The sequence below is a fragment of the Rutilus rutilus genome, assembly GCF_951802725.1.
Source record: "Rutilus rutilus genome assembly, chromosome: 23".
NCBI lineage: Eukaryota > Metazoa > Chordata > Actinopteri > Cypriniformes > Leuciscidae > Rutilus > Rutilus rutilus.
In genome coordinates, this window is record NC_140233.1 from 21,554,205 (window position 1) to 21,613,939 (window position 59,735).

At 38.8% G+C, this 59,735-nt stretch overlaps 2 protein-coding genes across 2 annotated transcripts; one reads left to right on the forward strand and one right to left on the reverse strand.

Moving 5' to 3' along the window:
* Positions 1-20,131: 20,131 nt before the first annotated feature.
* Positions 20,132-44,731, forward strand: LOC311282620 (USP6 N-terminal-like protein). Its single transcript, XM_084396514.1, has 14 exons — positions 20,132-20,289; positions 27,951-28,024; positions 30,750-30,835; positions 32,276-32,315; positions 32,569-32,649; positions 32,856-32,963; positions 35,110-35,219; positions 37,990-38,038; positions 39,435-39,555; positions 39,663-39,757; positions 39,843-39,908; positions 41,382-41,481; positions 41,884-42,036; positions 42,465-44,731. The coding sequence occupies exons 2-14, from the start codon at positions 27,959-27,961 to the stop codon at positions 43,616-43,618; spliced, it is 2,229 nt and encodes a 742-aa protein (XP_084252640.1). The 5' UTR covers positions 20,132-20,289; positions 27,951-27,958; the 3' UTR covers positions 43,619-44,731.
* Positions 44,706-57,650, reverse strand: uevld (UEV and lactate/malate dehyrogenase domains). The gene is made up of 12 exons (XM_084396517.1): positions 57,490-57,650; positions 57,242-57,326; positions 57,033-57,098; positions 56,730-56,893; positions 55,784-55,925; positions 55,616-55,704; positions 55,425-55,530; positions 51,279-51,449; positions 49,732-49,905; positions 46,963-47,050; positions 46,719-46,842; positions 44,706-45,777 (listed from the first exon to the last, which is right to left on the reverse strand). Exons 1-12 carry the CDS (start codon positions 57,529-57,531, stop codon positions 45,613-45,615), a joined length of 1,416 nt encoding a protein of 471 aa, XP_084252643.1. The 5' UTR covers positions 57,532-57,650; the 3' UTR covers positions 44,706-45,612.
* Between the last annotated feature and the right edge of the window lie 2,085 nt (positions 57,651-59,735).

The window sequence follows — 59,735 nt, forward strand, 5'->3', positions numbered from 1 at the left end:
GGCAGTCTGTGGCTGTGACGTGGAAGCAATGGGTGTTGTTGCGCTCACTGAACGACATCCACTTCCTCTCGATAATGGTTGCAGCTGTGGCACGAGTCCACGCCGGCCCCCTAAACTCACACAAGTGGCTCGGGGGCTCATCAAGTCTCCCAGAAAAGCCATTACTGCAGAGTTAGGCTGAAGAGGACCTAATGGAGACCAGGGGATGCACAGACAGGCAGTTCATACTCTACAGTCTGTTTGTATCAATAATCCGATCTCTCATGTTTGCCCACTTCAGTCAAACTCAATTCCACCATTAGATGTAAAAACAGCGAATATACAGGGCGGGCAACATTTGCCAGACGGTTTCGATTTCCACATCCGTCAACAATTTTGGTCGAGTAAACATAAATTGGGCTGACATTCATTGTACTCCTCTCTCCAATTGCATATGCAGGGAGGACTGGAGAGGGTGGGTGTGTTAGGGTGCAATCTCAGTCTCATCTCTGACCAATGGAGTCGAGGGTCACGCAGACATCAGCGCTTGAGGGCTTTTGCAGCCTTTATCGCATCAGGGAGTCAACGGAGCCAAATGTATTTATTGGATCTGAGACAGTCTAACTGCGTACTTACTGCCTGACCTGACCCTGGAACAGAGGAACCTGCCATTTCTTGAACTTCTAATGCGATGAAGAAGTCCTGTTTATCAAATGTACAACCCTCAACCTTACGGATTCATTCACATAAATCAACAGACAATTAGCATTTCCTGAAGGGAAATCCTACAAGGAAGCAAAAGAATAGTGCTGGTTTTTCCGCATGCTGCATGCGAACAAGCATCAACACATGCAGCTTCTGGGTCGTTTTGTGATCTGTTGGGTTTATATTCAGTGAGCATATCTGCAATATATTGAGGTCCTAGGCCATTGAATGATTTATATACCAGTAATAATACTTTAAAATCAATCCTAAATTGAACTGGGAGCCAGTGTAAAGACCTGAGGACTGGTGTGATATGTTCATATTTTCTGGTTCTGCTCAGAATCCTGGCGGCAGCGTTCTGTATGAGCTGCAACTGTCTTATGGTCTTTTTGGGAAGGCCAGTGAGGAGTCCATTACAATAATCCACCCTGCTGGTGATGAAAGCATGCACAAGTTTCTCTAGGTCTTGTCTGGAAACAAAGCATCTAATTCTTGCAATATTTTTCAGATGATAGTATGCTGATTTAGTTATTGCTTTGACATGACTACTGAAACTAAGGTCTGACTCTAGAGTCACACCAAGATTCCTGACTTGATGTTTAGTTGTTTGACCCCTAGAGTGAAGGTATGCATTCACCTTGAGAACTTCATCTTTGTTTCCAAACGCAATGACTTCAGTTTTGTCTTTGTTTAACTGAAGAAAATTTTGACACATCCAACTGTTGACTTCATCAATGCATTGGCACAGGGAGTCAATGGGGCTGTAATCGTTAGGCTAAGTAGAGCTGTGTGTCGTCTGCATAGCTGTGGTAAGCAATTTGGTTCTTTCTCATTATTTGGCTCATTGGGAGCATATACAGGTTGAATAGGAGTGGCGCAAGAATTGAGTCTTGAGGGACTCCGCATGTCATGGATGTCCACACAGACTTATGGTCTCCTATACTCACATAATAACCTCTCCCATCTAAGTATGACCTGAACCATTTTAGGACTATCCCAGAAAGCCCCACCCAGTTTTCCAGCCTGTCAAGAAGTATGTTGTGATTGACAGTGTCAAATGCAGCACTGAGGTCGAGTAGAACCAGCACTGATAATTTGCCTGAATCAGTATTTAAGCGAATATCGTTTATTATCTTTATGAGCGCTGTCTCTGTGCTGTGGTGCGGTCGGAAACCAGATTGAAAATTGTCAAAGTATCCATTCGTGCATAAGAATTTGTTCAGCTGATTGAAGACAACTTTTTCAATGATCTTGCCTATGAAAGGAAGATTTGAGATCGGTCTATAGTTGCTTAATAGGGTCTTATCCAGATTGTTCTTTTTCAGGAGGGGCTTGACAACTGCAGTTTTCAGGGAGTTTGGAAAACTCCCAGAGAGAAGTGAGGCATTTACCACTACTAGAAGATCTGCTTCTAAACTGTTTAACACACTTTTGAAAAAAGATGTGGGAAGTGTGTCAAGAGCGCATGTTGATGTTTTAAGGTGCTGTACGGTTTCTTCCAAAATTTTGCCATCAATTTCTTTGAAATCAGACATAGTAACTACTTTCTCAGGTGGTCTGATCTGTCTGACCACAGCGCAACTCAAGGATGTGCTGATCACCTTTCTGATATTATTGATTTTCTCAGAGAAGAAAGAAGCAAACTCACTGCACTTGCTGTCTGAGAGCATTTCACTGGGAATCTGGCTTGGGGGGTTTGTCAGTCTCTCTACAGTAGCAAAAAGAGTGCGTGTGTTGTTTAAATTGCTGTTTATAATATTTGAGAAGAAAGTCTGTCTAGCTTTGCCTAGTTCCATATTGAAAGCATGAAGGCTGTCTTTGTAGATGTTATAATGGACTACAAGTTTTGTCTTCCGCCACATGCGCTCTGCTTTTCTGCATTGTCTTTTCATATTTTGCACTGCTGTTGAGTTTCTCCAAGGTGCTTTTTGTCTGCCACTCTTCTTCCTGACTTTAACAGGAGCAATTTCATCAATTACACTTTTAACTTTTGAGTTAAAAGAATCAAGGAGAAAATCAACAGAGTCAGCAGATATGTTTGGTGTTAAGGATATAGCCTTCATAAATAGGACACTAGTGTTCTCATTTAAGCATCTCTTCTTGACAGACACAGATCTAGCTTCAGTGGCAGGAGAGATCAATATATCAAAGAAAATACAGAAATGATCAGACAGTGCTACATCCTTAATAACAATCGATGAAATGTTTAGACCCTTACTGATAAGTAAATCTAGAGTGTGTCCGCGATTGTGTGTGGGTCCATGTACATGCTGAGTCAGATCAAAAGTTTTTAAAACAGTTTTGATTTCTTTTTCCATATTGTTTTCTGCACTGTCTATGTGGATGTTAAAATCTCCAGCAATGGCAAAACAGTCAAACTCTGAGGTAATTGTTGATAACAGTTCTGTAAAGTCCTCAGCAAAGGCTGGAGAGTATTTTGGAGGCCTGTAAATAATGATAAGTAAAATGCGTGGAGCACCTTTTAACACAATACCCAGATATTCGAAAGAAGGGTAATTCCCTTGCATACGCGTGCAAATTCAGGAGACTGGAAAAGCAATGTCATGCAATTTTGAAATGCGTAAACTTGGGTAAACTCCAATACAATCTCACGACCAATTCATACGTATTTTACGAGATGGCTAAATCGTACGAATTCATACCTCACACATACTAATTCGTACGAATTTGTCTAACCCCAGTGATGGGTAGGTTTAGGGGCGGGGTCAGGGTTAGGTCATTCGTACAAATTCATACGAATTGGGCAACTCGTAAAATATGTATTTTACGACCTCACTCGTACGAATTAGCCACCTTGTAAAATACGTACGAAATGCCGTGAGATCAGGTTGTAAACTCTGACCTGCGAATTCGTATCAGACGAAGAACACTAGAAGAACAATAAGTAAAGTTCACTGCTGAGTGAACCCATCTAATCTTTTCAATTAACAGCAGCCGCTCACCTTGCTCTGGCATCAGCTGTTTTGGCAATGAGACGAGGTCTGACGTTAGCCAGGCTAGTTACAATTGCTCAAATTGTTACAATTTTGCCAGTCAAAATCTAACCAACAAGTTGGTAATGATGAATTAATCGCCAAAATTACATAAAATGTTCTAATTTTTGCCATTCAAAATTCAGCTGACTTCATTGCACTGCATTGCACTTCAAAATCAAACGGACAACTATAAACACCATCATAGTAAAATGATGACATTAAACTGTGTCTTCTTTCTTGCATTTACTTGAACACCAAACATCCCCTCTCCTATTGACTCAATCAAGAAAAAGACTTATCACCCCATAGTTATCCCAAAATGTCTGCCAAAAACATATTTTCATACAAATGATGCACTTTGCTAATATCTGATCAGGCAGGTGTGTGTATGTGACATGGTCATGTGTGAGCGAATGACGTGGGCTCCGCCACTGTCTGGCTTGTTAAAGGGCCCATTGCCTGTCACAGGTGTCTCCTATTGTGCATCTGCCAAAACACCACGCACATCACGCCATTTTGTTTGTTAATTACACCCTTCATAGCAAACAAGCTTCTTCGCAGAAATAGATCCTCTGTCAGCACCGGTTTGTATGGGGAACGTGTAGCGCTGGCAGTTTTATAGATCATCATGTCAAATAGAGATAGAAATGTGTCATTATCATTTGAATCATCTGTGTTTTAATGCAATTGCTCTTGATGTAAATGGTGGCTATTTCACTGTGACACTGATGAGACAATAATGAGCACTGTTATAGCGCACTGGGTGCCATTGTGTGTACCTTGTTTTTTAGGAACAATTTATCACTGCAGACACACATATAAGCATGCAAATGATCCGTAGATCCATTTAAATTGGGTAAATGCACTAAAACATACTCACACAAAAAATATTTAGAAGATGATGCTAAATACAAATGGTATTTGTGTAATTAACACATTTTTGTTACATTGCATAGATTAGTGTTGTGTGAAATGGGAAGAAATTTTAAATATTTGCATTGTTGTATTGTAATACCACTGGATGAAGTACCATAACTAACACAAATGCTAACAACCACATAACATATCTTAGCGAACACATTTCCGTGTTGTACCTATACTATTTCTAGTTTTTAAGTGACTTTTACAACTGTCAACTACACTGTAAAAAAAGTTGCTGCCTTAAATTACATACAATCTACTTGGATGTTGAAGTTATTTCAACTTAAATGACATTAAACTGACCTAAATTAGTTGAATTTTGTTTAACTTGTAAAAAGAAAGTAGAAAATTGTCCCTGTGGTGAAAATCAAGTTTTTAATGTTGTTTATATGTCTTTGTGTTTTAATATGCTGTGTTTATATACACTGGTGTTTCTGACATCACAAACTACCTTGTAACCAATCAGGTCAGCGTGTGATCATCAACGAGTGGATCGCTGAGCTGGAGTGAGTGGAGGCGGGGCTAATTTGCATATTCATAGAACCGCAAATACTAAAAGAGCTTGCAATCAAAATCCATATATGAACTCAAACATTTCTCAAATTCTTGCAAGATCAAATTATCTGAGTTTAGAGTTGTGTGTCTATTTTCTTCTCCTGAGGTAGGCCTACTGAGAAACAATATTAATATGAAACATAACTGAGAAGTCCATTAAACTTTATGATCTAGTACAGTTTTCAAATTGCTTAGACACTAAAAGTGGAACTTGAGGCTCATTCAGTGAAACCATTCACTCATTGTAATATGGATTCCACTGGAGGCGAGTGTAAATGTGAACCCAAGTGCAGTTTATTATAAACAAAACATGAAACAAAAACATGGCGTGGCATGAAAGCTCAAATCAAGACATGAACAAACCCAAACAGTGGTCTACAGGAAACAATACTTGACAAAGACACATGGCAAACATGGGGGCTTAAATACACACAAGACTAATGACTAGACAAGGGACACCTGTGAATAATGAAACAATGAACCAATGACAACATGACACATCAGACAAGGGAACAAATGGCAGGATCACATGACAGACAAGGAAACATGACGTGAACAAACCCAAAAACAAAACCGTGACAGATCTCTCTAAGACGCCCAACAAAACCCAAAAAAAAAAGTTCCAGGAGGGTGGTGGAGCGGAGGCGGTCTTGGGGGAGGGATGGAGGGCCAGGCCCGTGCAGGGGGACAGGACATGGGACATGGCGTGGGCGGACCCGGCAGTGTAGGAAGCCAGGGCGGATCCGGCAGTGCAGGAATCCAGGGTAGACCAGACAGTTCAGGTGGCCAGGGTGGTGCCGGCAATTAAGGGGACCATCATATCAAGGACCCTACTTCCCCCCCAAAAAAAATATTCTTGGGGACAGCTATGGGGTTATGGGCTGGAACAGACACCGTGGCTGCCATCTGGCTGCCAATTTTTCCCCCTGGCAATTGGGACCGCACCGGATCGTTCAGCCCAAAACGAAAAATGTCCTTGAAAGCCATATCATTCAATTTTACCTGGTAGCACAGTCCACAAAATTCCTCCACATATTTTTCCAGGGGAAGATCTCCCTGGCATAGATTTAGGAGGGCAACTGCTGGGTTCATGGTCAGAGATCAAGTATTCTGTAAAGGATCCACTGGAGGCAAGTGTAAATGTGAACCCAAGTGCAGTTTATTTTAAAAACAAAACAAAACATGAAACAAAGACATGACGTGGCATGAAAACTCAAAAATCAAGACATGAGCAAACCCAAATAGTGGTCTACAGGAAACAATACTTGATAAAGACACATGGCAAACATGAGGGCTTAAATACACACAAGACTAATGACTAGACAATGAACAATGAACCATGAACCGTGAACAATGAAACAATGAACCAATGACAACTTGACACATCAGACAACGGAACACATGGCAGGATCACATGACTACAAGGGATCACATGACAGACAAGGAAACATGACGTGAACAAACCCAAAAACAAAACCGTGACACTCATGTACCGAATCTTCAGACCAAGGCCACATTTACACATAACCGGGTATTTAGAGAAACGAATATTTCTCCCCCCTCCGTTTTCAAAAATAACATCGTGCACACAACATCGTTTTCAAAAAAGTTGTCGTTTACATCAACCCGCATAAATACGCCGTCGAGCAACATCATAATTATGCCAAACCTATGGGCGGCAGTGTAGGGAGAGGGATAAAGCCATGAAAGCCAATCAGAATCCTCAAAATCGACAACAACGAATAGCACGAGCGACTTCCAGTTCCTTTCGAAACAACAGACATGGTGCGAGATTCATTTGTGTGGACAGGCAGCGAAGCAAATGCAAACAGGCCAAAAACGTTTGCACAAAAGTAAAAATGAGTACCACCTTAACAGCATCCATGATCAAATAGTAGCCAAACAAACTCTAAACATAGTGCGCTCACATGACGTAAGCATTTTCTGGCGCATAATGTGACGTTTGAGAACCTAAAACCCCATTTCTCCCAGTTGACACGGCAACACATAACCGGCGTTTTCAGAAATCTCCACTTTGGCTGGAGTTTTTAGAAATAATCGTTTTCTTGGATAAAAACAGCGTTTTCGTGTAAATGACAGGCCAAAACGCAGGGAAATATCTGCGGTTTCCCATCGTGTAAACGGGGCCCAAATCTGCAAAACTACAAGCACATTACGAGCTAACACTCAGTTTGCACTTCATTTGTGTAATACAAACTTTTTGAAAAAGTCTAAACACAGTTCTCTACATTACTGTCACGATGTGGTTTTGTGTCCTGTCATGTTTAGTGGTTCCCTGTCTGTCTATTAGTCATCCCAGGTGTTTCCCATTAACCACGCCCCCTTGTTATCCTGTCTAGCTCGTTTACCCCTGTATTTAAGCCCTGTGTTTCAGGGGCCGTATGTATAAAGCCACTCAGAGTAAAATTTTAGTCTTAAGTCTCTCAAAATTCTAAGAATGACGTCACTTTACTTTTATTCCTAGACTTAAAAATAAGTGTGATTCATAAAGGTTCCTAAGTGTCAAGACTAGGTCTCAGCTCCTAAATTACTTAAGAGAGCTAGTGATGGCCAGATCGAGGCCTCGTGAAGCAATGAAACAGTTGAACCAAATGTGCCATATTGTTTCGAGGCTTCGAATCAATCCGACACCCGTCTCAACGGTGACACCTAGTGGTCACTTGCAGGTGTTGATCTGAAACAACCTTGACGAGCCATTAAAAAAATGTGTTGTTGTTTTTTTATTATTATAATTTTCTAATATGTGAAGATTGTAACCTATAGGCTCCTCACTGTGCATACTGTTATTTTGGTCTTGCAAAATGAATATTAATAAAAGAAAATGTCTCACTTTTTTAGAGATTTTTATTCAAAAATATTAATTTCTCTGCTGTGGAAGGACTTAGACTACTTCTTTTTTTACAGATAATTTCTCCAGCCTTTGAAAAAATCCTCTCACAAGGGACACTTGTTGCTGGCATGCAAATATATATATATATATATATATATATATATATATATATATATATATTGTTTTGGTGATTTTCCTTTTATTGTGACAGGACAGTAGAGAGATGACAAAAAAAAAAGAGGCGGGAAAGGTCCACGAGCCAGGACTCGAACTCGGGACGCCCAGGTGCAAAGACACTACATGTCGGCGCACTGACCACGAGGCCATTGGCACCGACGGCAAAAATATTTTCTTTAGCTAGGACATACAAATGAGGAAAGATTACTGCTATCTCTTTCCAGTTTCATTTCAATTCCAGTTAAATTTAAATGCAAGCCTAAATAGCCTATAACTAATCAAATCGCACTATGTCACTATATCACCAAAAATCCGCAATCTCAAAATCAAACTCCTCTCACAAAAACCCACGAGGTCAATATGCGTTGATTTCACTTTTATACAGATGTGCGACTGTGTGGTCTGTTCCCGACCGTGTCAATCAAACGCTGATTCGGCGGACCACACCTGATGAAACACTTAGTGAAACACTTCGAGGCTTCGTTTGGCCATAGTCACGTGACATAGGTGTTTTGAATCACGCTTCGGATCAGTGTTTCGAAACATCTGCGTTTCGGGATCTCGCAAAGCTTCGGAACGACTGTTTCGCGTCAGCCATCCTTAAAGAGAGCTGAAGAGGTCTCCTAACCTAGTTAGGAGTAACAAGATGGCCACAGAGAGGAGGAGGCCACGCACTTTTCAATGAAAATATGATGTATTGGAGTTACAGTAAATGATGACGGAGTTGATCAAACAATAAAAGTTTGTTTTTATTTTTAATGACCCTACAAGTTTGCTTAAACCATCAAAATATGAGGAAAATGGTGTTTTGTTCTTCCCTCATATTTTACAATATTTGAAATATATAAATATAAAAATAAACTTAGTGAAGATATTTATCTGACAAAATTATTTCAAGTCGCTTTTTACAATACAGGGCCCGGTTTCCCAAAGCGTTCTTATCTCTAAGTAGTTCTTAACCTAGTACTTAAGTTCTCTCTTAACCTTAATGCACGGTTCCCGACATGTTCGTACGCTAAGTATATCTTCTGTAAGTCACACTTTCGTAAGGTTGGTCCAGACCATTCGTAAGCTCTCTCTTAGCGTTGTTTGCAAGTCAAACTATGGTATGTTGACAATGTTGTGGCTCAACAATGATTTTATGCTATATATAATGATATATATACTAATAAAAAAAATGTCCGCAATGGATACAGGACTATTTATGAAGTTGACTTTATTTGTTATTAGAACTAAAATGGTGCTAATTAGCCTTGGCTATTTTCTAATGTCATTAAAGCATTAATGATTGTCAATCTATAATTGGCATTCACTTTTGATAATTATAATCTGGCAAACAATTTGCCTCTAATTGCTACACTACTACACTATAACACTACACTACACTACATTACACTACATTACACTACATTACACTACATTACACTACACTACATTACACCACATTACACTACATTACACTACACTACATTACACTACATTACACTACATTACACTACACTACACTACACTACAAGTTAAAGAAAAACCTTTATCCTATTCAATATCTGTAGAGAACAGGCCTCAAAACATAAGAATATCTGTGAGTGATCAGCCCTGTTAAATACCCTTATATGGGCAATGTATCCCCCAGGATACAGGCATTCAATGCCTGATAATCAAAGTTGTGAGAAGATTATTTAAAAAATATCCACAAGAACATGTAAAACTATCCTTAAAAAACTATTTTCTAAAACAAAATCACTCTAAACTATCATAATCGTGAAAAATATAAAAACACTTCCCTCATAGCCAGTGTCTTTGTCCACGTATGCTGCCATTTTGGATTTTGATACAAATATTTGGAATGTTGGCATAAAGTCACATGACCTGATTACATGACCCATCACCCCATCAGTGTTTCTCATCAACTGCAACCACATAATGCCCCTCCCCCCATGGCCCTTCCCCCCACAGCCTGTTAAATGACTGTATCCCCCAAGATACAGAAACTCTTTAAGGGTTAATGTTGACAAAGGAGCGTACACGTTAGAATTTCTGCATCAAAAATTGACATATGCCCAAATGACCACGTCTCATAGCTGATTCATCTTCATTCATTTATAGGGCATTGAACGCAGGTCACATGGTTGTCAGAGGCTTCCCTTTCCACTGCTTTGCCTCATGCATAGCTTTACGTCAAACACACAGATAATGTACATTACAAACTAATGTCTTTACGCAGCCTCTTCAAATGAGACTTTATATCTGAATGTGCACTTAGAATGACACTGTTTAATTTCCTTCTGGATAAATAAGGTATCTCATAGATAGAGCATAATTACATAATTTTTAGAAGTCGTTAAACCCATGTAAAGAAGTGGCACAACGGGATAAGGAAGGTGGATGATTAGCGAGGGATACCCAGTTCGTCTACCCGTCACAACATATTGTGTGAACATATTACTGACAATTTAACCATTTAATTAATAGGCTATATTTTACTGATAACTTACACTATGTTAAAATAAAAGTTACTGGAATAATTTGAGGAATGTTTCATTTGGATAGAACGTGTTGTCTTTCTTAGCGCTGTAATGCACCGTGTGAAGTGTAAAATCGATTCCTGAGCAATCGATGCCAACTAATTCAGCACCTTCACTTGGGACAGCGCCTTTGTTAAGTTGAACTTAAGCGGCAGCGATTTAAGAAGCTTCCAAGAGACACTTCGGGGAACACACTTAAAAACATAAACTACTTTGGTAAGATATATCTTTCGAGTCTTCTTAGCAGGCTAAGAGTGAGCGTTATCGGGAAACCGGGCCCAGATTGTTTCAAAGCAGCTTTAAAGTGATAACAGGAAAATAATGCAACAAAGTTAGTTTGGGCTGTACAGCAGCTCTAGAAGAACATAGTGCCATTGTGCAGCTTAAGTAAGTTCGATGATGATTAATTTCCATTGTAAAAGATCATTAGTCATTAGTTATCTATTTAGTTCATTATACAGTCGCTCTGGAGAAAACAGTGATGTCATCATTCAGCTCAGTTCAGTTCAGAGACAATGGTGTCAATGCAGGCAGATCAATAATATGGTTGAAGAAAGGGCTATACAGCTACAGGTAAAAAAAAAAAAAAAAAAAACACTAAAGAGCTCACAGGAGAAAAAAAAATCATACATTGTCTGCAACATAGTCAGTTATTAATATTTCATTGTCCTCTCTTGTTCATTTGTTTGACAGCCTGGCTAAAAATGATGTCTGTACAATTTGACATGTTTCATTGTGTTATCACAAATAAACAATTGACTCTAAGCACAACTACACAATACGCGTACAAAATCTTTAACACATTTGTAACCCTATTTGAATAAAGGGTGAATCTGACAATTTTCCTTTGCCTCACTTTTGGCCACTACTGTATGGCAGTTCATTGACTTTGCAAATCTCGCAGCAAAATAAAGCCACTTTAATGAGTATTTCAGGCTTTCCTGAGTTGTTGGATCCATTGATGGAACACATGTTTGCATAATTGTAAATGAGGAGACACACATCAATAGAAAAGGATTCCACAGCATAAATACTAATTTGCAAAAATTTTGCACAATGCAAAGCATTTTTTAAAATAAATTTAAATATTAAAGTGTCTTAATTAAACGATTTTATTATAATAAAATTAAATGATTGGTGTCATGCTGTAGTGACCTCATCCTTGCAGGCTCACTATTGGCTGATTCAGTGGTTGAGGGCGGCCATTTTGGGTTGACATCACTGTAGTCCTTAGTTCACAACACTTAAGTGCCACTTCAGTCAGCACTTAAGAATCAGTCTTATACTTTACTGAAAGTTGCTTTTAGCTGCTTTATAAAAGTCTCCTACTCTTAGAAAAGTCCTACTCTTTACTAAGTATTTTCTGACACTTAAGTCAAAGCTTAAGACTATTCTTAAGAGCATTTCTTAGAAGTTTTATACATACGGGCCCAGCCCTGTCTTTGTGAGTTCTTGTTTGATTGTTTTGTGTTTACAGTGATGCTGTTGTTCGGTTGTTCTGTGTTTACAGTGATGCTGTTGTTCGGTTGTTCTGTTCCTGAGTCCTGAGTCCTGAGTCCTGAGTCCTGAGTCTGAGTCTGAGTCCTGAGTCTGAGTCCTGAGTCTGAGTCTGAGTCCTGAGTCTGAGTCCTGAGTCTGAGTCCTGAGTCTGAGTCCTGAGTCTGAGTCCTGAGTCCTGAGTCCTGAGTCCTGAGTCTGAGTCCTGAGTCCTGAGTCTGAGTCCTGAGTCCTGAGTCTGAGTCCTGAGTCCTGAGTCCTGAGTCCTGAGTCTGAGTCTGAGTCTGAGTCTGAGTCTGAGTCCTGAGTCTGAGTCCTGAGTCTGAGTCCTGAGTCTGAGTCCTGAGTCTGAGTCCTGAGTCTGAGTCCTGAGTCCTGAGTCCTGAGTCTGAGTCCTGAGTCTGAGTCCTGAGTCTGAGTCCTGAGTCTGAGTCCTGAGTCTGAGTCCTGAGTCTGAGTCCTGAGTCCTGAGTCTGAGTCCTGAGTCCTGAGTCTGAGTCCTGAGTCTGAGTCCTGAGTCTGAGTCCTGAGTCTGAGTCCTGAGTCTGAGTCCGAGTCCTGAGTCCTGAGTCTGAGTCCTGAGTCTGAGTCCTGAGTCTGAGTCCTGAGTCTGAGTCCTGAGTCTGAGTCCTGAGTCTGAGTCCTGAGTCTGAGTCCTGGCCGCCCGAGGGGTCGTCTCCGCCGTGGCCGCCCGAGGGGTCGTCTCCGCCGTGGCCGCCCGAGGGGTCGTCTCCGCCGTGGCCGCCCGAAGGGTCTTCTCCGCCGTGGCCGCCCGAGGGGTCTTCTCCGCCCTGGTCCTCTGCACATCCTGATCCTCCCTTGCTGCCTGCACAGCCTTCTCCGCCGTGACCGCCCGAGGGGTCTTCGCCTTGGCCGCCTGCACATCCTGCTCCACTCCGCCCTGGTCGCCCTCGCTCCACGGCCCAGGCCCGCCTTGCCTGTGTCCTGGTTCCGGTTCCCAGTACGGGCCTGACCCTCCGTTCCCTCCCCCAAGACCGCCTCCGCTTCACCGCCCTCCTGAACTTTTTGTTGTTGTTTTTATGGGCGTCAGGAGCTACCCATGGGGGGGGGCTATGTCACGATGTGGTTTTGTGTCCTGTCATGTTTAGTGGTTCCCTGTCTGTCTATTAGTCATCCCAGGTGTTTCCCATTAACCACGCCCCCTTGTTATCCTGTCTAGCTCGTTTACCCCTGTATTTAAGCCCTGTGTTTCAGCCCTGTCTTTGTGAGTTCTTGTTTGATTGTTTTGTGTTTACAGTGATGCTGTTGTTCGGTTGTTCTGTTTCTGAGTCCTGAGTCCTGAGTCCTGAGTCCTGAGTCCTGAGTCCTGAGTCTGAGTCCTGAGTCTGAGTCCTGAGTCTGAGTCCTGAGTCCTGAGTCTGAGTCCTGAGTCTGAGTCCTGAGTCTGAGTCTGAGTCTGAGTCTGAGTCCTGAGTCCTGAGTCTGAGTCCTGAGTCTGAGTCCTGAGTCCTGAGTCTGAGTCCTGAGTCTGAGTCCTGAGTCTGAGTCCTGAGTCCTGAGTCCTGAGTCTGAGTCCTGAGTCTGAGTCTGAGTCCTGAGTCTGAGTCCTGAGTCTGAGTCCTGAGTCCTGAGTCTGAGTCCTGAGTCCTGAGTCTGAGTCCTGAGTCTGAGTCTGAGTCTGAGTCTGAGTCTGAGTCTGAGTCTGAGTCCTGAGTCTGAGTCCTGAGTCTGAGTCCTGAGTCTGAGTCCTGAGTCTGAGTCCTGAGTCTGAGTCCTGAGTCCTGAGTCCTGAGTCTGAGTCTGAGTCCTGAGTCTGAGTCCTGAGTCTGAGTCTGAGTCCTGAGTCTGAGTCCTGAGTCTGAGTCCTGAGTCCTGAGTCCTGAGTCCTGAGTCTGAGTCTGAGTCCTGAGTCCTGAGTCTGAGTCCTGAGTCTGAGTCCTGAGTCTGAGTCCGAGTCCTGAGTCTGAGTCCTGAGTCCGAGTCCTGAGTCCGAGTCCTGAGTCTGAGTCCTGAGTCTGAGTCCTGAGTCTGAGTCCTGAGTCTGAGTCTGAGTCTGAGTCTGAGTCTGAGTCTGAGTCTGAGTCTGAGTCTGAGTCCTGAGTCCTGAGTCTGAGTCCTGAGTCTGAGTCCTGAGTCTGAGTCCTGAGTCTGAGTCCTGAGTCTGAGTCCTGGCCGCCCGAGGGGTCGTCTCCGCCGTGGCCGCCCGAGGGGTCGTCTCCGCCGTGGCCGCCCGAGGGGTCGTCTCCGCCGTGGCCGCCCGAAGGGTCTTCTCCGCCGTGGCCGCCCGAGGGGTCTTCTCCGCCCTGGTCCTCTGCACATCCTGATCCTCCCTTGCTGCCTGCACAGCCTTCTCCGCCGTGACCGCCCGAGGGGTCTTCGCCTTGGCCGCCTGCACATCCTGCTCCACTCCGCCCTGGTCGCCCTCGCTCCACGGCCCAGGCCCGCCTTGCCTGTGTCCTGGTTCCGGTTCCCAGTACGGGCCTGACCCTCCGTTCCCTCCCCCAAGACCGCCTCCGCTTCACCGCCCTCCTGAACTTTTTGTTGTTGTTTTTATGGGCGTCAGGAGCTACCCATGGGGGGGGGCTATGTCACGATGTGGTTTTGTGTCCTGTCATGTTTAGTGGTTCCCTGTCTGTCTATTAGTCATCCCAGGTGTTTCCCATTAACCACGCCCCCTTGTTATCCTGTCTAGCTCGTTTACCCCTGTATTTAAGCCCTGTGTTTCAGCCCTGTCTTTGTGAGTTCTTGTTTGACTGTTTTGTGTTTACAGTGATGCTGTTGTTCGGTTGTTCTGTTCCTGAGTCCTGTGTTCTTGTCCTAGTTTGTTCTAGTTTAGAAGCTAATTAATAAAGTGTGCTGCAACTGGATCTTGCTTCATCAGTGCCTCAACCAACACACACCTGAACGTAACAGAAGAACTCACCAAACCTAGATCCAGCTGCCATGCCTACCTGGAGTCCTGATGTCCAGATCATCCGTCTTCGCCAAGAGAATCGCGCCATCGAGGATTATGTCGCAGAATTCCTCGAGCTGGCACATCTTGCACAAATGAGCACCCAGTGCTTGATGATCTTCTTCTGTGGGGGATTATCGGAACCACTCCGGTCTCTGATGCCCGAACCTGATCCGCACGGGTCTTTAGAAAGGTACGTTGACCTGGCCCTGTTGTGGAGCGGTTCCTTGGTTACTGTGGGCGAGGAGGAGAAGAAGCTCCCTGAACCCGCAGTGTCCCCTCAGACCGTGCTCCACGTCTTGCCAGCAATCAAGCCAGCCACCAGATCGGTCTATGGCCGTACAGGACCGATCTCCAGTGTGGCCGATCCTCCGTTAATGTCTGCACATGCTGCCAGGAAGACCATCACGTCTGCCGATCCAGAGACTGTTCACGTCGCGTCTGCCGATCCAGAAACCGTTCCTGTCACGTCTGCCGATCCAGAGCCTGAGCTTCATGTCACGTCTCCCGATCCAGCACTCCACGCCAGTCCAGCAGAGCCAGAGCCAGTCGCCTGCCCGCCAGGGCCAGTCGCCTGCCCGCCAGGGCCAGCCGCCTGCCCGCCAGAACCAGAGCCAGTCGTCTGCACAGTCGAATCAACTCCATCTCAACACCGCTGGTCCCGTCCAGCACAGAGCCTTCACCGCTGGTCCCGTCCAGCACAGAGCCTTCACCGCTGGTCCCGTCCAGCTCAAAGCCCTCTTCACCGCTGGTCCTGCCCAGCTCAAAGCCCTCTTCGCCGCTGGTCCTGCCCAGCTCAAAGCCCTCTTCGCCGCTGGTCCTGTCCAGCCCAGAGCCGCCTTCGCCGCTGGTCTCGTCCAGTCCTGAACCGCCTTCATCGCCTGTTTCATCCAGCCCTGACATGCCTTCGATGCTGGACTCCTTCTACCCGGAGCCTAAGCCCGTTAACCTCCCCAAGAATTTTTTTGGGGGGGGGCCATATGTCCTCGCCGTGGCCACCCAAGGGCCCACGGCCGCCCGAAGGGTCTTCTTCGCCATGGCCGCCCGAAGGGTCGTCTCCGCCGTGGCTGCCCGAGGGGTCTTCTCTGCCGTGGCTGCCCGAGGGGTCTTCGCCGCCCTGGTCCTCTGCACATCCTGATCCTCCCTGGCCGCCTGCACAGCCTTCTCCGCCGTGGCCGCCCGAGGGGTCTTCGCCTTGGCCGCCTGCACATCCTGCTCCACTCCGCCCTGGTCGCCCTCGCCCTCGCTTAGTGGTTCCCTGTCTGTCTATTAGTCATCCCAGGTGTTTCCCATTAACCACGCCCCCTTGTTATCCTGTCTAGCTCGTTTACCCCTGTATTTAAGCCCTGTGTTTCAGCCCTGTCTTTGTGAGTTCTTGTTTGACTGTTTTGTGTTTACAGTGATGCTGTCGTTCGGTTGTTCTGTTCCTGAGTCCTGTGTTCTTGTCCTAGTTTTTGTCCTAGTTGCTTCATCTGTGCCTCAACCAACACACACCTGAAAGTAACAATTACACACATCATTCAAAGCTAACAGCTCTTTTGTTTAATTTGGGAAACACTGCCATTTAAATGCCACACTCATTTACTGATGACGTGAAAACGCTTGTACATAGATTGATCACTTAGAAATCGAAACTCATTGTTTTGAGAAAGAAAGAAGTTATTTTTACCCCCTTGAATTTCTGTTTATATAGTGTAAATATATATGTATATATTTACATATATGTATATATGAAGAGTTCAGATGCAAAAGCCTCTAAGTGCCATCTGAAATTTTCTTCTAGAATGATCATTTTTATCAAGCTCGTATATTTAAGTTAAGTAATTTCACTTAAATGGCAATGAAAATGACCTATTAATTGTCATTTAAGTGAAATTACTGAACTTAAATATACAAGCTTGATAAAAATGATCATTCTAGAAGAAAATTTCAGATGGCACTTAGAGGCTTTTGCATCTGAACTCTTCATATATTTATGTGTATATTTACAGTTTTTCTTGATTGCTTAAACACTATAACCAGGCTTTTGAACTAAAATTTCAAAACCATAACACCATTTATCAAAAAGCACACTCATTTCCCTAAACTATAAACACTATTCCCCTGTTTTGACACATAAGTCAGATTTGTTGAACTGTCACTGCAAAACTCTACACACAAATCCCTTCATTTCTCATTGCCTACACCATGTTGTCATTTAGAAAGCACTAGCATTCAATATTGTTCACTCAAGTTAGCACTGCTTCAGCTCAGTTAGACACAATTACCCAAGTGAAAACACTAGGAGTCAAAATTGATCACACACCAATCAGAACCTTCAATAGATAGATGAAAGGGCCAGAGTCAGTTCAGTGGGTTTTGGAACAATGGATCCAGAAATACATGAAGGAAGAGGTTGAGGACACTGGAGTGGAGGAGGAGGAGGAAGAGTAGATGGGAGCGGAGGAAGAGGTGAAGGAAGAGGTTGAGGACACTGGAGTGGAGGAGGAGGAGTAGATGGGAGCAGAGGAAGAGGTGAAGGAAAAGGTGAAGGAAGAGGTTGAGGACACTGGAGTGGAGGAAGAGGAAGAAGAGTAGATGGGAGAGGAGGAAGAGGTGAAGGAAGAGGTCGAGGACACTGGAGTGGAGGAAGAGGAAGAGAAGTAGATGGGAGCGGAGGAAGAGGTGAAGGAAGAAGTCGAGGACACTGGAGTGGAAGAGGAGGAGGAGGAGGAGGAAGAAGACACAATTCAAATGATGCTGTTGGGCTGTTTTAACAAGCCAATAGTGGCATTATTCAGCTCAAGCCAATTCAGAATTGATTCAGTTCAGTTCCATAACTGTGTAAAATTCATCAGTACTGTATATACAGTGTATTTGTGCACACACATGCACGTGTGACAAACTCCTCTAACTCTACTGCACCGAACAAGCAGAATACACAAGATAGTAGTGTTTGACATTTTTCACATCTGTGTGGAGTTTGGTGTGTATGTGGCTAATCTTGTGATGTTTGTGTGTAGAGTTACTATGCAAAAACACAATCTTTGGAAGAGTTAAAATAGTTTGGAATGAAGCGTTTGCTTTTGCAAGAGATGTCTGATGTTTTGCACGTTGTGTGTGTGTTTTGTGGTTTTGTGTGTAGTTTCAAGAAATGGAGCCATAGTTTCAGAAACTGTGTGTAAGCAACATGAAAAAAACTGTAAAGAGAAACCTCTGAGAACTAAACCTCTAGGCATGATAAACGTTAGCATTACACAGTGGTGTTTGATTTTCATGCAGGGAACAGAGCCGCCGGTGAATGTCACTGTGTGCCTGAGACCAGAGACGCCACATCTGGGCGGTCGGGCTTCAAACCGTCACTTCAGTAGAGAGAGAGACAGTTCGTGAGTTCATTAAAAGCTATTAATTAGCGGTTGGACTCACAGTGAATCCACACCAACTCCATCATGCATGTCGCTGAGGCTGTTTTTATTTCCAACAGTTCTGTGGACATATGTTTTCAGCATTTTATCCGATTTGTAATGAGAAGCATTTATAAACTTAATTTATCAAAATATGTCAACTTAACAGATTTAAACAAATCACATTATCATGCATAATCATGCAAAACAACATATTTTATTAGAATTCACAGGTAATTTTTTATATAAATAAATAAATACTGAGAGATGTTTTTACGTTCCAGATGTTGTAGTTCCAGTGTCTTCCAGCAGGGACTGAGACAAACCTTGACCCGTTGATACTGGTTAGGAGTATTTTAAGTATTTTCTAGAAAAAGGGGGGAACACTTTTATTGGCCATCAAGTCCCGTACATTGCAATTTTAATGTGTGCTGCATGTGTTTTAGCAATTCATGTTTAATATTAGGCTACTAAGCTGTAGACCTTTTTTCTTTTTTTTCTTTTTTTTTAATATAAATAAAACAACAACGATATGATGTTATACTGTCATAAGAAAATGATTAAAAATTACATTTCTTCAGGCAGAAAATTAGTCAGCATAGATATGCTACTCTACACAAAATGCATTAATTTGATTGATTTCCAAAATCAATGTAGGATAATTTCTGCATTAAAACTTCGAAAAATCGAATAATGTTTTAAAAATAATTAAAAGCAGTGATTGATAACACCAATACAAAAACATTCGGATGCCTTTAGATAGATTAATACATTTATGTTTATTTCTTTCACAACCAATTACAGATCATTTGACTTGTCAAAGACAAATCTGCAAGTCTGGTGTGGTAGTTTGAAGCCCTCCTGTGGTGAAATATGGAACAACAATACAAATATGTCTTGTCTGTCTTAAAAACATATTGAATTCATCTTTTCTCAAGCAATTCCCACAACGTATATTTTTTATTACGTTTCAATATTTAATGTAGCATTATATATTAAATAGGTGCTTAGCATATTTTTTTAGAACAGACAAATCTATCTGAAACTAGAAACATCTGCTAAGCAGCAAAACACACAAAGGAATAAATATGTCATACATTTATATTAAACCTATATAACACAGATATTTATTTAAAATATGAAAAGATTTATGCAAATACACCTAAACCAAATTGTTGGACAGAAATACGCGTGGCCGCTAGAGGACGCTCACTGCATATAATATAATATAATATAATATAATATAATATAATATAATATAATATAATATAATATAATATAATATAATGTAATATAATATAATATAATATAATATAATATAATTAAGCATCCTATATCTAATAGTTGAATAATTTGTATAAAATGTATATATTTATAAATACTCTTAAAAAAAAATCATTGTTTACAACATATGTTCATATATGAATCATATAATTCATTGTGTTGTAATAACAGACCCAATATTATTATTATTAATAATAATCATCTTCATCATCATCATAATAATAGTCGTAGACTATATAAAAACAATCATATTTTTTTAAAAACATGTCAATATTTATTTATTGATTTTACAGCTCGTGTGATTGTTACAGTTACACTGAAACTATTTCTTGGCTCTGACCTGTGAAGTTGAACCGCGGTCACAGGCACGCGCGCGCGCTCGTGTTCTCGTGCACGTCTGTGATCTGACTGACGGAGTTGAGTCTCGTCGCGGCTTCATTATGAACACAGACTATTATTATTAAACAACAGCCTGTGCAGCGCAGAGTGTCTGTTTTCAAAGGTAAAAGATTTCATATAATGCTGTTTTTATTTTCGTTCAGTTTGATGAGATTGTGTTTTACTGTCGCGTCTGTGCGTGAAAACAACTTGAGTTCTCAGATGATCGTCAATTGATCAGTCTGAAGTCTGATAAAGTCTTGCTTTCAACGTGTTTCTTTTGTCTAGAAGCTAGAATAGCTTGGTTTTGTTTGTAGTGTTGCCATTTCACAACTAAAAGTTGCCGCTAAATAAACTTGCTGGCTTTAGTTTGTACGACATTTTGATATATTTTTCCGATTGATGGTGATACATTTAGCCATGAAACATTTTACATCGGCAGATCATATTATGTCATAGATATTTATATGAATTGTAGACTATCAGTCATTTGTGTCTTTTTAAGTGCTTTTTCATCTTTCCATTATGGATGTACAGTAAATAAATCTATCACGGGTCACGTGTCAGCTTTTTTTAACCACGAGTTCTGCTATATTTAAGCATCTTTACACATGTCAAATTTACACCACAATGGTGGAACAGAAGCGCTTCCAAAATGGCATTTAGGCGTCTTTACACAGGCTGTTTAATACTGCTCAGAGGTGGCATTGTTGTAACTGTATTGATTCTAGGGGCTGAGGCGGGTCAGAGCAGGCATGATTTAGTCTGGCTTTTATGTAGCATTGCGTCTTTACACTGAATTGTGAGCAGGCACAGAGCAGCCTTAACTTGTCTGTGTAAAGATGCGTCCACGGACAAGTTAAGGCTGCTCTGTGCCTGCTCAAAATTCTGTGTAAAATGCAATGCTGTATAAAAAGCCTGACTAAATCATGACTAGTATCAAATCTTACAGTAGTAATTGCTGTCACTGTGTATTTATTCCCATCACGCATTTATTCCACCTCTGAGCATCAGACCGTCCGTGTAAAGAACGCCAGAAGTGCTTCTACGCCACCTTTGCAGTGTAAATTTGGTATAACAAATTTATACCATTCAGCTTGAGAACGTTAAGTGTTTTCGTTTCAATACCCTACGCCAGACTAGCGTTTTACATTTTAAAGGTGAATAATTGCTGGTCTTTCCCATGAGATAGTGTTTCGTGCTGTAAACCTTGAACTTCAGAAGGACAGGATGCATTGTGGTCACCAGCTTACTTCCTTACCTTCTTTCAGAGCGCGAGGTGTGGCCCACGCCGGTTTCCACTTCAGTCGACTGCTCTTGTGTGTAATAACAAACACTTTGGCATGCCCTTAAATCTCCTATCGTGTGCAAGGTGTTGCCAGAAGTCAGTGGGTTAGGCCTAGATGTTCTTTTTGAGCTGAACTCAAATATATTTAGAGGAAGTGGGGCGACAGAGCATGTGTTTCTGTTTCTGAAATCCTCCAGGGAGAACTAATGAACCAATCTCACATGTGTGGTCTGCTGCGCACATGTGCATCCTCACAAAGTCGTTAACTATTTGTGTGTATATATATATATATATATATATATATATATATATATATATATATATATATATATATATATATATATATATATATATATACACTGCCGTTCAAAACTTTGGGATCAGTATGATTTTTTTATGTTTTTGAAGTCTCTTCTGCTCACCAAGGCTGCATTTATTTAATAAATAAATAATAATAAAAAATAATAATAATAGTGTGAAATATTATTACAATTTAAAATAACTGTTTTCTATTTGAATATATTTTAAAATGTAATTTATTCCTGTGATCAAAGATGAATTTTCAGTGTCACATGATCCTTCAGAAATCATTCTGATATGATGATGTGATGCTCAATAAACGTTTATTATTATTATTATTATTATCAATGTTGAAAACAGTTATGTAAAATAAATAAAAACAGGATTCTTTGAAAAACAGGAACATTTATCGGAAATAGAAAGCTTTTGTAACTTTGTATACACTACTGTTCAAAAGTTTGGGGTCAGTAAGATATATATTTTTTGGGGGGAGAGGGGGTAAAAGAAATTAATACTTTTATTCAGCAAGGATGCATTCAATTGATCAAAGGTTAGGACAGTAAGGACATTTACAATGTCACAAAAGATTCTAAATTAAATAGAACTTTCTGTTCCTCAAATAATCCAGAATTTTTTTTTTTTTTTTTTTAATACATGTGTCCAGATTTATGTTTCCAAGTTTTTTGAGCATCAAATCAGCCTATTATAATGATTTCTGAAGGATCATGTGACACTGAAGACTGAAGTAATGATGCTGAAAATTCAGCTTTGCATCACAGGAATAAATTACATTTTAAAATATATTCAACAGAAAAGGTTTTTTTTTTTTTTTTTACAATATTACTGGGTTTATTATGAAATAAATGCAGCATTGTTGAGCATAAGAGACTTCTTTGAAAAATCTTACAGATCCCAAACTTTTGAACGGCAGTATATATATATATATATATATATATATATATAATCAAATATAAATTTATGTTCCTGTTACACTTAAATTTTCTGGTTAAATGAACATTACATAAAAAGAGAGACCAAATACAACTCAACTATGTAATGTTCTATTTATTAAAACCAAGTATAAATTTCATGAAGTCAGTGTGTTTACACATTTTTACATGTATTCCAAAATAATAACTAAAGGCAGTAACAATTTAAACAATGCATATTAATTGTGAAGTAATATTCAGATTTTCTTTTTATAATAGCCAGCTTATTTTCATCAGTCATCAAGCGTGGACACACTGGTCACGGACACGCAGAATTACCTTTCATTTCACCAAGCTAAAACCCCCACAGTCATCATGTTTTCAGCCCATTTCAAGTTTGATTTTGACGTGACATAAAGTGGCTGAGTTATTTACTTACTTTTTAATTAACCTTAAATCTATAAATAATTAATCCCCCCCCATTAATCGTCGCCATCAAACTCACCGCATGCTTTTTGTTAAAAGTCAATGGGCTCGGGGGAGGCAAGAGAGACGCGGACTCCCGCTTTAGGAAAACAAAAACATGTCACATTCTGTAATATTTGTGTTCTTTTATTTATGTAATATCAATTATGTTCTCGTCCAGTATTGAGGAGACACCGCCTCCCTTGCCTCCTCGGATGAAACGCCCCCGGTGTATGAAATACTCTATTAGATCATCTGGGAAGACACTAGCATGTTGCAGCCTGTCATCTAATAGTAGGTTTGTGGCTTCGTTTTTTTTCCTGCAGCTTTTAGAAAACTGTGGTTTAAAAGTGAAGTGAGTCAGTTCTTGCTCATGAAATGATCTGTCATTAACAAATCATATTTGGCTCATTTTGACCTTCAACCTTTTAAAGTCATCAAGATATCTACAGCTGTCAAACTTTCAGCGGAAATCTGCAGAAGCTTGACGGAGAACAGCAGTTCTGTAGGTTCTTCCGCCAGTGTTATTGGTGGTCGACCATTTTTCTTTACGGTCGGTCAGATGATAACACTGCAAAATGGTTGTGACATTAAGATACGGTTCAGGCACTCTTACATTCTTCAGAAATACACTTTTCATTTAGTTGAGAAGGCCACTTGAGTTTTCCCCGGGGAAGAGTCCGGGAGGGAACTGGGTTTATAGGAAATAGGCTGAGCTATTTTAACAGAACATTACTATTGTTAATTTGCCAGACTTGGGCAACAAACAATGAACGTGTTTTTCATTGTTTTTTGGCTTACGTATTCTGATCCATCAATTAAAATAATAAGATTATTTTTCAATGTATTAAAAGGTTACTTCACCCAAAAGGAGTAGCCCATACTAAGAAAATATTATTTTTTTTTATTCCTTTTTTCTGTAATGAATCGCTCTGGAATTGATTGACTGGCTTTAGGATGTATTGGTACGTAATAAGGCTTATCAAGTTATATTTTTAATTATTAAATCAACTGTTTGTATCTCAGGGATATTTCATAGTGTGTGTATCACATGCTAAACTTGTCATGCTGCTGATTGTTTGAGTAGTTTTTGGCATTGAATCAGAGAAGGGATGTCATAATAATAATGCACTGCAAACAGTCCAAACTTGTTCTCTGCAAAGCTCAGAAGATCCATGGCATACAAACGAGAAACTTGCACGAGATCTTACAAAACAGAAAACACCCATTTATTTATAGTACGTGTTTTTTAATTTATTACTTGTTTGAGTTTCGGTGAGATGTAGGTTTCTGTAGTTTGACTTTGCAACTTCGAACTATGTGGTTGGACTTTCCACGGACTGTGAGAACTTCAAAACTAAAGTGAAAATGATGTATCTAAACCTTCACTTTTGTACACAGTTTATTGAATTTAGCCAACATGGGGAAGTTCAAGTACTCAGTTCTCAAAACTAACCCGAAGCAGTCCATGAATGGTGATTCTTCACACTTTCGTGTAAACTGTAGTGCGTCTCTGGCTGTGTGTTGCTCTTGTTGGTTGTTGCATGTGTGAGTTTTGGCCTCTGCCAGGAAAAACAGCTGAACTGAGCACAGATCACCGTCAGCGTCAGCACCTTTCTACTGCCCTCCTGCCACTGACCTGTGATTGATGCAAAGCAAGCACTCCTGCCGTGCAAACGTTGGCGGTGGCACACCTGTATTCCTTTGGCTGAACACCAAATGGCATTTTCAACAGGATCCAACTGTGGATTTAGAGTTGGCATTTAGTTTTAGAGAAGCAGTGATGCACAATTTAGACGTGTAAGTGAACAATCCATTGGTTTGATGCAAATGGGGATCAAAACAAAGGTTTGTTTGCACAACAAAGACCATGAGCTTCTCAGATAATTGCTAAAATTGTGCCACAGGTGTTGTCTGAAACATCAATTAAAGGAGAACTTGGTAACTTTTTTAACTTAATAAAACTGTCTAGAAATCATTTGGATGGTTAAACAACCTGTTCTGGTGATACTGGTGACTTTCCCCGCTCCCCCCAGCGTTCCCAGGCGGAAAACCAACCTTGCAACTTGGGGACTACCGTCCCGGCAAGATAGAAATCGGAAGTCTCGTGAGAAGCGAGAACTAGAACGAGAACGAGAACGAGACCGAGCGCGAAACACAAATTGCTTTACGGCAATTCGACATAAACAAACACGCATGTATGATGTATTACCAGATTACCCACCTCGGTAGACATAGCTCCACACGATACAGTTGGCGTGCTCCGATCAAAACAAAACATGAGCAGCGGTAGAGAGGGGGAGGAGGCCGCCGCAAGTGAGTTTTTTACGACTGTGTTGTGAAATATACGCCCACCACAGCTGTAGGGGGAGCTCGTGGGGAAAACACGCGACAACAAAAGGGAAAATCAGCGAAGAAGTGACTAGAGTTCGCTAGAGTTACCGAGTTCTCCTTTAAAAATGGCTGCATGCTAGTGCGCTTATAATTGCAAGCATGTGGTTATTTGTTTAGATCTGCGGGTGACCTCTCTGTATTTAGTTTCATGAGAAAATTTAAACCGCTTTGGCTTAACCTTCATTTGAATAGTGTGGAGGAAAAGTCACAATATCACGAAAAACCATTTATTGCTTTTGTCCAAAAGGATAGACGTTGATGCAGGCATTGCTATAATCCTACTTGTAGTGGCCCACATTTTTAATCCCGTGATTTCTGTCAAGCCATTAAGTTCCCCGACTCATAGACAAGACTGCGGTAAATAAATTATGCTCGCATCTCTTGCAAGCTTTGACCCGTTTTCCCTGGTCAGCTTATAGGAGACGTAATGTTGCTCAAAGAAGCCTTTCCCTGTCGCAGTAAATGAAAGTGTTTTGGCTCCAGATCAAGTCTTAAGACTGATCTGTTTACTGAGGCACATTTGACTTCTCACGAGGGTGGTGGTTATACGTGCAGAGAGCATTCGGATAGTGCTATTCCTTCCTTACCATAGACAACACGGTGTTAAAACTAAAATCTTGTCGTTATTTACTCTAACCCAATCCAAATCTATATAGGCTCATTTTTATTTCTTCCATGTAACATCGTGTTAAAGGAATAGTTCCTCGCAAAACAAAAATCCTCTCATTATTTACTCTAACCCAATCCTAATCTGTAAGATTTTATTTCTTCCATGGAACATAAAATGAGGAATGCTGAATAATATAATGACCCCTCTTTATCAAATAACATTTCTATTTTTGTCATCCACAGAAGAAATAAAGTCATATTGATTTTGAATGAAATGAAGGTGAGTAAATGATGACAAAATTAGCATTTTTCTGTGAATTATTCCTTTAATAAATTTAGCTCAGCTCACTTATCAATTTAGGAGCTTAAAACAATGACAGAAAAAAATGTGCGCAGTTACAAACCTTTAGGAGTAAAGGTTAAAACAAAATGTGCACTGTTTTCTGAGAGTGAAGAGAAGTTTGAAAGGGAAACTTGGGTTTCCATTCATACGATCCAATGTTTTGAATAGGACAGGTGGTTAAACAGAGAAAGGTGCCCATGTGTCTCAGCAGAGCAGTTGTCTGGTGAACTGTAGACTGTAAGAGTCCACCTGTCCACAGAGAGCGTGAACTAACAGACCTCGCTAGTTTTCAACACATGGTGGTGAGTATCAGCTGCGTCAGTTCTGCTCTGTCAACTTCTGATTACATGCTGTCGCGCCACAGGACTAAGTAACTTTTCCTTCTCAGTTAATTTGAATCCTCTTAAATTATCCAAGTTGATAAAATACATTTTGTTTCTAGAATGTAATTGGTCTAACTTTTGAGTCAGTTAGTGACTTAGTTCACGCAAAAACAAGAAAGAAAATGTTGTCATTAATGACTCGCCCTCAAGTCGTACCAAACCCGTAAGACTTTCGTTCATCATCAGAACAAAAATTAAGATATTTTTTATGAAATCTGAGTGAGTTTTGTCCACCCATTGACAGCTATGCAACTACCACTTCGACGCTTCAAAAAGTTCATAAAGAGATATCTGAAGATGAATGAAAGTCCTACAGGTTTGGAACAACATGAGTGAGTGATGACAGAGTTTTCATTTTTAGGTGAACTATCCCTTTAAGTTTCAGTTAATTTATTAATGGTTTAGTCAGCCTGCCCTGAAGTCATAAATATGGGTGTCTTGCTTTAGGCCACAATGGGGGAGGGCTTATGGATTGCCACTACTGGGGTTTGAACCTACAACCTTTAATTTACCAGCGCAGTTGTTTAACTTCTTTGGCCACCTTGCATTACTGAAAATTTACTTGCTGCTTAATTTTATAGTAATTTTTTTTTGTCAAAGCTTGGGTTTGTGAATGAATCTGACTAGAGAACCATACATTGGGTCATGGGAGGGCAAAGGCTGAATTGTTGGCCTGCACAGAAAAGTGGTGGGTTGTTGTTGGGTTGACTTCAGTCCTGGTATTCTTGCATGAGTTTGTCCAGCATTTTTCCCGACAAAACTGTTGGGCTGAAAAAAAAAAAGAGTGCTTGAAGAATTAGCTGACAAAACAGCACTTGTCTGTTTTTGGCTCTTGATGGATGTGCATTTGTGCAACCTCACCTCACATGGGTGTCTCTCAGCTTCTGGCAGAACTTGGATGAATGTTGTAATATTGGTGGAATGTGGATTCCTCGGATCATTTTCATGCGTTTAACCCAAAGAGACCTGAAGGTGGATCAGTAGAGGAATAGTAATGTCAGCAACACATGTTTCCATGCATCTGGATGAGCCAGTTGGCTCAAAAGTCTTCTGTTTGTTTTGTTCCCTTTTCAGATTTTGAGATGAAGAAGGACATTGATACGCTAATAGCTGAAGAACGGGCTGAAATCATCAACAAATATGAGAAGGCAAGTTACATCCTTTCAGTAGTCTACCTTCTGACTTTCTGGAGTTGTTGACCTACGTTTTAATTTGACTGGTTGAGCCAATGTCCAGACAAGAGGAAACTGGTTAATGAATGTCCCTGACCTTCAGCGACATGGACAGCAAGGCACACTGTCAAAATAGCACAAGTAAAGTAGTAGGCTAAGTAGCCATTAAAGTGCCATTAAAAATGAAAATGATCCCATGATTTACTCACCCTCAAGCCATCTTAGGTGTATATGACTATCTTCTTTCAAACACAATCTGAGATATTTAAAAAATATCCCGGCTCTTCCAAGCTTTATAATGGCAGTGAATGGGGGACGAGATTTTACAGCCCAAAAAATTGCATCCATCCATCATAAATGTACGCCTTCTGAAGCGAAGCGATGCGTTTGTGCATATTTAAAACTTCATTAGCTATAGTAATTAGCTACTGGCATACTGCAAAGTCGACTTGCGCCACAAGAGTAACTCTGATGCGATGTATGACGTAGGATGTAGGAGTATTTTAGGTTTAGACGCCTCTCGCGGTTCAAACAAAGAGGGCTGTGCACATGGGCGTCGGAAGCAAAAAAAAGTGGGTGGGTCCTCCTCCAGAATTTTTTTTACTAATGCCATTTTCATGTATTCTGATGCCTTTTAATTAAACAAGTAAACTAAACTCGCCTCCACGTAGTGCATTAAATGCACAGCTATCCGTGGATTAACCTGCTGATACCATGGTCATTTGCCAGCATTGACAACTTAAAGCTGTTATTGATGTTTGCAACGCAATATTTGACTTGAAGGGTACAACGGGCGTTTTTTTCGTCAGTTGCGGCTCGTTGAGAAATATAATGTAGCGATTCAGCGGAAATGGAGTTTAATTCATTTGGGCATTCCTCAAGTGTAATGGATTTGACTGACGACGCTCTGAAAAGCGAACAGACATATGCGCTGAATATAAAAGTGAGTGGGTCCAATATCATTGGTCTTAAAAAGTGGGTGGGTCTTGTCCCACCCATATACAATGGTTCCGACGCCCATGGCTGTGCAACAAACTCAAGTTCCTCTTCTTGAAATGTTGAAATCTTCCAACATTTCTCTTTAAAATTTCTCGTTTTAGACTTCTAATTCGTGACTGGTGTTTTGTTTTGCTCTATCCTCTGAGTCTGCTCTTCAGCGTTCGTCATTACGTCATGCGTCGGGTCAGGAGTTACTCTTCCTCTGCAAATCATTGCGTACGTCCATCTGCCGGAAGCTAGTTATTATAGCTAATAAAGTTTTAAATATGGATGTTTTTCTTACAAAAACCTCTCGCTTCGCTTCAGAAGGCCTTTATTAACCCTCTGGAACCGTATGGATTATTTTTTATGATGATTGGATGCATATTTTTTGGCCTTCAAAATCTCGCCAGGATATTTTTAAATATAACTTTTAAAAGGCTTGTGTTCGTCTGAAAGAAGATAGTCATATACATCTTGGATGGCTTGAGGGTGAGTAAATCACGGTATCATTTTAATTTTTGGGTGAACTATCCCTTTAAATCAGATGTCTTTGCAGTACATACAAGGACAGTCCTCTTGGGAGAGGCCAAGATTTGGGGTACGCCACTGCTGGGAGTAACCTAGGGTTGAGTGTCTTGCTCAAGGGAACGATTGTGATAACTCATGGATCAACAATCCCAGATATTTAACCACTAGACTACACCTCCCAAAAAGTTGCTGCAATTTGCTGATCTTGGCAAGGAACAACTTTCCTTAGAGATGCTGCACACAACTGATGTAAGACAAGTTATATAAAGGCTGCTGATGTATAATATTAGGGTAAAGGTAGATGTGGTTCATATTGTGGTCATTTTTTGGGAATAGATTGTGGCTGTGTCTGCCTCACTGCCCAGTCATGACTTCACAGACAGTGGTTTTGTAGGAATGTACCACCTAAGGAAATGTTTCAGACATGCTTCAGAGGCATAAATCATCACGTCTAATGATCTAAAACAAATTTAAATTCAATTTAAATACAGCCGAGATCAAAGCTTTTGATAAAACCAAAACTATGTTGTGACCACAATGCGTGTTTCTCAGTATAAATGGAGTTTCTTCTGCTCCACAAATTTCCCCATCGGATGCCATTTTGTCTTTATTGTGTGTGAACTGTAGACACAGGGTTGTGGGATATCATGGGCACTGAAGGTATATCTATGCAGCCTTTAAAAACCTGTCCATGAAAAGGTCAAAACTTAGTAGACAGGATGTTATGTGATCATTGGATCCAGACAAGCCGTAGTGCCTTCGTACCTCCATATACAGCTTGCGAAGGCGGCAAGTTTTCAGCTTTCAACAGCCACAATCTTTTGAGGAGGAAGCGTCCTGATGGACAACAGCTGGATGTCATGCTTGCTACACTGACTAGGCTACAGTCTGGATGGAAATTCTCAGCGTACTTAAGATACCTTTAGATAAGTGTGTGGAGTTTATACAGATGAGGAATTCAGGATTATACAGAGAAATCACTCTGTTAGAATAAATGATGGATTATGGGAGTTTTTCGTATCCCCGTTTAATTGGATATCTGGATTGTTCTAAACTGAGTTTGGGGGGTTTTCAAATGTTTTTCTTGCCTTTTTACTGTGTCATGATGTTATGTGATTCTCAATCGTCTCTTGGATTGAGGGTCTTTTGCCTTTGCTCCAGTTTCTCAGTGTGTTTGTTGGGCTGATTGCAGGGCAGGCAGGAGGGTGTGCACATTAAGCCCTGGGAGGATGCCGACTACAGCGTCTACAGGGTCACAGACCGCTTCGGTTTCCTGCAGTAAGTCTCGCCTGTCCTGGCAGTTTTGCCACTCGGTCTAACAAGACGATGACCTCTTTCCTTATTTGAAGATGTTAAAGGGATAGTTCATTAATTTCTCACCCTCATGTCGTTCCAAACCCGGAAGACTTTCGTTCATCTTCGGAAAACACAAATGAAGATCTTTTTGATGAAATCTGAGAGCTTTCTGTCCTTCCATTGACAGCTACACAACTACCACTTTGACGCTTCAAAAAGTTAATAAAGAGATTGTAAAACTAATCCATATGAATTGAGAGGTTTAGTCCACATTTTCTGAAGAGGCTCAATTGTTTTATATGATGAACAGATTAAATTGAGGCTTTTATTCACATATAAACTTTCATCAACGCACACATCAGTGGTGGTAAACAGAGGCTCAAGCATGTTTGCTTGACGTGCGAGAACCAGTGTGGTTTGTTTTCACGTGTCAAGCAGGGTCAGTTGAGCGTCGGTTTAAAAGCTGAAGTCGGCAAGATTTTTTTTATCATATTCACTGAAACCGACACTATACTCCAACAGAACGTTATTTGTTTTGCAAAAATCCACCGCTCCTGGTTCTTCTGGTCTAGGGCTGTGTGAGATCTAACTGTCAATCACAGTTCGTGCACACGCCACAGATCCCCCCTCGCGCACGTTACAATATCACATGCACACGCCTGAAGTTCGCAGGTGTGTTGGATTGTACGAAGCGTGATGGCGGAGAGAAAATCTACTAACAAGCTTCCAATTCCTCGGTTAACAACCAGAGCTAGGAGGTCCAAAACAACCAAGGAAAAGAAAATGATGCTTTGATGCTGAAGAGACGGGCGCGTTCACAGAAAATCTGGTGCACACGCACTGACGAGCACGAACTCGATGTGAGGGTGCTCGTTGGTAGTGGGGGAGGGGCATGAGAGTTGTAAACATTCAAAAGTCCCCTCAATCTGCCAGACTTGCCGCCTGCAGCTTTAATATGTGAATAAAAGCCTAAATTAAATCTGTTCATCATATAAAGCGATCCATGTCTCTTCAGAAAATGTGGACTAAACCTCTCAATTCATATGGATTAGTTTTGCGATCTCTTTATGAACTTTTTGAAGCGTTACAGTGGTAGTTGTGTAGCTGTCAATGGAGGAACAGAAAGCTCTCAGATTTCATCAAAAAGATCTTCATTTGTGTTTTCCGAAGATGAAAGAAAGTCATACAGGTTTGGAACGACAAGAGGGTGAGTAATTAATGACAGAATTGACATTTTTGGGTGAACTATCCCTTTAATTGCTCAACTGTGTTGTCAAAGAATATGTGCGAACTATTACGCCTGACTGTGAACGCTAGAACAGTGTTGTCAGAATTGTGTTTCACAGTAAAATCCTCCAATGAAGCTTCTGGATTTTTAAATACAGATTTAACAGTCATTTACCCTTTATTCTTTCTTTCTAGTGAAAAGGAACTGCCAACACCAACCGCAGTGGAGGAGAAGGTGACATACGATATCAGCTTTCCTTGCACCTGCAATCCTTGTTAAATCTATGGCAAAAATAATTTTAAACAAGTTAACCCGTTGAATTATGGTGTCTACTATATACAATTTTAGGCATTCAAGTTGTGATGTTACTTTTAAACCAACATGGGTGTTTAGCTTTAACCATTTCCTCTTTCTCTGTATGACTATTTTCTTTGTTTTAGGTACATTTTTAGATTTAAGACTAACATTCAGTATGCTCTGTCTCTAGTACAAACTCCAGGAGGTCGAAAGAGAGGAAAAATGGGTTAAGATGGTGAAAAAGTGGGAAAAGTACCAAAACAGTGAAAAGGTAACTTGTACATTTGATTGTTCCAGCTTTAATTGGATGGATTCGAAACAATCGTAAAATAGTTCCTATATTGAAATATTGAACGTTATCTTTTTTTGCTGCCGTTATATTCACAAGGCTGTGTTTAAAGAGGTTCACATGTCCGGCATTATGGAGACTCAAAAATAAATCTCGCCATCTATTTGTTTCCCACGTGCATTTTGCAGATGATGAAGCGGGTGTACAAGGGGATTCCCTTGAAGCTGCGCGGTCAGGCCTGGGCTCTGCTGCTGGATGTGGAAAATGTGAAACAGGCAAACTTCAGGAAGTACGAGGTAGGAGCTTTGCAAGGATCATATGTTTGGGTTCCAGTCGCTCCTTTGAATTAAAAGCGGCTGTTTGATGTTCATTCATTCAGTGACTCACTTGTTTGGGTTTTACTTTGTCCCGTGTGATTGTTTGGGTTTAAATTAGCCAGACGTGTTTAGTCTCTGCCCTCTTGGCGCAACAATGTTTTAATTTCATAACAAAGGTTTTCTGCTTTGCATGGTTTGTATAATCTAACAACTCTTACATCAAAGTTCCTTGGTATTAAAGGGATAGTTCACCCATAAATGTAAATTCTGTCATTATTTACTCGCCCTCTTGTTGTTCCAAACCCGTAAGACTTTCGTTCATCTTCAGAACACAAGTGAAGGTATTTTTGATGAAATCTGAGAGCTTTCTGTTCCTCCATTGACAGCTACACAACTACCACTATGATGCTTCAAAAAGTTCATAAAGAGATCGTAAAACTAATCCATATGATTGAGCGGTATAGTCAAAATTTTCTGAAGAGACTAGATCGCTTAATATGATGAACAAATTTAATTTAGGCTTGAGTAATTAATGACAATTTTCATTTTTGGGTGAACTTTACTTTTAACATAAAAAAATACCAAAAAAAAATATATATACACTAAATGTAGTGTAAACTATATACACTACCGTTCAAAAGTGTGGAAATGAATACTTTTATTCACCAAAGACTCAAACTTGATCAAAAATGACAATAAAGATATTTATAATATTACAAAATATTTATTATTCAATATTTATCAAAGAATCCTGAAAAAAGTATCGGTTTCCACAAAAAATATTAAGCAGCAATTTATTTTTAAATTGATAATAATCAGAAATGTTTCTTGAGCAGCAAATCATCATATTACAAGGTTTCTGAAGGATCATGTGACACTGAAGACTGGAGTGATGATGCTGAAAATACAGCTTTACCATCACAGGAATAAACTAAAATTAGCTCACATTGTAATAATATTAAAATATTATTAAATAATATTAAAAAGTCGGCACACCATGGCTCCAAAAATGTGAAAAATGTATGTGAAAATTGGTTTATGCAGGTATCACTATTTAAATTTATATTAATTTTGTATGTTTAATTTGACTTTCACATTTAGTATGCATTATTTTTGTATTTTTCCTTTGCCTTTCTTTGTTCTTGTGGGTGATATTGGTATTATTTGTATTATTTATATTTTTATTTATATATGTATGTGTGTTTTTTTTGGGGGGGGGGGTTCACCTGTGAGTATAAATGCGTGGTGTGTTTAACTTTTAATTGTCTGACGAAGAGCCTACGTGCTCGAAACCACTTGTTTGTGAGTCTACTATTACATTTTTCATATTTTTGGAGCCATGGTGTGCCGACTTTTTTTCTTTTTTTATTAATTTCCTTGTTGAGCACCCAATTTGAGCAACATATTGCTTTGCTTTGGATGTGCGTGCTTTGGATCTGATTTTATGATACGATACAGTATATGATATACGGTATATGATACAGGTACTTTTTGGTTTTCAGTCATTGCAGACACTGTACAGCTCAAGATTTATATTTACGAGTATCTATATCTGACTTTCTAAATATATCTAGGCGCCGCTGTAATATTTATAACTTGTTTACTGCTCTGATGGATGATAAAAAACAGAAGTGTTTCTCTTAAATTGAAACCAGTGGCTATCAAGGTGTCTGTATGAGTACAGCAATACACAGTGTGTACTTCAGTGAAAATCAGTCACCTGATAATTTGTTAAATGTATAAAAGCATTACTAAACAACGGTTTACTGACAATGTAAAAAAAAAAAATCTCCTATCAGTTTAATATGCACAGATAACCATTAGTAAGCCATTTTTTCACTGATTTTCAGAGTACTGGATGAACATTGATGCTTCAAAAATGTACTCATGTTTTTTGGATCAGCCAATGGCATGAGTTTGGGAGGTGACTCTCTTTGACTGACCAATGGTAGATGGACATTGTTTTGGGGAATCTTTTTAAAAATGTCACTGTTGTTAACTGTCGAAAGGATGTTTTTTTTTACCTGTTCATTTAGTTAACAGCAGTCTGTAGTGTCTGCAAAACTCGAAATTGTTTGTAACATATGCATTATTTCGAATCATTTTTGTTTTTATGTTGTTGCAGAAAATGAAGGAACAAGCCAAGAAGTATTCAACAGAAATTAAACAGATTGACCTTGATGTCAACAGGACCTTTAGAAACCATATCATGTTCATGGAGCGCTTTGGGGTCAAGTAAGATGAATACATGCATATACAAAATCTAGTTTTATCTTCGTTTCACTCAATGTTTGTGTTTGGCATTGTACTTTTTGTAGTGTGTGTGTGTGTGTGTTACCCAGACTTTTGTGTTGAGATGGTTCTTAAATGAGGTGCTCAGACCTTGTAAACCAAAACAAGAGCAACTTCCTCTTTGTCACTGCGTTTTTGTTCGGCTTCCTGTTTCTGTGAGTGGCCTAACAGGAAATGACACAACCGGTGACTCGTTACCATTATGCCCAGAATAAATATATACTTTGATGTTGTCCATAACAACTAAAGTTTTGCCACAGTGTCATAAAAAAAAGAAAAAAAAAGATTTCCTTTTGCGCCGGACAGTCATAAAGACCCACTTGGGATTGTATATCCTCTTAAGAATGGACAGATGTCCAAAAAAGAATAATTATTTTCTGTTTTTAAACTGCCAACGAGTCAATCATGGGTTTTTAACAAAACGTAGACCAGATGCTCTTCAATAACCTTTCAGTAAATTTGATATTCAACAGGGTTTTCCCTCGTACTTAGCAAACTGAAATGGTCTTCAACCATCAAGGTGTGTAGAACAAAGTGCATGGAGAGGTTTCCGCCATGTGGTTTTGCATGGGTTGCACACCCACAATAGACGTAGATCAACCACCAACCTCTTTGCACAGGCAGGGTATCTGGTGGATGGAAGCTTTGAGTAATGACTTCTACATTTTTATTAGTACAGCATGGCAAATAAGAGGATATGGAGCGGAAGTGCAGTTTAACACTTCTGCTGTGTGTTTGCGATACCCAGCAATGTTTCTACAACACACTAGTCACAATTCTGCTTTCCTGGCTTGTTACCAAGGGTCTTGCTGTGTGCATTGCTAAATCTTTTTAAATCTGCAGATGCTGTGAATTATTAATATACATCTCCTTTGGATGTGATAGCTTATGCATGAATGGACTCTTACTGCTACTGTGAGCTGGTTTCTTTCTACTGTTCAATTTGGGCTGGACCCTCTGGGCTTTTTTGCTCAAAATGTAGTTGGGTTTCTGACAAAGAAGATATCCATGATCAAAAAAAATGGAATAATAAATCAAATTAATTTGAAAAATTAAAATATATTTTATAGTTTATTATATTATATTTTAATTGAAAATTATACAGTTTTCTGCGGAAGCCCTAAGAAGCCATGGATTATTATTATTATTATTATTTTTCTTTCTTGTTATCTTGTGATCTCAACTTAATTTTTTCATGATTTCGACATTTTATTTTCTCGATATCAAGACTTATTTTTCTCATGATCTCGACACAACAAAAGTTTTATTGTTATCACAACTTAATTTTCTCATGATCTCGACACAACAAAAGTTTTATTGTTATCACGACTTAATTTTCTCATGATCTCGACACAACAAAAGTTTTATTGTTATCACAACTTAATTTTCTCATGATCTCGACACAACAAAAGTTTTATTGTTATCACGACTTAATTTTCTCATGATCTTGACAAAAGTTGTTTTCTCGTTATCACGACTTAATTTTCTCATGATCTCGACACAACAAAAGTTTTATTGTTATCACGACTTAATTTTCTCATGATCTCGACACAACAAAAGTTTTATTGTTATTACAACTTAATTTTCTCATGATCTTGACAAAAGTTGTTTTCTCGTTATCACGACTTAATTTTCTTGTGATCTCGACATAAAGTTGTTTTCTTGTTATCACTAGCCTATATTTATTTATTTATTTATTGTAGACTTTATTATTAAGCGAAGCAACATAAGAGCGCACAGTTTATCTGTCGATCAAATGCGTGTGAAAGTTGCATTCGTTACAATAGCAACAGTAGACTCCTGTTTCAGTGTTTCAGAATCAAACAATCATTATTGATTGATTGATTGATTGATAGACTTTATTAATCCCACACTGGGGAAATTTCTGTGTTACAGCAGCTCAAAAATAAAAAATAAAGTAAGAAATACAAAAATATAGGGAATGAAAAATAGAATAGAGTAAGATTATAAAAAAATGTCAAGTGGTGTAACGATCAAATAAAACATTTTCAAACATATTATACATAAGTTTATTTTTAAAATATTTACTGGCATAAACAACATTTGCATTAATATCATGAAGTTTTCTTAGTGTTATACTTTGCCCTGTCATAAACAGGTCAAATTAATCTGATCTTTAGGGTTTGCAAGGATATCATCGCTATCATAATATATCATTTCCTGTTTAATGTTTTTGGTGTCACATGTCTGCCAAAACAAAGTGTGGTATAACCAACCTGCAGGAATCGATTTTGCTATCAAGCTTTTCAAATGTTGACTACGTCTCATGAATTAATAATAAAAATTGTTTATTTTTTATTTAATTTTTTTTCTCGGTTTTTATTAATTTCTTTTTAATTGACAAGATTGTACCACAAGATACTTTTATTTATTTGTACCACCTGAACTTTTTGCACATACAAAAGTATCATAAATTAATTTGAATTCCGATATTAAAGACAAGTTCATCATAGAAGAATCAGATTCAAACATTCTGCAGTCTGTATGAAATGCATATTAAATGTACTTTTGAATACCATATCAAGTCACAAAAATAGTAGCTTCATGTCATTGACCCAATTTTTAGCCCACTATTAGTATCACATCATTAACACATTGAAACTGTACATTTGAAATCTTGTTGTTGAACTTTTGATAGCAACTGAAGGCCATTTTTGACCTGTGGTTTGTTTGTTTTTTTTGTCCTTAACAGACAGCAAGCCCTGTTTCATGTGCTGGCAGCTTATTCGGTCTACAACACGGTGAGGGACTGACGGAGTCTGAATGTTTGTGTGTAAATGTGTTATGTAACTCAGAACAGCATGTGCTGGATGAACCAGGGCGGAGGGGAAGAAGGGCAGTTCGGTGTCCTACGCCGACACACATACACACAATTACCGCACTAATGGCGACTTCCCATTCACCTCTATTGTTCTTAAGTTGAACTAAATATAATGACTACAGTCCCTAACAATGAAATAAAACTTGTATTTTTATCAGTGAGTGAATAAAGACATGGCTGCATGCCAATTTGCATACTTATCTGTATTGTATAGCATGCAAGCTACATAGGGCAAGTGTGTCCCAAATGGTGGCATGTTGAAAATAGTAGGTACTATAAACCCGGATGATATACTATTCCCAATTTTGTCTCTTTTGGGTTAATATTGCCCACAACCCCTTTTGTTTGGAAACGTATGAACTTCAAAGTTGGATAAACGTAAAATTAAAGCTGGAATATCCCATGAAGTCTGTGCCCATCATACGCTATGCTATTTTCTGTGAAATTGGTCACAATATCTGCAGACTGGCTCCTCCAGACAGTAAATTGTGTTGTGTATTCCAGCCTATAAATGATTTCAGATGTTTGGCTAGTTACCAGGTTTCTCAGCCTGACCAGTTGAACAGCCCAAAACCACTCTAAAACCAGCTAACAAACCAGTTTGACCTGGCTGGACAAAAAACAACTAAGACAAACAAATAATCCAAGGCTTTTTTTTTTTTACAGTAATATTTTTTGTGAAGAAGGCAATCGCATAACACACTGAGTACAGTAAAAATATAAATTCAAGATGGACAAAATAAGAGAAATAGTGACTTGATTGATTGTCTGGTTCTTGAGGACTGAAGAATACAATCTACTTTGGAGAAAGACTAATTTCAGAGACAAAGACTCTGATGTTGTTGCCCACTGGCAATGGCTGACCAGGATATAAAGACTAGCCTATAAACAGAGGCTGTCTGGCTGGTGCTAATTGGATGATATGCTATTTAATTTATTTTTTGGGTACTTATTGGGAACTGACCACCATAAACAGAAACAATAATGGAAGAATGTTTTTTATGATGATGGTTTGACAGGATGTTTGACAACTGCTGGAACATTAGACGCACACACATTTCCTTGTTTGTAAAAATTAGGAGGGTGTCCGTCACAAAGAATCAGGAAATGGTATTCTATTCCTTTTCCTTCCCGATGTGCCTATTCAAAGTGGGTCAACTGGGCAAAAAAAAAAACAAGATGCAGGAGATGTAATTAGGGAAATGAGCACTACTGTTTCCTTAGGGTTTAGGCCACTCTATATGTCTGAATGTTGTTTGATGTGTTTTTTTTTAGCGTAACTAACCCAACGCTGCTGGTTATGTGGTTTTGTGTAGGAAGTGAGCTACTGTCAGGGGATGAGCCAGATCGCTGCCATTCTGCTCATGTACATGAATGAGGAAGATGCGTTCTGGGCCTTATCACAACTACTGACCAATCTGAAACATGCCATGCATGGTGAGTATCTCTCGTTCTCTGTAGATAAATAGATAGATCTTTTGTTTCTTAGAAACCCGCTGTAATTATTGATACATCTCTCTGTCTTTCTCTGTGGTTTCTAAAAGGATTCTTCATCCCAGGTTTTCCCAAACTCCATCGGTTTCAGCTTCATCATGACCAAATATTGTCCAAACTCCTTCCCAAACTCAGGAAACACTTGGTGAGATTTCTTATTTTAATCGCGGGTTGCTTGGCTTTAACAGTAAAAACGTTCTCAGTTTTTCCAAATGTTGTCTTCAACTCAGGATAAGGAACAGATGTCCACTGGTATCTACACAACCAAATGGTTCCTTCAATGTTTTATTGACAGGGTGAGGCACAATTTTAATTTTCTACATGTCAACATTTACACTATTGTTATTTACTCTTAAAAGGTTCATAGTGGTAACCGTAAGGGTACATATTACTACTCTTAGGGTACCTTCACACCTGAGCATTTGTTTCGGAACCGGTTTTCTCCCTTGGTTCGGTTCGGTTCGGTTCGTTTAGGCATATGTGAACATGGCAATCACGCTCGGATCCGCACCAAAACAATCGCTCCAAAATCGCCTGAATGAGGGGGTTTCGGCCCGATTGCAAACAAACTCTGGGGTGGTTTCGTTTGAGGTGTGAAAGCAATCCGACCCAACGAACTAAAGGGTATTATAATTCATAACGGGAAATGTGTTATATAAATAGCAGTTTCCTGTGAGTGAGCACACTAGTTGTCACAGTTGAAAACCAAAAGAGCACCTCATCTTAAAACGTTGTGTAATTGCGCTTCTCCGTGTGAGAATGCTGTCCCGATGAAGCCTTGATTCCTGCTCTAGCTGCAATATAACATTCGTATAGTGTTTGCATGTCTCGACAGTTACTAATAAAGCCACAATAAGCTCATGGACCGAACTTGTCAATCATCTTGATGGATGACACAGAGGAAACTAATGCGCATTACCCTTTAGTTCGTTGGTCCGTTGGGTCGGATTGCTTTCTGGACGTCTGCGTTTTCGCGGGTTTGTGTTTTTGAGGTTTGCGCAGAGATAACAGATAATCGTTTGCACCTGCGAACCTATTTGAGAGAGTGCGTTCTCGAGACACCAGGCACTGTTTTGTGCGGATGGGCGGCCGGAGCGCTTTAAGGGTTTTCCTGTTAATGATCTTTGCAACGGAAGTGAATCAATCAATCAAAACTAACTTTAGCTGGATAATAACTTTATTCTAAAGCCTAAACAATCTCTGTTACTGTAATTTCCTATTATCACTGTAAAGCTGCTTTGAAACAATCCATATTGTTAAAAGCGCTATATAAATGAAGGTGACTTGACTTGACAGTTGTACTCGTATGTGACTTGCATAAACACATTTTGGTATGCTTTGAAAAGTTGCCTTGTGAAAGCGAACCGAACCAAGAAAATGCAACATTGTAACAGATTAAGTCCCTGTTTCAGAATAAAAAAAACTATCTATAGGTGTGAAAACACCCTAAGGTACTAATATGCAGCTTTTAGGCATAGAACATTTTTGAAATTGCAATCACTCTCTCTTTCTGGACCCCCTCTCCGTGATCTAGTCCAGGCCGGGACAAAAGGTTAATTTTTTTTTTTACCAGCAGAGTCCAAAGAGAGAATCACGTCACTCGCTTACAGCGAGTTTTCGCGTGTGAAAAAGACTGGAAACATCATCTACTAAAAGTTTTATGTGGCTTGGCTGAATCCCTTAGAGAATCTTATGTCAATGTTTTATTCATGTTGGAGCTCTTGCTTAGCCGGTCGATGACTTGCCTCTGTTGTGTTTCTGCTACATAGACACCCTTCACACTCACCCTGCGTCTTTGGGACATCTACATATTAGAGGGAGAAAAGATTCTAACCGCCATGGCCTATACTCTCCTCAAATTGTACAAAAGTAAGTTAGATTTCCACTTTGGTGGATCTCTGTAGCCGAGTGGTGAAATATCTGGGCTGGTAACTGAAAGTTTGAAGGTTAAGAATCTACAATGGACAATTCATGAGCTATCACTATTACAACACAGAACTGTATGATGGTTAAAGGTTGGGTTACCGACAGTTTGTAGCTATACAAATCCCATTTTGGGCAATTCAGCTATCATTTTTGCACCATTGAGCATTAAATAAGGTTATATTTAGTCTGAGCGGTAGCGCTCAAAACACAAGAGTTATGGTTGTAGTAGTAAATGAGATTCTTAGATATACTGTCAGCCAATAGTTTCTAATGTTGCTATTTGGTTGGTGTAGATGAGATTATTTTGAAACTTATAAAGTCTAAAGCTTTATTCTTCCTTTTCAGAGAATCTTCTGAAGATGTCTCTGGAGGACCTGAGGGAGTTCCTGCAGGACCGTATTGCTTCTTCCTTCAGCATGAGCGATGATGTTGTTATTGACCACCTACAATCGTCTATGTCAGAGCTCCGCAGGATGAAGCTTGACCTCCCTCCTCCAGGTAAAAGACAAAGTTACTTTTGTAAATGACAATATTTTGTGCAAATACCAGATAGAATAATTAAGGACGACGTGTTCACAATGTGTACTTTTCTTTTCTATTCTATTCTGAATGTCTTTGGTGTCTGTAAGTGTAGACTTACTTGTAGAAGACTTGTAGAAGCTTTCACAAAGCAGTTTATATCCCCTAGTTGTTTAGAAAACCATCTTTGCAGGTCTTCCAATGAAGTTGAAAGGCAAATTGAGTTACTCTTACAAACCATATGACCAAATCCAGAACCTAATACAACAAAAATTATCCTTAATTAATAGAGGGTTATTTGTTGAACCTAAGGAACCCTTGTAACAAGCTTTTTTTAAAGCGCGTCCTGTGGTTTTATACGAGTTTAGACTGTTACAACAAATGTCTTTTCTTGGTTTGTCTTGTAGCCAAGGGAGACGAGTTCCCAAAGATACAATTGGGTGAGGAGCGTCCAATATTGCTGCTTCCAGTGATCCAGACTGAGTCTGTGCCCTTACCACCAGCCGCACACATCAATCAAACCTCAAACAAGCTTCAGGCAGAAGACGACACCACCACCCACAACCAAGGCGGCGATAAACACATCCCTTCCATTACATCATCTTCCCCTGTTTCAAAGCATACCCACTCATCTTCCAACTCATCACTGTCACAAGCTACACCTGAAGATTCAGGGTCCACACTGAAGAATCAAGACCCTGCCTCTGTACAGAGAAATCAGCTACTCCACCCAGAACCTACACCATTTTCAACAGAGACTCTTCCGTTGAAGGGTGAATGTGTCAATAGGCCCTTATCAGGGGTGTCTGAAGACTGGCCTCCTCCGTACCAGACACCCCTGACAGATTGCTCCAGTATCCACTCTTTAAATCTCCCTGAATTACCTCCTCCACCTCTTCCCTGCACCGAACAAGGGGTCGAGCTTTCACCTTTCGAGGAAGCCCAGTTTTACCTTCTCCCACCTCAACCACCTCCAGTTACCCAACCTTTGGATCTCATCTTAGAGGATCCATCTTCATCACCTTCCTCGTATAGATCCTATCGGCAGCTAAGCAAGTTTCCCGTCAACCTGTATGTCCCGCCACCCACAGGTGACCGGAGGCCTTCCAACACCTCGCATTACGACAACCTCTCGGAAGAGGAGGATCAGTCTGTGGAGAGGCTGTTGGAGATGGCGGCCACATTGCCGCAAAACCCAAACTTGGGCCTCAGGAACACCACCCTTCCCTTTCCTTCAGAAGATGCCATGTCTCTTCCCCTACCACCCCCATCTATGTTCTTCTACAGCCCTGACTCTTCGCCACTCCCTCCACCTCCTCCGTGCATTGAGGACCCGTCAAGCCGTTGGGTGACTCCAGACTCCATTTTCCCCCACCCACCTACCGGCTTTGCAGATAGACCCTTTCTCATATCTTCTGCCCCATGCAATCAGGTGGTTGTAAACCAGACTGAACAAGATAGTGGTCAGTCACAGCCCCCAAGACTACCGCCCAAAAAATCTCGACCCACTCCTGTACACTCGGATTCAGACTTCTACCGAATGCATGTTCCAAGTCACTAGTTGCTGGAATCAACCTTATCACGCAAGTACTATTGTTAGTGTGAACTGAAGGCATGTTTCCATCTTTTGGACTTTTATACTTCAATGATATGAAGTGAAAGTTTTGTAATCTTTTAGATGTTGTGATTATTTTCTTATGTTGCAATATGTGTTATATAAGATCAAAACAGGATGCTAGAATGTGTGTTTGTGTTTAATGAGTGTGTGTTTCAGGCAAACTTGTTGGGTTGAAATCCCCTTGTCAAAGGTGAAGCATCTAGTGGCAGCGGTTATCAGAATCACCAGTTAGCAAGTTGAGTAAGCAGGGAAGTCTTAATGTGTTTTGAAGGGATCGCTTTAATCATTTTAGAATTTAGAGGTGCAATTATTGATATTTCCACTGGACCCTGAGATGTGACAGTCACCACTATTTTGTCTGGATGTTGTTTTCTGAGGGGGTTCTTGTCAGTCATACAAGTACTAGTGGCATTGGTTTTCAATTTCAACTTGATGGAAGGCAAAAATAATTGATTTGACTGCTTTTTTCAGGTTTTTCCCATTAGAGTGTCTTTGTCTTATGTTTTATATCTTTTGTCTTATGGTTTATTTTATATCTAAGTGCAATTTTTGTGTTGGTTTTGGTTCTTTTGAAACTATCGCATTTAGGAAACCGCAAACAAAGATCTCACCACACCGACATAAGCAAAAGTTCCCTGGTTACAATAATAGAAAGATATTTTTCAGTGGTCCTTGATTTGCTCATAAAGGAATTTCCTTTGAAACTTCTCTATATGTAAACCTTAGTGTTATATACTGCCCTTTAGCGCCACCTTGTGAAAATGTTTACTGGGAAATACAGCCACCACAGTGAATGTTAAAATGAAGAAACTGTATATTCAAGGTCACTTTATGGCTTTATTGTGTAATTGTAAATAGAATTAGTTTGATTTGTACTTTATTTGTATTAACAGCCTATATTTAATTGCTTTTTTTATATTGATTCTCAGGTTAAAATGGTGTTTTAACCCCAGTTTAAAGTTTATTTTTGGTTTATGCTCATTTTTTGCTCAACTTTTTTGTTTTCCTCATTGCAACAGTGGAAACAATAGATAGTAAAGTGGAGTGTTTTATTTACATTATTGCTTTCATCATTTCTGATTGCACATTCAGAGGTACAGTACATGACAAGCACAACGTGATAAAATATAATACCAGGATCTATTTCTTCAGAAGTGAAAATGTACATTCGCTTGCAGAAAAGCACATTAGGAACCCACACCCTTTAATTAATTTAAGCAAACCTACATCACAGATTTGCATGATTGATAATAATAGCATTTAAAGAGATAGTTCACCCAAAAATGAAAATTCTGTCACCATATATTCACCTCAAATTGTTCCAAACCTGTATGAATTTCTTTCTTCTGCTGAACACAAAGGATGAATATTTTGAAGAATATGGTAACCAAACAGGCACTGACTTCCATCATTCTTCAAAATATCATCTTTTGTGTTCAGCAGAAGAAAGAAATTCATACAAGTTTGGGTGAGTAATGATAGAATTTAAAATGTTTGGGTGAACTATCCCTTTTAACAAGCACTTAAAGCCATTCATTTTACCATTTAACCATAATTTAACCTTCCATAAAGGCACCATTGTCCATTATTTGCACGGGTAACCACATACAATAAGTTATATGACAAAAAGGATTGCATCTACATAGTTTGTATTGTAAACAATATTGAAGTGCAGCAATATTATGCATAATGCTTCACCAGAAGCCAGGTTAGAGTCTTCAAGTGCTATTGCGATCAGATGCAAGACTTTCACTTCACAGTGGCTGCAGTGAGAATATAACATAAGCAAGTATTGCAGGAAGGACTAAACTGAATCTTCAAATTCTATTAGAAATTTCTTTGAATAGCCCCTCGTCCGTAAATGTTCTGAAAGCTGCGGTTGTAGCAGAGAAAATGTATGGCTTGTAGAGGTGATGCTGTTTCATCCAGCTCCTGAATTACAATCTCAGCTGCATGAAGAGGTTAACCTGACATGCCACACTCTCCCTCAGCTTCATTTCATCTTCTGAGCCTAAAGACACACCTGGTAATCTGGTGGAGCCGTTTTCCCCGAGGATGCACGGCAAGCTGAGGAACACTTTTGAACCGATTCCACCCCAACCCTGAATGAAGGAAACGCACACATATTGGAGACTCAATTCTCTCAACATTTACTATTTACATATTTAACTGCATCTTTAACATTTTATTGCAAAACAATATAATGTTTCAGTGGCTCCTTTAGAGTGCAAAAGGTGAGTTCTGGAAGTAAAAAAAACTCTTAACTCATAAAATAATTTATGAACCTTTAAAGACAAACCTGTTGTTAATCGTTGGGATATGCTTTTGGTTGAAGCCATCAGTTCGCAATACTTCAACTTTTTTTTTTTAATACTTGTATTTAAAAGTGGAATTTGTGCTGAAAAACTACATTACCCATGATATTGTATCGCACCAAAAGAGCTTTGCAGGGAACCTCTACTTCCATGAAGCACCGTGAATTACATAATTGAGTTGGTTTCTCATTTATATTGTCATTGAAAACATATCAAACCGTTCACATTTCATAATCCAATAACAAACCAATAAAATTAATTTCATATACATGTATAGATATGTGCATATTTTGCAATAAAATATTGTTATATAGATGTAATTCAACTTTAATGAATAGTTTTCTCCATTGTTTTTAATTTGATTGTCATTCGCAATGCTTCATGGGCTTGTAGTTCTTTCCCTCATTGAAGCCGTTAAGTGCACAGCCTTGAACCTTTGTCTTTTTGTCTGATTTTCAAATGCTTCAAACACATGTTTGCAATGTTCTGATTCACTGCGTGCGTAGCTGGTTGGTTTGGTTCATAGCTTATAACACTTTAACAAAATGAATGGGAAAATACTTACTGAACCAACACAGCTGAAAAAGTGGCAGGACACGAATGCACTACATAAGGTTTTCACTTCCAAAATATGACTTAAATCATTTTGAAAAAATGGACAGACAATTTGAATTTTAAATCTCAAAACCCTTATGAAAGTTAATCCTCATCACTTATGATGAACATACCTCAGCCAATGTTGTGACAGAGTGCGTTTTCCTTTGGTCTGTTACGATGCTGTGAATGATGCCAGCAATAGATAACCCAACTGACCATGACCTCTGACCTCTGCCCTTGAGCATCTCTAACGCCCTAAAAACATATCAAACCGTTCACACGTCATAATGCAATAAAATAAAATAAAAATCATTTTTACATTTCTATTAGAAACGACTTAAAAAAAATCTGGACGGTGATCATTTAAACCCATACCTGTCCATCAAGGGTTTGGTGGAGTTGGACACTGGGGTTAATGCTTGTAGTTGGTCAGTTCCCGGCTCCATATTACCCCACACTGCCACTGAGGAACAACCAGAGAGAAATACAATTTATTACTTAAAGCCAGACTCCGACCTCAGAACATCAGTGCACACTCGAGCTGCTGATCACATTTGCAAGCTCAAACGTGCTGCGTAACATGAGAATGAACCTCATTGGTTCTTGCTGAAGCTCAAACGTGCTGCGTAACACGAGAATGAACCTCATTGGTTCTTGCTGAAGCTCAAACGTGCTGCGTAACACGAGAATGAACCTCATTGGTTCTTACAGAAGCTCAAACGTGCTGCGTAACTCGAGAATGAACCTCATTGGTTCTTGCTGAAGCTCAAACGTGCTGCGTAACACGAGAATGAACCTCATTGGTTCTTACAGAAGCTCAAACGTGCTGCGTAACTCGAGAATGAACCTCATTGGTTCTTGCTGAAGCTCAAACGTGCTGCGTAACACGAGAATGAACCTCATTGGTTCTTACAGAAGCTCAAACGTGCTGCGTAACTCGAGAATGAACCTCATTGGTTCTTGCTGAAGCTCAAACGTGCTGCGTAACACGAGAATGAACCTCATTGGTTCTTACAGAAGCTCAAACGTGCTGCGTAACTCGAGAATGAACCTCATTGGTTCTTGCTGAAGCTCAAACGTGCTGCGTAACACGAGAATGAACCTCATTGGTTCTTACAGAAGCTCAAACGTGCTGCGTAACTCGAGAATGAACCTCATTGGTTCTTGCTGAAGCTCAAACGTGCTGTGTAACACGAGAATGAACCTCATTGGTTCTTACAGAAGCTCAAACGTGCTGCGTAACACGAGAATGAACCTCATTGGTTCTTACAGAAGCTCAAACGTGCTGCGTAACACGAGAATGAACCTCATTGGTTCTTACAGAAGCTCAAACGTGCTGCGTAACTCGAGAATGAACCTCATTGGTTCTTACTGAAGCTCAAACGTGCTGCGTAACTCGAGAATGAACCTCATTGGTTCTTGCTGAAGCTCAAACGTGCTGCGTAACACGAGAATGAACCTCATTGGTTCTTGCAGAAGCTCAAACGTGCTGCGTAACACGAGAATGAACCTCATTGGTTCTTACAGAAGCTCAAACGTGCTGCGTAACTCGAGAATGAACCTCATTGGTTCTTACTGAAGCTCAAACGTGCTGCGTAACACGAGAATGAACCTCATTGGTTCTTGCTGAAGCTCAAACGTGCTGCGTAACACGAGAATGAACCTCATTGGTTCTTGCTGAAGCTCAAACGTGCTGCGTAACACGAGAATGAACCTCATTGGTTCTTACTGAAGCTCAAACGTGCTGCGTAACACGAGAATGAACCTCATTGGTTCTTGCTGAAGCTCAAACGTGCTGCGTAACACGAGAATGAACCTCATTGGTTCTTGCTGAAGCTCAAACGTGCTGCGTAACACGAGAATGAACCTCATTGGTTCTTACAGAAGCTCAAACGTTCTGCGTAACACGAGAATGAACCTCATTGGTTCTTGCTGAAGCTCAAACGTGCTGCGTAACGAGAATGAACCTCATTGGTTCTTGCAGAAGCTCAAACGTGCTGCGTAACGAGAATGAACCTCATTGGTTCTTGCTGAAGCTCAAACGTGCTGCGTAACGAGAATGAACCTCATTGGTTCTTACAGAAGCTCAAACGTGCTGCGTAACACGAGAATGAACCTCATTGGTTCTTGCTGAAGCTCAAACGTGCTGCGTAACATGAGAATGAACCTCATTGGTTCTTGCAGAAGGTCAAACGTGCTGCGTAACATGAGAATGAACCTCATTGGTTCTTGCAGAAGGTCAAACGTGCTGCGTAACATGAGAATGAACCTCATTGGTTCTTGCAGAAGGTCAAACGTGCTGCGTAACACGAGAATGAACCTCATTGGTTCTTGCAGAAGGTCAAACGTGCTGCGTAACATGAGAATGAACCTCATTGGTTCTCAAGCGAACTTGCTTGAGCTTCCATTTACCACAACTGGTGGTGAGTTGATGAAAGTTTATACGCAAATAAAAGACTAAATTAAATCTGTTCATCATATAAAGCGATCGTGTCTCTTCAGAAAATTTGGACTGAATCACTTAAATCATATGGATTAGTTTTACAATCTCTGAAACTGTTACAAAATTGGTACAATTAAGTGGTAGTTGCGTAGCTGTCAAGAAAGCTTTCAGATTTCATAAAAAAAAATATCTTAATTTGAAGATTAATTCGAAAACATTAAAGTCATATGGGTTTGGAACGACATGAGGGCGAGTAATTAATGACAGACTTTACATTTTTAGGTGAATTAACCCTTTAATTCAACAGTTTTTGCTTTGGTACCTAAATTGGTACAGAGAATAGCAAAATTTTACTAGTTTTAGTTGTGACTACTTAAATGTTGGTGCAGAGATAAACTAATTCATTTTAATTTAATCTGGCGCTATTACAGCAGTGTTTACATTAAAACACACGTCACAAATGCTGTGGTGAAGTTGGCCAATCACAGCAGTGGGCGTTTACTTGTGTTTCTGAAAGAAGAAACGTCCCTTGAAATAGTGTGTGACAGAGTAAAACGAGGATGGAAAATGATCTTTCTTTATTTTTTGATGCAAAAAACTTTCCTAACTTCATAAGATAACCTTAATAAACATAATATAAACATCTGAAAATGATTTCATGAACACTTTAAAATATGTCAAGCTGCTCCTGACCCACTCACCCTTGTTCTCTGAGAGTTCTCCAATGACCCAGGCCTGCTTGCCCGTGTTATTGGCCACCAATGAAATGTTGATGATGTGAGACAGTCTCTCTGAATCCAGATTACACCCCACACCGATCACTTGAGAGGGCAGAAGATGACTTTGTCTCCAGGCAACATGCGTCATAATGTCCACTGTGAACATTAAGGTCAGAGGTCACATTCGTGGTCGACAAAGCAAGATTGTGTTGTCTGTTATATTTTAGATTAGTAATTACTGACTAAATCATGAATCTTTCATTATAAGAACTTGAGCTGCATGATTCTGGATAAATTGAGAATCACAATTTTTTTTGTTTCAAACGGAGATGCCGATTCTCCCGCGATTCTGAACGGACAGTTAAACAAAATGTACTTAAAGGTGCATTGCGCAAGTCTCTGAGTTTTTGCAGAACTATGCCCCCTTCTGGCGACACACGAAACTGCAACCAGAGTTGTGCACGGGGTTACGTGGAGTTTGCGTTGGGGTTTGGGATGAACTAGAAGCCGGTCTCTTTGAATCCATCTTCTACTTTTGCAAAAGTCGCTCGAGTTGTCTTCGCTGATGCGGATAATGGCGGCGAATACACAAACCTGCCAGACATAACCAGGTGAGCGTGAACGCGCATGACGTCACGCCCCGTCGATTCCGACCCGAATCCATCTTTTTTATTTTACTGTACAGGATTATAGAGGCAATCGCAGTGATCATAGAAGGGCTCATTCAGCCCATCAGGCAATTGTTTAAGCATGTATGGGTTAGAAAAACGGGTATTTTTAACATGAAATGTTGCGCAATGCACCTTTAATTAACTTGCTTTAAACAAATTGCTGCAGTCTATTTACATTTACATTTATTTATTTAGCAGATGCTTTTATCCAAATCGACGAAATGAGAGCAATAGAAGCAGTTAAACTAACAGTAGGACAACAATATGCAAGTGCTATGACCCTTCCCAGTTTAATCTAACACAGTACATGTACTTTATGTATACAGAAGCAAAAATTATGATGATGATTTCAAAATGTTTAATTAATTTGAGAGAATCAGTTTGAATGAATGATTCAATGACACACTCATAAAGACTTTGCTTGTTTAATTACAGGATAAATCTGCATTTTTGAACGAATCTATTCAATGTCAAATACATTTTTAACAGTCATTTGTCGCCACCTACTGGTGTAACGATATAATCGATATAACGAAGAGCCAAGTTACTTTCAAATGGTGATTTGCTCTATTTTGATGCTATTTTGACGTAGGTAATAATATATGAATATAATATGAATATTTGTAACACAGATTTGAATGTTCCGTTGTGATTTTGTCAAAGGTTTAATAGTCACAGGCAAATCGTTAGGAATGAGATCGTGTGGGTGTTTGAATCGAGATCGCAATCTTTTAACAATTAATCGAGCAGCTCTAATAAGAACAATCAATAATCAATCAATAAAGAAAATAAATAAATGGGACACTTTGATTGTATGTTATCTTTAAGCACAGGCTAAGCTAGCTGCCGATCACTAACCTGGTTGAGAGGCGATGAGCAGCACAGCTTTTGGACTCAGCTGGGCGAGATGTGGGATGATTCCTCTGTACATGTCCACATTAGTCTGAACTACACTTAAATATGACTGCTCATCACTCCAGGCATTCGCTGTGACGACCACCACTTTAGAGCCCGCTGAGGCCGACAGGTCTGTGAAATTGAGATTAAAGACACTGTCACTAGGAGAAGTTGAATAACTTCTACAATGTAGACAGTAAAAAACTAAGAGACATGTAAAGACTTTGTGGTGACATCTGTATCTTCACCAGGGTTATTATCGTTCAAACTAAAACCATAAAAAAAATTTCATTACTTGAAGTAAAATTTACTGGAATAAAATATAAAAAAAAGACACATATTTCATTTCAGCTAGTTGCCCAAGCAACATTTCTCATTTTAATTTAGTTTAAGTACAAAAATGACTAAAACTAAAACTCAAAACCTATATACAGGTATTTAAAACAAGTTGTTAACTAATTAACACAACTTTAAATAAAATTAAAACCTATAACCTAAAACCTAAATATAAAAATAAAATATAAAATGTTATCAAAAAATATAGATATATTTATTCTGAAATTACACATCTTCACATAATGGAGGGTTGGCATTATGAATACATTGTCTTTTTTTAAGTCTTTAAGTCTTATTTCACAAAGAAATTCAAATAAATAAAATAATTTTGCTTGAGGTCATATCATTTATATTTATATTTATATTTAAGAAACTTCTTTCAAAAACATTAAAAATAGTAATGTTTCCAAACTTTTGGCCTGTACTATATATATACAGTGCAATGCATAAGTGAATACACCCATGCTAAAGTTGACTAAAAAGAGGAATAAAAAATCATATTTTGGAAATTGAACTTAATGCCTTAATTAAAAAAATTAGGAAAAATCCAACCTTTAAGGACACCAATTTTCTTTGTGAATGAATAATGTATCGTAAATAAATAAATGTTCTTCCTTAAAATACATGGTGCATAAGTGAGTACACCCCTATGTTAAATTCCCATAGAGGCAGGCAGATTTTTATTTTTAAGTATTTTTATTTATTTATTTTTAGGATACTATGCATCCTGATAAAGTTCCCTTGGCCTTTGGAATTAAAATAGCCCCACATCATCACATAGCCTTCACCATACCTAGAGATTGGCATGGTTTTATTTCAGTTAGCCTAATAGCTAGTTTGATTTGCATTGAGAGATGATCTTATGGAAAGTACCCCATGCCAATCTCTAGGTATGGTGAAGGCTATGTGATGATGTGGGGCTATTTTAATTCCAAAGGCCAAGGGAACTTTATCAGGATGCATAGTATCCTAAAAATAAATAAATAAAAATACTTAAAAATAAAAATCTGCCTGCCTCTATGGGAATTTAACATAGGGGTGTACTCACTTATGCACCATGTATTTTAAGGAAGAACATTTATTTATTTATGATACATTATTCATTCACAAAGAAAATTGGTGTCCTTAAAGGTTGGATTTTTCCTAATTTTTTTAATTAAGGCATTAAGTTCAATTTCCAAAATATGATTTTTTATTCCTCTTTTTAGTCAACTTTAGCATGGGTGTATTCACTTATGCATTGCACTGTATATATATAGTACAGGCCAAAAGTTTGGAAACATTACTATTTTTTATGTTTTTGAAAGAAGTTTCTTCTGCTCATCAAGCCTGCATTTATTTGATCAAAAATACAGAAAAAAGAAAATTTAATATTGTGATATATTATTACAATTTAAAATAATTGGTTTTCAATTTATTATACTTTAAATTATCATTTATTTCTGTGATGCAAAGCTGATTTTTCAGGATCATTACTCCAGTCTTCAGTGTCACATGTGACATCCAGTCTATCACATGATCCTTTGGAAATCATTCTAATATGATGATTCATTATCAAAGTTGGAAACAGTTCTGCTGCTTAATATTTTTTTTTATACTTTTTTAGGATACTTTGATGAATAAAAAGTAAAAAAAAAAAAAAAAGCAAATGTTTTAAAAATATATATCTTTTGTAACAACAACATACACTACTGGTCAGTAATTTGGGGTCAGTAATTTTTTTTCTTTCTTTTTTTGAAATAAATCAATACTTTTATTCAGCAAGGATGTGATAAACTGATAAAAAGTGATAGTAAAGAAGATTTATATTGTTAGAAAATATATATATATTTTTTAAATAAATACATTCTTTTTAACCTTTTATTCATCTATATATATTAGGCAGCAGAACTGTTTCCAACACTCATAATAAATCACAATATTACAATGATTTCTAAAGGATCATGTGATACACTGGATGTCACATGTGACACTGAAGACTGGAGTAATGATCCTGAAAATGCAGCTTTGCATCACAGAAATAAATGATAATTTAAAGTATAATAAATTGAAAACCAATTATTTTAAATTGTAATAAGTCATTTACTCTGTATTTTTGATCAAATAAATGCAGGCTTGATGAGCAGAAGAAACTTCTTTCAAAAACATTAAAAGTAGTTGAAATTGAAATAAAGCTGAAAATAAAATAGCATAAGGTGAAAAACTTAAAATTACTAAAACTATACCTGAAATTAAAATAAATTCAAGTTAAATAGAAATTATTAATAAATGACAACACATAACAAAACTACTAAAACAAACAAAAATTAATGAAACTGAAAATATAGAAATATTAATAATACTAGGATATTAAATAAATAATATTAAATTAACACTAATGAGATTTTGAAAATGTGTTTATATGTCATGTAAATAATTGTCACAAAGCAAAATATGATTTTTTCCTTTGAGATTTCAGAGTGAAATATGACAGATGGTGTGTCCTAATTCGCACACTATCCGTCCTAAATAGTATTCGAAAATGTAATTAGTGCGTCCCAAGTTGTAGTATGTTGAACTAAGTATTCCAAAGATACCCGGATGGTCTACTATTTTTTTTTTACTCCGAAGTGCAGATCGATGCAAACTCTAACGGCTAATATTGCCCACAACCCATTGCGCTGTGGTCAAGGATTCAGTTAGAACTACAAACACGAATAAAAACTGTTAAAAACTACAAACATGGAGGATGTGCGAGACCGACAGTTAAGCAGAGAGGTTTAGATAAAGGGGTTTGAGTGATTCATAATCAGTAGCCTATCTAACCTGACAAAAATATATTTATTACATGTTAACCACATTATATTTAATCTAAAACAACATTGTGAACTTTTATAACGATGCGTTTGGTCATTAACTTTTAAATGCATCATTATGCAAACGTGAGGAGTTCTCCGAATGAAAGACACACGACTGGCAGATCAACGTGTGATTTCTCTCACATTTCTCTCTGAAACGGTATGAAATTTAATTGAAAGTGGAGGATTTAAAATGTGGCGAGATGATTGACAGGGCAGTTTAAACAGTGGCTACGTTTACATGCAACCAAATAATCTGTTAGGAATTGGATTGACGGCTCAATCGGACTGAAAAGCCTTCATGTAAACACCGTAATCGATCCGACTGAGCTCGATCCGAACGAACTTTCGATCGGATTGAAAGGGGTGGTTTATTCCTTTTCTAATCCGATCGAGATAACATAACACTTGATCGGATTGAAAACCGAAACTGAAAGGACTGCGCATGTGCAATGACTTAGAAGTAGCGTTATGACGTGCGGTCATAAGCCTGTTGAATAAAGTGTCATATAAATGAGTGTCCCGTCAATCTAAAAATCTCCTTTCACTCAGCGTCTGTGAAGTGATTTGAATTCCTGAATTGACATGTAAACGCGCACATCAACCCGATCACGTTCAGCGTTCATGTGAACACTACGTTCGGATTCATCAATCGGAATGAATTCAGTCCGACAGAAACAAAAGTTGTGCATGTTAACATAGCCAGTGACCAGCCGCACGTTATTAATCGACAGAGCAGTCGTTAAAGACGCAATTATGACTAAGTAATATGTCCCGAAGCACTGCTACACACTCAAAACAAAGTATGTGCTTTTTCTTCTCAAAAACAGTTCATACTTTTAGGGCATAGAGTAAGTAGGCCAATTGGGACACAGCACCAGACATGTTATGGACAGACATTGTGAGATTTTGTGAATGTAATGATGAAAAGCACCTTTTGAGACCTCGACCTTTGGTAAACTGAAGATCTCCAAATCTATCGTGCCGCCTTTAGTCGAACTCTCAGGGATGTCAATCAAAACCAGTTTGTCAACACAGCACTACGACGGAAAGAATGACATATAAAAAATGTGGTGACGTAGCCATAAGCTATTTCTGGCAAACAAAAGGCAATCATGTAGTTACTTTCGCCATAATACTCAACACGGCAGCGATTCCCAAATCTCCCCCGCCAATCACAGACACTTTAACCTCCTGATCAGGCCGATTTCCACCTACGAGAGCAATCATATTATGATTTGTATTCAGAAAAGCAGTACATAACATTTTTTTTGGTCCATTCCAGACACACACCTTCATTAACTTTGAGATTTGCCACATAGGCCAGTAGATCGTTGGGATTGTCAACATGTGCTGAAGATTTGGTGCTCAGTGGAGGTTCCTCTTCAAACTTAGCAGTCATCTCTGCCAGAAGGCCGTTCACAGATGACTTTGGCTGCAATAGTGACATTTTGTTATATATACACAGTCAAACCAAAACGTATTCAGAGTCAGACACCTTCAACATTTCTCACATTATCACAGTTTATTCGGTATGGTTTAGAAAATTGTAATAAAACATGACAAGAAGAGTTATCAAATCAGGTGATATCTCACTGGTTTTGAATTACAGGTCTCACAGATGAATGAGATTGAATATCTGTCAGCTGAGTACAAAATTAGATAATATCAATCTAGTTCAACCAATTAGCAAGCAATGCTTAATTCTGGTGTGAAAGGTCGCATTGGCAATTAAACACGCAAGCAAAACATGGTCAGGTCAAAGTGTCTGAATAATTTTACTTTGCTGGACTCTTGCATTGGACTCAACACAAGATCTTGACAAAAAAAATGTATGCATGTATGGAAATAAATGTTATTTTATATGATTCTCAAGATCTTGTATTGACAATGCAAGAGTCCAGCGCTCTGTAAAGTCTCATCCAGCACATCCCAAACACTTTCAATGAATTTAAGGTCTGCACATCGAATGATCTCTGAAGGATCATGTGACACTGAAGACTGCAGTATTAATGCTGAAAATTCAGCGTTGATCACAGGAATAAATTACATTTTAAAACATATTCAAATAGAAAACAGTTCCATTTGATTATAATAATAATAATAATTCACAATATTACTCTTTTTTGCTATATTTTTGTGAGCATAAGGAACTTTTTTTTTTTTTTTTTAGGAATTGAATAATCGAACAATCAATCAAATAAAGCATTTTGCATGTACTGTAAAGCAGTTCTCTTACGTGGTCCCAGTTGTGCAGGCCCGGCAGGTGTATTCTACCCTTCGAATCGACATGTTTACCCTCCCGGATGACCATGCTGGATGTGGGTCTCAGGAAGCAGATGGGAGGCGTGAAGGGAAAGGAATCCAAGAGCCACAGCAGGACGGGCAGGTTATATGAGTGTCCTGTGAATACATTATCATCAACAAAGACAGTGTTCAAATCAACATAAAGAAGACTCTTCTGAGCAATAATGAATGAGCTATTATGGCTATTATACTCCTTGTTCAATTAAACAATAGATTATCTCTCATGGAGTCTCACCTTGATATCCGACTGGGATGTTTCCAACCAGTTTGAGTAGATCCTTCTGTAAACTGTCATTAAATGCTGCAAAATAAGTTTCAGGAATGACTCAGCAGATTCAAAGGATCACAAGTAAGATGTATATACACATGTATACAATAACTCCCTATGACTAAACCAGTCAAATGTGGTTTTATATGTTATTCTGTTTTATGAAAATGACTTACTGTATGTTCCAGACTTTATTTCCATGTCAGTGTGAACGCGAGACACTTTCTGAAGCTCTTCAATGGCCACATCACGAAATTTATACTAGTAAGGAAACCAAGTACCGTGTTAGAGAGAGAGTAAATAATACACATTTAAAAGGCGTGATTTTTGACACATTGACTAAACTTTTCAAACAGGTTTAACCAGTGTTTATCTTCACCCTTGTTCATCAATATTTAATATTGCTAGCGTTCATGTTGCTCACCTTAGAGAGAACTTTCTTCACGGATTCCGAACTTAAATCCATGTTCGCTGTTTAAAACTGGAAGCCCGAGCTGTTGAATCTCATCTCAACCAGGCAATAAAGTGAAACTCAAACTTCCGCAAACACAGATTCCATTGGGACTGTCTGGTATATTCTACTACGGCAAGCCGAGAGGGCTGATGTCATGCAAATAAAATACGCTATAGGCGGTTTTATTTATTTTACTAAATCAGTAATCAAAAATTGAATTAAAAAGGACAAATATAAATAAATATATTATAATTTAGGAGATGTAAATGCATTGCCATTTTTTAAAGGGTGGCTTTTTTAAGGCACCTTTATGAATCTTATATGTATCCATAATATAAACTATTTAAACTTTATTTGTAAATCTAATTTTCTTTTACAGGGCTCGCCATTATGAAAAGAAACCATACTGACAGACATATTTAAATGTTGATTGACAGAAACGTGGGCGGGGTCCAAACCGTGGATGCCACCATGAAATCAAAATGGACATATTATTCCAATTCTAATTTTTGTATGGAATATTGCAGTGTTATCTATTTAGAGAGATTTCCAGAATAGAAAAATGGTGCAATGTTTATGACCATCATTGGAATAATATACTTAAGTGGTTATATTATATATTGTTCCAATGCTGCAATTTATGGCTTTGTCCCGCCCACAATCATCGAACAACCAATCGGATGGGTCAAAATGCAAATTTATATTGGGTGAAACACCACTGAATATTTAAATTGTCTTTTCTGATGTAATATTCAATAATGTTGATGTTATATTCACTTTTTCTGTTCAGTTGTTCAACTCATTTGTCACTTTTTGACTTTCAAACTAAAATATCTTGTCAATAATATACTATTATTAACTTTTTCACATAAAATAATGGCGTTTTTTTTAATAATTAAAAATAATTTTGAGTTTGACAACAAACACACCACAAAACACAGCATATACAGCATAGTTCAAAACATAATATGAATAATTCCTGAACATTGACTCTGTTTTTTTTCCCCACCAGAATACAGTGTTAGGGTAAGTGTAATCATCGCAGTGTTAGGGGTCATTCCACGAAATCGGTGCCTTTTCAACTTTAAAAATTTGAAAAATATAATTGGTTTAAAATGATTTTTTTTCAATACCCATTAAATTAAGACATCTTAACATGACAAGAAATTGTGTTGGGCCATCTCAAGCTATGCCATTTATTATTTTATGACTGTTTATTTTTAATGTTTTGATATTTTCCTCAGTCCTGTTACTGACTAAAGTGTTACTATATAATACGTACAATTACAAATATGCAACAGTTTGCACATATATAAGTATAATTATGGTCCCTCTTTTCATTCAGATTGTCATATTTAAAAAAAGATTCTGTTTTATATCATAATTGCCATTCAGATTACTGAAAATGTCCTATTTCAGGGACGACATCACATTACAATTAAAAAAAATTATACTTTGACAAGACATTTATTTTAAAAAGGGTCCAAATAAATTTGGTTACAAATTTTATAAAATAGGTTATAAAATTATATCCCTTAAAAATCATTTTTGATCACCAAAAATACCTATTTAAACGTTTTTTCCTTAAAAAAAAAAAAAAAGTCTTCATGCCTTAAAATAGCATGAATGTACCTCTACATCCATGCCTCATTTAGTATACACGGTTCTATGAATATGCAAATGAGCCCCGCCTCCACTCACTCACACCTGCTCAGAGATCCACTCGTTGACGATCACACGTTGACCTGATTGGTTAAGGTAGTTTGTGACGGACTGTCTTTGTTTCACTGCAGTTTTAAGGAGAAAATACTCAGCAATGGTGTTGACTTATGAATTTGCACATGGTTTGTCTTCAAGCATATTAAAAACACCACATAGACATATAAACAACATTAAAAGCTTGATTTTCACCACAGGGGGACTTGAAACCCAGCTAGTGTCTTCTGTAGGTTAGATCAGCATTAAATGATTATCTCAACTGTTAAATATAAGATTTAAGATTAAAATAATATCGATTTGTCTCAATAAAAAATAAAAAAATAAAACACAAAAAACAGAGATGAAAAATTACCTTAAGAAATTTACTTTTGCTATAGTTAAATAAATGTTCAGCATATATCTTCCAAAGATTTTTTAATTTTGGCGCTATTTTTTTCTCTGTATAGTGTTGAAATGGCAACTAGTAAATGCACTAAGTTTCATCATACTAGCATGTG

Coding starts and splice junctions, on each gene's coding strand:
- LOC311282620 (XM_084396514.1), top strand. CDS start 27,959: ATGAAGAAGGACATTGATACGCTAATAGCTGAAGAACGGGCTGAAATC. Junction 32,650..32,855: donor AGTACCAAAACAGTGAAAAG/GTAACTTGTACA, acceptor TGCATTTTGCAG/ATGATGAAGCGGGTGTACAA. Junction 39,556..39,662: donor TCTGAAACATGCCATGCATG/GTGAGTATCTCT, acceptor GGTTTCTAAAAG/GATTCTTCATCCCAGGTTTT.
- uevld (XM_084396517.1), bottom strand. CDS start 57,531: ATGGATTTAAGTTCGGAATCCGTGAAGAAAGTTCTCTCTAAG. Junction 57,327..57,489: donor TGAAGAAAGTTCTCTCTAAG/GTGAGCAACATG, acceptor TTTCCTTACTAG/TATAAATTTCGTGATGTGGC. Junction 55,531..55,615: donor TGTTGAGTATTATGGCGAAA/GTAACTACATGA, acceptor TTTCCGTCGTAG/TGCTGTGTTGACAAACTGGT.